Genomic DNA, 70,872 nt, shown 5'->3' on the forward strand with positions numbered 1-70,872 from the left:
ATCTCATGAGATCGATTAAAGACCCGCTGTCAGTGTAGGAACCTGTATGAGAGAGTGGCAAGGGGAGCGAACAAGTCGTCCGTGTCGGATTTCGCGCTGGAACTCGAGATCGACCGCGATCGATTAGCTCAACTCAACTCTTTTTCCTTTGTCAAGAGGTGCGCCGTGTGCAGTCTCTTGCCGGAAAATGTTTTTTTTTTGTTGTTCCCTCGCGACAGCCTTGGATTCCGTGCTCCAAATTTGTGAGGTCCGAACTTGTCGTATGCCCAGTGCGGGATAAAAACGGGTAGAGCTATGCTTGATTGATTGATTTGCCTCACGCTCTGGTAGGGTGGAGCATCCTCGGGATGTCGCTCTCTTCTTGTTGCACCTCCCGCGAGTTATCGATGCGAACGATACGCGCAAAAGAAAAATCGCTGCGGTCGCTTGGATTCCCTCCAAACTCATAGAACTGATTATTCGGCTATGAGGGAAAAACAATGAAATATGATCAATTGATGAGACATGAACTTTTGTCACGATAATATCTACCTTCCCCCCTACCCTTGCCTTGCTCTTAAACGACTCGACCCAGGACTGTCGCTGAAGGACTGCCTCACGAGGAGCTTCGGAAGTCGGTGATCTTCGGTCATATTGTTCGACCTCTTCAGCGGTAGCCTCCTCGGAGGACACCGGTCCGAGCGCATCCCCACGAACCGCTCGAGCTACGAATGTAACCTCTGCTACGTAGACTCCGAGAAACGTGAAAGCTTTTCTCGCCGAATGTACCTAAAACTTTTTCGGGCTGATCCACGCAGCCAAGGTTTAACGTCCCGGGTACTGTTATTCACATTGCTTCCGAGGACGGATCCATAGAGCAAACGTACCGAATGTACCTGGTCGACTTCAACATGCTTGTAGTCCCCGCGAGAGTCTCTGTCAAAACAGGTCTTATTGATCCCTGCAGACCGTTTCGCCTGCATGAATATAGCCCGCTTGTTCTCTTCTGTAGATGGATACAGCAGATCTTCAGAGACTTCGAGAGCATGCTGTACTCGGTGAGCTTCTGTGTACGTGCTTGGAGCGTCTTGGCATCGATGACCTTATGTGTGCCCGTCTCGTCGATACAGCCACGAACTCCACGGAGTCCAGACGAGGAAGTATTCGCCATTTGCAAAGCGATTACCTCAAGATCGCTCCAGATATCGGCGACCCCTGTATTCGTTCTTCGCGTCGGAGAATCTCTGAGAAACTCGTTCCATTACCTCTGGAGTCTGCCGAACAGTCATGTCTATCTTTCGGACCAGTATTTCGCGCTCAAGCCAAACGACAGAGAGATCGTGATCCACTGGGAATCGAAGTCGGATGGTTCTCTCCCCGGAAAAATGTGCGGATTTCGTGATTGCGCGGTTACTTGGAGAAGCCTCGAGCTTTTCCATCAGGAAAGACGCATTCTCGTTCGGATCAGAGAGATGAACAAACTCAATTCTAGACTCAGCCCAGGAGTGACCCGGTGGCTCTTGGAAAAAGAAGTCCTACCGCTGCCCGAAATGCCCCCTGTCTTTTACGGGACGATTTTTGCCGTAGAGATGGAAGGCAAAGGGAATACTGTTCATTCGAGCTTCATCGCTCGACGGAGGGATCACGCTCAGATGAGCCAAGCGAGGCTTTTAGTGGTGGAGGAGCTGGATCTGAAACGAGCGGCAGGAATTCTCGGTCCAATAGAGCATCTTCCTCCAGGAAGCAGTCGGATCGGTGTCACGCCCTTAGGGTTATTGATCACGGGCGTGAACTCAACCTTCCACATTCTCTTCAACCACTGCACTTCCGTGAGTACGAGTCCAGCTGAAGTTAGAGTTTCTGAGGGTGCAAGAGCCTACGATGCCGGGCGTCGCGACGCAGGCCTTGAATTCACGCGACTGGAGACCGCCGGCTATCTCTCCTGCTCAAGGATTTTCAATACGTGTAACAGAAAATATTCTCTACCCAATCTGACTAAGTCCAATCTATCTGACGAGCTAAGGAATTATTGATATGCTGCTGCTGATATGTTTGTCACCCGAGATCCACGAGAACACCTCTCCTCTTTTCTCTACTAGATTTCGCACCATTATGCTCGAAGACCTCCCATTTTGCCTCAACTCACACTCCACCAGCTCTGATTTCAGGGCGAATTCCCTGTTTCCGCGATGCTTTTCAGAGAAAACGATGCATTACACTCTATTCTTTTACAGGACAACAAGTTCTATGTCCTGACTTTCGGCTATAAGGCTATCCGCTTAGCAGTTCCTCTGCCGTGGCGGGTTCGACTAATTTCGAACCTGCCGCGCTACGTCACCCTGGAGCTGCCTCTCACGATCGTCTCGCTGTTCTGCCTACCGTTTCTCCTTTCTATGACACGCGAGCGTTCATTTGTGACTTCCTCGACATTTTGGGAATCGTCATTCCATCTTCTTAGTGGTGTACAGGGCTCTTCCCTCATCCGCTCTTCCGAGCAAGGAATCATCATCCTGATCATCTGTGGCCTCGCCTCCTTGTTGATACAGTTCCCCGCTCAGCTCCTGAGAGGGGAAGTCGCTTCACTACCTTTTGAGCAGAGAGTTCAAGCGTCAAACTGTTCGATTACTTCCTGCGAGTCTGTCGTTTACGGCCCTATGCCGCCGTGGTTCTTCAGAACCGAAGCCGGAGCCAGTTTCAACATCTTGGATCTGGCAACGGACAAGAACCCGCAAGCTTCTGTCATCGAGAAGAATCTCCATGCAGCATGTCCGAAAATGTCACTATATACGAGCGCGATGTTTGATCTGACGACGATTGCTCTTCTGCTCAAATATCACACTATATGCAATGAGCAAGACATTATCAGAATGTATCTCAGGTCTTGGGCCAGTTTCTTGGTGTTTGAGCACATCACCGATCGTGCTCATGCGACCGAGTTCATTTGTTCCTCGGGTCAGAGTCCGAATGGGCAGGTTGTTTTTGAGGAGCATCTCCGGGTGACGAATTTGATCCTCGAGCACGATTTAGTGAAGTATGGCCAGCTGATAACATCATTGCATAAGAAGGAGCTAAGACAGGAGGTCTTCTGGAAGACTGGAGCGGCGTCTCGCCAGGCGAATCAGGTCAGAGCGAAGATGTTATCTGCGATCGCCGTGCTTGCAGAGAAATACAGGGAATTTTCAATGTTCGAAGGAGTTACGAACTTGGATGCTCTCGGCTTTTCTGCTGTTGAGACCATCTTTCAGCTCTACTTGTCGATTTCCTTCATTATGCTTGCCGCTTTCCTTGGGAAAACTTTCATATACCCTTTCATTGTTTCGAAAATGGGGCCCGTTTGCAATGAGTAGAGCTGCGAAATTAATAACTCGTGGAGAGGGTTACCCACCAATCGAGTGATGATTCGAGCCGGAGCGTTTAAAGAGGTTCATTAGGAGTGAATCAGTAGGATATCAGTGCGAAGACCCTCGTCCGGACTGCGCACCCATATCGACGAAGCGAAGGGCAAGATTTAAAGTTGGAGAATTTGAATCCGCAGAACCTATGCGACTTGCGACTGGGCCCTCGTATTCGATGCTCGAACGCTATAGGTTTGCTTAGGATGCTAAGCGGCGCCGGCGGTAGTCTATCGGCAATGTCCCAGCTCCTCAGCGGGCGAGTCGGGTTCTCATTGAGTCATACTCAAACAATTCGCCGAGACTTGCGATATCCGGCATGATAAACTCGATAAATGATCGTGGAATCCGGCGAGTGAGAGAGTCGACTTGCTCATGAATTTATTGTTCTTGCCGATTGATAGACCGCGCGATCTATTCTCATGAACTTATGCGAATGTTTCAGGGGACGGGCTTATCCCTCTATCAAAAGCATCTTTTAACCCCGGAAGCGTACCCGCAAACCAGAGACCGTTCAGTTCCTCGGAGGCTATCCGACTATATTTCTTAACGTCCGGCAAGGGATCTGAGTGAGGGGTATCGGTAGCGCAGGTTGCAACAGCAGAGCTCATCGTGCACGCTTATAGTACCGCCCAAAGGAGAGTTGTCAGACGAGGAAATGTTCCCTCATACATTGGCGCTCTATGAGCACGAAATGACCTTCAACATGGAGTCTCCGGGGAAGTGGATGCCTCAGGCGATTGACTTGAATCGGATGTAACGCGGGAATCTTTCGGAATATTCGAGAAATTCAGCCAGGTTCCTGCTGCTGGGGGACTCCCACCATTGAAGTGGACCCTGCCTGTTTGAATTCCCCCTACTCCAATAAGTACTGCTGTCTAGTATCAATCTTGAGAAGGAATGATAGACACGACATGCGGTTCTTATTTAAGATACTACGGGTAAGTAAAATCATCATCAATCAAAAAGCATTCTGCATTTCGCTTCACTTCGTCTTTTCTCCCGTGCTTCTCCCTCGGGTACATCTCGATTTCCTCGGGGAGCTCCCTTCATCTCAAGAATACGCGCGCCGCGGATCTCCGAGTGCATCCGGGCCTTTTCATCCGCTCCGGGACGGATTCGTGGGCTTGAAAGTCTTCGGAACCCACTTTGTAGCAGCAGAACGTGTTCGTGTCGAACTTGCTCGTCAGATCTCGTTGCAGCTACTGTTGTTCTATTTTCCCCATGAGAACTCTCGGACACTACCGTTTCGGGAAGACTTCTGCGGAACAGCCTCCTGTCGAATAAAATCGCAATGTCTGTCTGTAACCGAACGATTTCTTGGCGCTCTCCTCTTCCGAACAGACTACAAACTTCTTTCAATCGATGCCCAATTACAATCATCTCAGGGAGGTCAAGCTTTTCAAGCTGCTCAGACGCATGCTTCCCACAAGACTCGCGGGCTTCTCCACTTATCGTTATTCTTTAGCAGATGTGAAGCTTCTCCACGAGAATGTCATCACAGCTCCAGTGGGGGCGAAGCGCCCTCACAGCTAGTGCTAGTTCATTTAACCCCACTGTCGTTTGACGGCTGCTTGGAGATTGCGGAACATGAAACCGCTGCTGGCGGCTTCTCTGGCTAAAATGTCATGGTGCTTAGCCAAGAAAAATGACTCGCCAATCGACTCCATCACCCAAAAGTTTTTCGGGCTGGACCACACAGCCAAGGTTTAAGGTCCCGGGTACTGTTCATTCACGTAGCTTCCGAGGACGGATCCATAGAGCAAATCTACTTTTAGAATTGTGCGACGGAGCGGAAGGCAAGTTATTCTCCCCCTTTTCCTCTTCTGGTGACCACAGACCCATGGGTTTCTCAGAACGGTCGCGTGACACCGGACATCGAACGTAGGACGAGTGAAGGAACTTGAAATCCGTCCATCAAGTTTCTGATCGACTCCTCAAACCGCCTCCAACGGTTCATTGGAGATTGGAGACGACGCGGCAGTTCAGGTTTAGTGTCGACATATTCATGCGGAAAATAAATCTTGTGAGTGCGCAGACTTCCTCATCAATATACCGAGAAACGACATGCAAGAAAAGCGGCGTGTCTCCGGAAACACTTGAGCACATAATCTTCAATTGCAATGAATGTTACTTCACGACAGACGAACTCGCAACTCGCAATCAAACTGGGTTTGACCTCAGAGCTTAATCGCTATGCCGTGGAGTCAACGAAGCGCCTCCTCGAAAAATGGGAGCGTGAAACCTCTGGATCCGCTGAGCCAACTCGCGCCTGAATCGAAAGGTTGATGTGTACATACTATGATACCATCTGATCCAAATGAACCATTGAACCATTTTTATAATAAGAGCTCAAAGTGATTCGGACCCTGAAGGTCGAGGTGTTTGCAAATGAACCGTCCCTCGACGCGATTCCCTCCGGACTCTCGACAGTCCACGTCTTGAGAGATTGCTCCCCGGAGCTGCAAAAGCAACCCTAAATTTTCGGGGCGATCGCTCTCGCGCATTTGTCTGCATTCGAATTCTCCCTCTACCAAGGGAAAGCGAATCTGGGTAATGTACTGCGAGTCGATTCATTAAAAACTCAGGACCGAGCTGACCATCGCCGGCTTCAACATGCATGCAGTCGTGGCGTGAATCCTTCAAAGAGCGCCTCCTATTGATCCATGCAAATCCAGTGATCTGCATGTGTATTGTCAGCCCGCTCTGCTTCCGCGATGGATGCAACAGATTCTCCGAAACTCTGAGAAAATGCTGTCTTCGATGAGTTTCTGTGTTTCGCTCTGGATCGTCTGGGTATCGGAAACCCTCAGTGCTACGCTCCCTCCGCGTGCGTCGCGAAGTCTCGGGACCCCGCGCGAAGAGGTTCTCGGCATCTGCGAAGCGCTCAGCTCGCGATCGCTCCGGATTCCGCTCACTCTCGTTTTCGTTATTCACGTGAGGGAGTCTCAGAGGCACTCATTCAATCGTCTTTGGACTCTACCGAACAGTCAGGTTTACCTCTCAGATAGGTCTTTTCCGCTGAAGCGGAACGACCGAGAAATCGTCATTCACTGGGAATCGTCCCCGAAGCCGGACAGGAACCGACGCCCGGAAAAACTATGCGGGTACCGTGAGTGCGAGCTCGCTGAGAGGAATCTTGAGCATTTCCATCAGGAGAGACGCGTTCTAATCCGTATCAGGGAGCTGAATAAATTCGATTCGAGAGCGAGTCCGGGTTTGATCCGATGGCAGTTCGAGAGAGAGATCACGAAACTGCTACCCGGTAAGCATCCTCTCCACTACGGCTGCATTTTCGCCGTCGATACGAGAGAAAACGAATACACTTTACATTCGAGCTGGATCGCTCGACGGAAGGAGCCAGCTGAGATTAGACAAGCAAGACGTCTAGTGGTGGAAAAACTGGATTTGGAACGAGCGTCGAGAGTTTTGGATCCTAACGGGCACCTACCCCCTGAGGGCGATCGAATCGTGCTCACGCCTCAAGCATTGCTCGTTAGAGGCGGCAACTCTTCGTTCATCGTCCTTTTCGATCGCTGCACATTCGTGAGTATTCCTCGAACTGACTTCAATTCGCTATAGTGGAGGGCATGGAATTCGACACGGTGTCGGAGGCCGGCTGCTCTACCTAGTCCGTCACACTGCGTGAGTCGTCCGACATTCCCACGAACCTCCCCCTCGGGGCGTGACCAGGCGCGTATTCAGGGGGAGGCATTGGGGGCCAATGCCCCTCCCCCAAAAATATTTGTCTCATACTACCTCTGTCGCCTTCTGGAACCGATCCCGAATTTTTGGGGCCGCAGTCATCGTGTTTCCCCCCCCCCCCAAAGAAAATACTGGATACGCGCCTGGGCGTGACTTGCCCTTCGTTCTTTGTCGTGATCCTGTCGACGTAGGTGTGGCATCTGGTGGGCCCGCGGCGTATGTGGTCCGGCGCATCGACCTATACGAAAGTCTCTGCACCGATAGGAAGCCTTTTCCCTTCGATCCCATTCAGACGCTCTCCAACCTCAAGCTTTCATTCGATCTATTGAGATAGCCCTCCCTTGGAGATAGTCTCTATTCGAGCGCCCGCTCTCGTTGCCGTAGCCGCTGGGAATATGTCTCTCCCTCTCGGTGCTCACGAAACGCTGGGAAAAATCCGACCGTTCGCCATACTCTGAGGAGCGTGCCGTGCTTCTGACGTATCTCTCCTGAGAGAGTGCCGTGACGAATTTCCTGCTCTAGTGATGAAGAATAGGGACGAGCAATAGTTCTAAGGGAAGTCCATTCCTCACTGATCCGTTTCCAGGACAATAAGTTGTATCTGCACACTTTCGGCTATCTTCCCATCCGCTTAGCGGTTCCGCTGCCCCGGCGAGTTCGACTCATTTCGAATTTACCCCGCCACATGATCGTTGAATTGCCCCTAACGATCGCGTCTCTGTTCTCTCTACCGCTCCTGCTCTCGATCAGGCACAACCGTACCCTTCTGACGTCATCCAAATTCTGGGAGACGTCATTCCATCTCCTCAGTGGCGTCCAGGGCTCTTCCCTAATCCGTTCCGCGCATCAGGGTATCTTTATCCTACTCATCTGTGGTCTCGCCTCCTTACTGATCCAGTTCCCCGCTCAACTTTTAAGAGGAGAAGTCGCTTCGCTACCACACGAGCAAAAAATTCACTCTTCAAGATGTTCGATCACATCTTGTGAATCCGTTACTTACGGCCTCAATCCTCCGTGGCTCTTCGGGAAGGAGGCTGGCGACAGGTTTAATATTTTGAAGCTTGTATCGGACAATAGACCGCAAGCCTCTGTTGTTGAGGAGAATCTGAACAAGCCATGCCCGGAAATGTCAGTATACACGGGTGGGATGTCTGGTCTGACGAAGTTGGCCCTACTCCTCCGATATAACACGATATGTAATGAACCGGAAATCATCAAAATCGAACTAATGTCCTTGCGTGGAATATTGGTGTTCGAGCAGATCACTCACGGTTCTCATGCAACTCAGTCTTTTTGTTCAACGGGTCAGGCATTTGACGTACAGGTCGTTTTTGAGGAGCATATTCGGATGACGAATTTCATTCTCGAACACGATCTAGTGAATCACCCTCACCTGACAGCCTCAATGATATTTTCCGATATCATACAGAAGCGTTTCTGGGAAAACGACCTGGCATTCCGTTGGGCAGAACCCAACCGGATCAGAGCGAAGATCGGATCAACACGCGTTGTACTCACAAGAGAGTATCGGCGGTTTTCAATGTTTGAAGGATCCACCAGAATCAATGCCATCAAAATGTCAGCTGTCGAGACAATTTTCCAACTTTATTTCGCCACTTCCTCCGCCGTAGTCGCTCTCTTCGTTGTGAGCAGCGCCGGAGCAGCCTGTAAGAAGCTCGCCGGGAGGAACGGGAGAACTTCCTCGTTCGCGTTTCCCCTCCGATTTGAGTATTGACAGCATCGCGGACGAAGCATTCAGGGATAAGGATTTCTCTGCACTATGCTCACGCTTGCGGTGGAAGCCCTGCCAAACGTGTCGGGAAGCGAAATGCATCAGTCATGTCTAGGGATGTCAGCGGTTCTAGAGCCGCGGTTCTGGAACCGCGAGAACCGCTTTTTTTTGCGGTTCTAGAGCCGCAAGGACCGCTTCGGGCAGAGGCTGATTTCGGTACCGGATGGAGAGCGACATTTTCGTAACTATTGGTACGCAGGCCTATAGATATATCGATGGTCTTCGACGTATCAGCCGGGGATCCTTCGCGGCGCGCAGAGCGAGGCTACGTGCACCCGAAGTGCGAAGAGATACGTTGGCGAGAGCGGGGAAAAGTGTTTGGCTGCTTCCTTTGTTTGTTGTGGGTCGTGGAGGCCACCAGTGGTTTCCTGCTTGAGAGGGAGAAACCGTCGGACGCATCGGATAAGTCCCGATAAACCTAGGGAAGACATCGTTCGAGAATTTCACGTGAAAAGTAGATGTTGCGAACAATTGCAAGTTCTGAGTTTGTGCCTTTCATGGATGGAAATCGTGAATAAAGACGATCATCGTCTCCATCCTATAACATCTCTTCCTTTCGAATTTGATAAGTACTGCGATTCGATAGCTCCGTGACGTCGATAAGGACGGGGTTGAGGCCTCTAACTCCTCTATCTCCTCACTTTGTGCCGCAAGATTTTATCGGCTGTTCCGCCAACCTCGGTCCGGCCGGAGCGCGATTTTAGTATTGTTCGCCTGCTGTTAGGAGAGAACCGCGCGAGGCTGAGACCGAGCACGCTGGGCAGCATATTCATGCTGCGGAAAGCATACGAATACGAAGGCTTGTGAAATGTGCGGAAGGAATCAAGTTCGGGCCGAATAGTGTGGCTTGAATCGTCATGAAATTCATTGAAAGAGACTTCATCCTAGAAGCGATACATTTTGCTATTCATTCACGCACGGACGTCTCCTCTGAGGAGGCGAGAGCGTCGAACATTTGCAGAGAAACAGTAGAAATCGATTGGTAGCGGAATCGCGGTTCTTTGCGGTTTTTATACGCGGCTCTCCCGGCGCGGCTCTCAAAATAAGCGGTTCTTTGACATGCCTAGTCATGTCCGAACTGATCCGACGAGCCTCTTTTGAGCAAGATTCATCGATCTCACGGCCACGGCTCGGCTTACGCCGCGGATTTTCGCTATGGGGGAAAGTCCAACTCGAGGCCCATTACTGAAGCCAGGCTCTAGGCCTCTAATAGGGTTTCTTTAGATTGCAAGAATCGCGATAAGCGGGCCAGCGCCTATCCTTTCAAACGCTAAATGATCGCGGAATGAACGCGAATTTCCTCAAAATACCGAGCTCCGTGGAATCCGAGACTGTTCCGTGACCCGCAGACGTTCAGGCTCCGAGTAGCTCGACATCTACCTAGTGAGTGAAAAAGAATAATGATCGAAGCAATTTCGATGTGCCGACAAGAGGTTACGATCTTCGAACCGCAGCACGACCGCTATGGCCCTCGCGGTCAACTATCCAAGCATGCGAAACCAGTGTCGAAAATAAATCATGCCTCGTTCCTTCCGAAGGAAAAGAAACCCTATTAGAGGCCTGGAGCCTAGCTGGGATATTCGAGAAAATGCGACGGGACATCTTCGACGAAACGTGCAAGTCTATTGAGAAGTTCATCTGACTTAAGTCCTCGGGGTGAGATCGATGCACTCGAGCCCGTATGCCGGAGGTCAGTCGAACCGAGAAACTGTCACATACCTCGAGAGGGAGGTCGAAGATTCTGGTTCAAGGTGACTTTCTGCCACGGAGGCTTGCTCCTGCTCTTCGGCGCATTTTCTGAAACGAATATCCGAGCGCTGACAAACGAAATACCCAACAGCATGAAACGGATATACCGTATTTATTCTAATAGAATGGCATGCTCCAATTACCGGTATGCTCCAATAGAACGGCACCCGCATGAGATTTCGGAAAATAGAAAGGCATGCTCCAATAGTACGGCATGCTCTAATGGAACGGCAGAGGAAAATGACTTGAGGGAAGGTGGTATAAATTGTTAGATTCCGTGAACATATCAAGGGTACACAAAACGATTCATCGTAAGTGAAGGCAGAGATCGTTTGAATACTAATTTTTGGAAAAAAACACGGGTATGCTCCATCAGCTCTAATAGGGGCCGCCCATCCGATGGGAGATCGAAAAATAGAGCGGCATGCTCCAATAGAACGGCTTGCTCCAATAGACCGACGCCTGATGTGGGGATCGAAAAATCGAACGGCATGCCACTCTATCAGAATAAGTACGGTAAATGTAGCATCGTATCTGGTGGGCACGTTTTTCTCATGCTTGGCTAATCACAGACTTATTCCGAGTAAGACGTTATACAGTAAGGGAGGTCTTAGGATAGATGCGAGAATAGCTCCCGAGACGGGACCTATTACTCTTCATCCCCTAGACATTAGACATGGGGGAGGATTAGATGCGCCAATCGCTCCGGAATCACATATAGGAGACGCCTCGTCACACAGAAATCGCTGGAAATCGAATAAGTGAGTTTTGACTCATGCATGATCGTCACAGGCGAAGTGATTGAGACAGGATATACTCAATCGACTGCTCTGATGAAGATTCCACCGAAAGAAAGTATATATGCCCACACGATGGCGAGGTTTCACGAAATCACGAAGGCCTGAGAGCTCTGAATTCCCGGCCCCCTTCCCTCGGTTTCGACTGGGAAAAAGTGCAAGTGAAGAAAGTTCCTCCACAGTATCATTCATCGATTCGCTTATGCGATCACCAATTGATCGAGGCTGTCTTCAGATAGTCGCCCCATTCTGAAGCTCCTGAAACCATCGAGTGATGATGGTCTTTCTCGTCTCATCGTCTCTCTCCGTCGAAACACGGGCGCGGGAGGAAGGATCGATTCCGTCAAATCGAGATTCGAGAGATACGCGCAAATTAAACCGTAGCCTCAGCCCCGTATATGGCGTGAATGCGCCCTGGGGAGTCTCCAGCCTGTTTCGAGACAAAACTCTTGTTCCCGGTGCGGGATCGAGGAGATCTTGAGCGTGAGGAAAGCTCTCTCGATACGGAGCGGTCCTTCGGAACGCTGACTGAGATGTGTCTCCGAGCGAGCCTGGGCCTGTGTCTGCTATTATCAGCGTTGCGAGAAGCTACGAGCGATTCGATGCTAGCTAAACGTCTGCAGGATGCCAGTAGTGCGGGAGAAGAAGTCCGAAGAATTTGTGCTGCGATCTGCTCCGGAACAATGGCGAACTCCGATTTCACATTTGTTTTCAAACCCTCCATGTCAATCGGGACCGAGAGAGAGGATTCTGTCGATTTCCTCTATCGAATCCCTCGAGCGCTAGTATACCTTGCGAGAGAAAGTGTGGCTCTGCGACAGAACGAAGTGGAAGTTGTGATCTCTTCAGAGCGGGATATCAGAGAATCCAAAAGCGAGATGAGCAGGTTTTGGGATCTCTACAACGAGTGCGGATACAATCGCGACTGTGGGACTGCCCCTGTTAGCCTCGAGCAATTCCAGACGGGCAGACGCATCCTCATACACATCAGGGAAATAACATGGCAAGAATTCGTCAAAAAATCGCCAGCTAAAATCCAGCACACCCTAGAAAAAAATCTGGGCTTGATCAATTACAACCATAGATACCGGATCGTCTTCGAAGTTGTCAGACTCCACGACGAGGACAAGCTGCATTCAACTATCGTGGTCAGGAGATCGGGCTACATTGTGAGCGACGTCGTGATGCCCCTCGTCGCTGAGCAATTCACAATCGAACACGCTCAGAATATTTTCAACACTGTCCACCGTCCCTCGAATGACAGCAGGGCGTTTGATTTGAACTTCTTCAATATTCGCTTCTTCGATGGAAAAAAAGAGCATCGCACCAAGCTCAATCTCTGCGCTCACGTGAGTACCTTAACTCCTCTTCCTTCTCGGAAACCTAGGCGCGAGAATCAAAAGTCTGAACTTCCCTAACTTCCCAAGCTTCCCTTCTTCTTTTCACAGGCCGATCGAATCTTCGTGTACGGCCAGAGTTATCTGCCGGTCCGTCTTGCCGTGCCCCGCCCGTGGGAAGTTGAGTTAGTCTCGAATCTCCCGCGCCTCGTTGCTTTCGAGCTGCCTATTACTCTATTCTCGCTCATTCTCCTACCGTTCCTGCTATCAGCTTACCATCGTCGATCTTTCCGTCCAACGTCGTTGATGTGGGGCACCGTGTACCATCTACTGAGCGGCGATCGATACAAGACTCTGATCACTTCCTCAGAGCAGAGGACTCCGATTCTCCTCATAGCAGGTTTCATTTCGCTGGTCATTCAGTTCCCGATAAATCTATTGAAAGGCGAATTCGTCTCATCGAAATATGAGCAGAGGATACAACCGTCCGTTTGTACTGTCAGGGCTTGTCAAGCCTGGAATTATCGCGAGCCTCTCTTCTACAAGCACAGCCCTGAGGAGCCCAATATAGGGAGACTCCATAAACAACAGTCTTTCAAAACGAATGTTTCGGAGGAGAATATGGAGAAGGAATGTCCCGGAATTTCCCTGTCAACCACGGGCATGGTGAACTGGACGATTATTGGCCTCCTCGTCCAATATTACGCTGTATGTAACGAGCCTGGACTGATGAAACTACAATTGAACAAGTGGCACAATCAGCTCCTATTCGAGCTCATTCCCGGCTCACACGAAACTCAGCCGATGTGCGCCTTTCCGCAGAATCACGGCGGCCAAGTAGCAATCGGGCAGCATATTCGCATCGCTAAAAAACTTCTGGAGCATGATCTGTTGAAATTCCCACATGTCCGGGACACACTCTACCCACAGGATGATTTTGAGGATCGTTATTGGAGAGATCTTAGTACGAAGCCCATATTCGATGGAGCGTCGAGGAAAATCAAGAAAGTTCTACGAAGAGTGATCAGAGAGCTCTCGAAGGGATATAAGGAATTTCGGATGTTTGGTGAGGGGGAGGATTTCCGACCGATGGGATTCCTCGAGATGGGGACTCTCTTCTTAGGGTTCCGCGTCCTCTCGCTATTCGTTGTCGTTTACTTCATTCTGGAGAGCTCTTTCCGTAGCTGTTCCCGGAAGGGGCAGCGGGCCTCCCCCGGCCAAAATTTTCCGGGGCTTCGAAGTTCCCCTGTGCTCCGTCGGGCCCAGAACCTATCCCTGCCACGGTGTCCTACACTGATGTTCCGATTGGCTCGGAGCTGATTCGCTTCCAGACAAAGGTCTTTTCGTTTTGTTCAAGCCCGTCGGCGCGATGATCGAGAGGAGCTCTGAGCTCACGGCACCCACAGGCATTCGTAGACATTTGGCGGCCCCCAGGCGAGAGTGGAACTCCTGCAACTATTTGCTCGACCTGTAAGAATTTCATTGTGGCTGAGACCGTCATCTCCTTCGATCGAAGCCCGGAGGTCTCTTAGGTGATCCGCGCAAAGCGGAGTGCTGCCGTCGCGTTCCGAGGGTCAACTGGCGAAAGCAGAGTAGTCGGCGTCCCGGGCTTTTCGCTTGCCCCAAGACCGTTCCTTCCATCGCGATTCTAGGGAGGTTTTGCCTTCTCGAAACGCGAGAGGCTCGTTTTTTCACATCGAGCTCTGGCAGGAGGTTTTGTCTGGGCTTGTTGCAAGCCTCGTTCAGCCCGTCCAAGCTCACCCTACGACGTATTCCTTCGTCTCGTTCCTCGGAAGTGGCTGTACCTCATGCTCGGAGCGTCTTGCTCTGAAAACCGAAGAAGCTTCACTCGTCTGTATGAGGATGCACCATCGCATCCAGCTGGGAGCCCTTTGAGAGAAAGCGGAAAGGATCCTCGGACATCAAGCCCTGTCTGATATGTATTACGTTCGCTACACAAGAGATTTACCACGCTGCGCTTCGACCCGAGAGTCGCTGTCCCGAAGCCGGGTACCGGCCATGTCAAGTGGGAATCAAGATCCGCTTACCATAACACGTCGTAGCACCGTGCAACGACTCTTTGTACCGGGGTGATTTGGGGATGGGATCAGGGTGGTGTCAAGGAGACTCCAAGCCTAACTGAGGAATCAATCATCATCAGATATGGGATAGATCTTCATCCCGAAGATGGCTGGATAGGCTCTGTCTAATGCCTAGTAGTTTTTTGGCCGAGGGAGGCACGGCTTCGAGAGGAAGAGTGTCGAACTGATCTCGGTCGCTTGACCGAGGATACCCTCCAATCATCAAACCAGGTGGACAATTCAAGATAATATTTCATGAGGAGACGCAGAAACCGATGGACTTGCGCTGAGAAAATGATCACTCTCAATAATCACCCCTACAAAATACATATATATACAAAAGCGAATGTCTGTCTGTTCGTCTGTGTTGTAGTTGCTCATGCATTTCTGATCCGCGCACTGGAAACGTCGAGGATCGACTCACTCAGTATTCTGCGAAGACATTCCAGCACCCTAGAGCGCACGAGTGTCACTCTTGACGTGACGATTTTCGACTTGGTGAGGATTCGAAGCCAAAAGCGGGGTTCTCAAGCTAAGATCGGGACGGCGTTCCCGGCGCCCGCCCCGGGCACGAGTTCGCCCCGTTCCGCCTAGCCATCGGAAACAAACATCACGCCTAGATCATAGCGGCTGTGAGAATACCACGGCAAACAGACGGAGTATGCAATTTACCACCCTCGCGTCTTCCATACGACGCGAGAGTCGAAACTTTAGAGCCCGAAAGAAACGGGATGGCCTATGTCGGGCTGTCCTCCTCGTCCCGGAGTCAAAGTTCATTCAAGAGGATCGCCTCGGAACCCAACAATGGTCTGCTTGGTAGGTACACAACCTTGAGCAGCAGAATGTTTGCGTACCGTTAATCGCACATGCTCTCCTGGCAATACCTACGAGAGTGACGCGCTCTCGTGAGGATGCGCTCAGCTCTCGCACTGGTCGGCTGGACCGCGTTCAGAATTAGGGTGCTCTGCCGTGGCAAGACACGTTCGACTCCTCTTTCGATATTGCCGATGTCGGCGAAGGTCAGAATGATTCGTTCGTCCTCGTTCGCCGTTGCTTCTCCACAAGCTTCGTAGTGCCGGATTTCGCGAATCGATCCTCCGACCCTTTCGTGCGGTTATCGACTCACTCAGTCTTGATGCGATACCTCGACGCTAGAGGAGGCGCAAGCAGATCCCCTGAACGAGAGAATTTGCTAAGCGGGACCCTTTGCTTCCGATTTCCGGACTGACACCTGTGAGCATCGCCAAGAGTTCGCCCTAACGAAATGGGAACTTAGACCCTCTCCGGTAATGAGCAAAGCACCTGCAAAACACAGTCTTCGTTGCACGAGGTCAGCGTGGCCATGGGAATTCTCTTGAAGCATTCTTCCATGATCGATAGAGCATCGACGACTCCCTGATTTGGAGGAGCTCTGAAGGGAGCTCTGCGCAATGTGTTATCCTATCGAGTCCACACGTCCAGAACCATGTTCCTCACGCTAGACATGCAAGATGATCCCGTGACAGCGACGAGCCCGAATACCTGCTGTACATGTGCAAATGAGCTGCTCTGAGGAATCGCGAGGAACTTCCACCTTCTGTCCCCCCCGGATCTAGCCTTCCAGATGTCGTACCCCAGTATGTCCAGAGTCCAGAACGATCACTTGCGGAGTACCTAAGGTCTTCGTCAAAACCAGGTCGTTCATTGCTGTATCAGTGTGTTCTGACAGTTTCAGGATGGAACTTTCTGAACTAGTTGCTCCACTCCGCCGGCCCGGACCTTCAGACCCAGACCCACAGATGATGTATGGGATGATATCCGATCTGGCCAGTACGGCCGCCTATCTTCCTTGTTGTTTTGATTAGCGTTCCGGGCAACGTTTCCGCATTCCTTCCGCGACCGTTTCTAGGGAGCAAGCGTACCCAGGAGGATCGAGCCCGAATACCTACCTACTTTTCCGTAAGGAATACTCCTGCGGCGGCAGTTATCGAACCCTCGCCGCCTGCCGCGCGACTGGCTTTACTACACTTGAGTGTGAAAGCGGTTTCCCTCGAACTTGAGCCCTCGACCACAAAAACGTTTTCAGGGATTTCCTAGCGACCGATGCCCCTTCAATTTACCCCATGGGATCTGTCTTCTTGGTAGGTCCATTCGTCCGCCAGGCCGTAAGCGACTCTCCCTCTTCCGGCTTCGCGTATGTTTCTCCCATATCTCTTTTCACGCGTCTGATCAGTGAATCACAGCCATTTATTATGAGGAAGGGATTATTTTGGGGGAAGTGTTGCAGAGCTTTCTCAATGGATAGTCGAGAATTATTGTTCCGTAAAAATAAGCCATCTCTCCCGGTAAAGGAGCCAGTCGGCTGTAAGGGCCAGGATGAATCTCGCCCGTAATGTTTGTTCTGAGATCATGCCGGAGACCTCATGAGTTTATTCCCTTTTTCAACTCGCCCACGTCGCGTCGACTCAATCGGATCTCTATCGTCATCTATCTGATAGAAACAAATTTAGAATACCATACCTATCGGTAAATCAACATCTCCCTTATAAACAATGGTTCATGCCCTTCCAAGAATATGGAATAGGGAAGGAACCTCAAGGAGGATACTCCTCATAAGATTTCTCCATATAACGAATCATGGGAGCACTTTTAAAGTATACGTCAACCGATGAGATAAATATGGAACGAGCGTCATTCTAATGAGTGTACCGATAAAGCAATGTCTTCATCCCGAATCAAATTCATCTGAATTGAGAACGAGAATAAAATTCCGCAAATCGTCCTGCGGGAAGGCTACCTGGAGCCTCCGGAATCGCGTTTGGCGGCGCCGCCTCCGCGCGACTTCCTCTTCACGGGCTTCGCGATCTTCGGCTCGCGATGCTGTGCGCGTGTCCTAGCACCGACCTCGTGAATCAGTTTGTGACTATTTAAATTGCTCTTTTGGATGAAGGCTGCCCCGCATTGATCACACGAATAGGGCTTCTCTCCAGTGTGCCGTCGTAGATGGTTGTCCAAATGACTTCGTTGCCTGAACTTCGCTCTGCACTCTCGGCACGAATACGGCAGTTCCCCGGTATGTCGTCGAACGTGATTGTCCAGAGCACTCTTCTGTTTGAATGCCGCCTCACACTGGTCACAAGCAAATGGTCTCTCCCCGGTATGAACACGCATATGGTATTTGAGATTGATCTTCTGTCGAAAAGTTTTTCCGCATTTCTCACATTCGAAAGGCCGCACCTCAGCAGCAGGGACGGGGCTGCTCGGCTGCTCGTGCTCCTTTTTCTCGGATTTGATACGGGTCTGACTCGTTTTTTCAGCATGCAACTGCATGTGAATTAACAAATAGCCATTTGTTTTGAATTTTGCATCGCATTTGAGGCAGCGGAGGCGTCGCCTCCTCCCACCTTTCATCCCTTCCGGGATCGTTTTGGATGAATTAGGCTCCGGACTCCGACCAGAGTCATTCTTTCGAGTGTTTCTAGTTTCCGGATTCTTCTGGCGATAGGCATCGACATTGTCTGAATTGACTTCTTGCTTCACATTCATGAGACACCAGTAAACAATCGGTCTGGGCATGGTGGAACTTCGTGCACGATTACCGTTGCTGCGATACCTCAATCTCTTGGAAGATGCCTGGAAAAAGAATGTATGGCAGCATTCGATCGATTTCAACAAAGTTAGGAGACCGGAATGAAGCCACAGATTCGAGAGCCTCCTGCCACGCAGAACGCAAGCCGTTCTGGTGAGAAATTGCGTGGATACTCACTGTAGCATATGAATTAAGAGTTGATCAGCGTTTCTAGATTTTCAGACGGACTCCTCGCTGGTCGTCGGAGGCTCATCCAATCGATGCCTCTCGAACAAAACTGATCCCGTTCACGGCTTAGTCTCGACGCAACTTCACGGAACTCCGGTGTCATCGAGTTGTTGGGCTTACATAGAACTGTTGTAAGGGCTGGTGCTCCAGCGCGAAGTGGACTTGTAACAATGGCAACTGAAAACGATATGACACGATATTCGCGCTCTGTGATGTAAACATCGGCCGATCCCTCGCCACACCAAGAGAGCTCCCGCGATCGTCGGAGAGAGTTCCAGTCTGGCGCTTGAATTCGAAATCGCTTGAACTGGGGGAGCCTCGAGAGAAAAACGGGCATTCATCACCCGCGGTTGGAATTCCGAGGCGCACCCCACTCGGAGAATCTCTCAAACGAGCCGTCGGTATTCACGGGTTCCGGCGTCGCCGCAGAGACTTCGCTGTGGAATTCATTTCTCAATCGGATCTTCAAGGGGAGACATTAGGACCCCTGGACCGCTGCAGTATTCAGGAGGGAGTATGCTAATTGAGAAGAAAGGAATTGCAATCGGGAACCGCGAGAGTTGACTAGCTGGAACGTGTGCTCGAGATAACCTGAGAATTCACCGTGATCCCCCTCCTAAGCTCGAATGCTCCCAAGGACAGTGCGAGCGTTCTGATTGTACGCAACTTTATGACCGCAATGGTTGCGATATAGAGACCCACCATCACGGACCTCCCTGAGAGATCCGAAGGGTTTTTTTCTGCAGCATTCATTCAGCGGTGGAGATCGACCATGGTTCAGTCGCTGGAACAGACGAAAAATCAGTCCCGAAAAATGTCTCCCGCAACGCAGCAGACCAACTCATGTCGCGTTGCGACATAGAGACCCACCATCACGAACTCTGAAACTCAGATTCGAGCAAAAGCCACCACCCGGGCTTCGTGGATGATACCGCGATCAATTAATCAGCAGCGCCTCCACCCGTCAAAGATTCGAGATGAACCCACGAGAGGGGGAAGGGAGCTGGAATTCCACGATCGTCATCGAAGCAACGATGGGGGAGGCATGCTTTGTTACAGAATACAGAAGAAACGGAGTCTTCTCGATCAGCTCTTCGACTTTGCTAGGAGAGTCCGACCTCTTCTCCTGCTCTCGTCCGCTAGACATGATTCATCGTCTGGCATCCAACGTTTCGCGGATCTCTGCAGGAATGCTCGAGGCATTCCGCCTGGATTCTTGGAAGTAGAATGAGGCCATCGATTGTTACCACACCGAGGAACGTGCCTACCCCGGGAGCAACACCTACGCACTCGAAGATGAAATATCGTGATCAGAGGGAAACTAATCGAGAGAGTTGATCTGCGAGAATTAACATGATCCCGCAGAGATACGGGACTGTACACGGCGAAAAAATACGATTTCGTGCCCATTGTCACTGTACAATTCATCCCCGACGCTGAGCCTTCCTCATCGGAGAAAGATACTGAAATGACGAACAAGCTGTCTTCGGCATCGGGAAAATGTTTAGTAGTCGGACCCTTTTGCACTGGGAGTAGAAGTTCCCCCAGCATCAAAATCAATTCGGAGGAGGACTTCAGGCGAATCGGGCTCTGGTTCCGCCTTGACGAACCGCCGGGAAAGCGCCGCATCGCTGATAACCTACGCAGGCGGATGCATGCGCGTTTTGCCCCGGCTACGTGCGAGGAGCCGATCATATGTTAGAGGCAGAGCAACAAAAACGATCGAGGGCTTCACATGTTGACGCCAGAACGAGCTCCGGGACACGAAAATGTCGTTGGACGATTTGTCTAAGGAGGACGCGATGGACTTGCTCCAACAGACCAGGTTTAGACTGACTGCTTGACTGTTTTCCTCAGACTCCCAGGCGGGAGGGGTCGACGATCATGGAAGGGCTTTCTCATTGAAATGTTTCCCGATCAGGTACGAGCTAGAACGTTGTAAGAAATCGCTCGCTTTCAAAGAAAGCCTCCTGGTCGACCTGGAGTTCGAAGTGAGCGACCTTGCTCGCGAGAACCAACAACTTCGGTCTGATGTGAAGTGCCACCGCCACCAAGAAATGCGACGGAAATCTCTGGAGCTGGGGAATTCTATCTATGAAGACACCCCGAGAACCCAGCCACAGAGCTGGAACCCTGACACTCCACAGAACCTTGAGGGCTCCAATCGTTTGCCTGACAGAGCGAAGTCCCCGGCTACCTGTAAGAAGTGTCGACTCTCTGACATTGAAAGGAGCGACTTGACGAGCGTGATTGAAGAGCTACACGATGAGAAGGAACGTCTGACCAAGCTCAATCAGCGCTTATTGAGAACCCTCGATTCGAAATCCGCGCAGGTATGAATGATTCTCAGATTGGGCTCGAGAAAAATTTCCCATCATTCTCATTCATCAGGAGTCCTCTTCCAGCTCGAGGAGATCAGTGCTGATGCTTCGAAAGAAAAAGCTCTGCGGAGAACTCTGGAAGCAAGCATAGAGTTCTTGACGGTGGAGAAGGAGCTAGTTGAGAGGGATCTCCGAGACTTCCGCGAGTCGAGCCTCCCTTTTGCGCGCCTATCTGATGTGAGAAGCTAGAATGACTCTTACCACCGCGAAGCTTCATGATTCCGTTTTCCCGGTTGACACTCGGCGAACTGTTCCACTGGTTGGTCCGCCTGAGACGGGGGCGATCACGAATTCCAAGAGATGATTCTGGTCAAAATTTGGGTCCTCACGGTTTCAGGTAACCAATCGAGGGATGAGTCTCGGAAGCTCGCTCGGCGAAGAGCTGGGATTGGGCAACGGAAAATCGATTTCTGGCGAGGTATCTCCGCTTCTGTTCCTCTCTCGAACTTTCCTTGAGCCTGTTTTTCTTTTCTGATATCTCAGTATCAGTATATAGGATATGACGGTTGAGAAATAAGACAAGAGGATGATAAAGGAATCGAATCAATATTGGCTAACGACTCCTTGCTTCAGCGGAAATTCTCGCTGCCTGCCAACTGGAACTTGGATGATATCGAGCACGATGGCATTAGTAGTTTTGACAATTTGGACGATTTGGGAGCGAGGAAGAGTTTTCCGGAAGCTTCGAAGCCCTCGGGTTAGGAACTCGCGCTTTGTGGCTATCGAATTTCACGTTTACTCTCTTCAGTAACGCCGGATGCTTCCCGTTCCGCAGGAATAAATCGCATACCGCTCCACGACATTGACGAGGAAAATCATGAACCCAAGAAGATTGGTGCGAAACGCGAGAGATCTAACCAAGACGAGGTCGAAAACGATTGTGAGGATCAGCTGGAGAACCTTCCTACTGAATCGCAGACGGCAAGTAACTTTGGAGACTGATGGAAAGCTGAAAATCAGCCTTAGAGCAGCGTGAACCGGCAAACGGTAGAATCGTGAGACGCTGCGCTTGCTTTCTAAGGTCACTTTAGATGATCTCTGATTCCAGCCGGTTACGTGTCTCGGGTGGCGTTCCCTGGTGTGCATGCCCTATCGACGTTTGCTGAAGCGGAAACGTCATTGATGAATTGACGTTCACCGAGGACCTCTGATGCGGATCTTCACGATCCGGGGCGATTTCCAGACTCGGCCGGTGGGACCCCATTGTACGAAACTGACCCAGCCCGGATGTACCCCGATTGAGCATCCATGTCGATGCATAAATGCCCCCTAAACCGCCAGGTCCTCTGTCGAATCTCTTGCCTCTCAACGCTAAAACGCTCGCTGATGTTCCATTCACGTGTTCTGTGACAGAAAGACAAAGCTCTTGAGAAGACCGAGGTCAGAGTTGTGCTTCAAAGTAGCGAATCGTTCCCTGATTTTGTATTTTGAAATTAGTTCTGAAGTCTCTCGATGAGTTTCCACGAGGTCCGAATAATACAGTCCGACCTTCCCGGATAAAACGAGAATAAAAAATCTTCTTTTGAATTCGGAGGGAATCGCTCCAATCCAGGAGAGAGAGAGCGATTTTTTATTCGTCGCCTGCTGTATTCCCAAGAGATCTAATAACTCGCTCGAACTAACCTCTCCGGAACTCTCCCGTTGCTCCGGAGGGAGGTCCGCGCTGAAGTGAATACGGGTCTCGAAAGTCTCCGAATGTAGCCTGTGATTTTATTTAGAATAATAATTATTATCATAACATGAATCGTTCCAGTAATATTACACAAAGCGCTGTATTCGTGATGTGGATTACATTCATATCCCAATATATATTTGTATCTACTTATATACTCAGTTAAATCTCTCTTCCGTTCAATTCATAGATATAATGATCATTCGATGATAGTTTCATTTTACAGCAATATATGTGCGATGATTGTTTTGATTTTACGAAGTGTCAGAGACCTGTTTGGGACTGTCGAAAATTACGCACAATCGATTTTTGGGAAAATGCTGGATGGGAAAACTTTCAGTGAATGGAAAGACGGCAACTCGGAATTCGGAACAGGAGCCGTGAATGGGGATCGAGTTTCTTTGCACTCACTCAGAGTCGATCCGCAGAACACCCAACCCGACATTGAGGACACTCAGAGAGTGTCGGGGGAGCATACGTCTTCACATCGCTGTAGCCTACATGAGGAGGATTTCAACTATTCTTCTCTGTCCGCTCCGTGGGTAGTCTGAGCAGTGAAGAGGGAGAGAGGTTGGAACTCGCTCGATTTTGGCATAGTACAGAAACAGACCACCGGAAGGAAACCTCAAAAGAATCCTAGACGTGAGGGAGTTCCTACGGTGTCAATTGAGAATGAGCGCAGACTCAGAGAATATGAAGTCTCCGTCTCCCTATATCCTTGGTCTGGCGAACCAGCTCGCAGAAAGGTGTAGTCACAGGGACCACGGTGGGTATCCTCCTTTGCATCCCTCTCAGAGAAATACATTATCTCAAATAATTCTCCTTAAAAAGCTATCACGTATTAAAACGCGTTTTCCGAAAACTCGTGCACCGTCAGGTGAGAACGATCCGTGATCGGCTTCCAGACTGTAAATATTGCACTGCGAGTAGATCTTGGCAGACGTTCCACAAACTGCGGAGGCGGACCTCGGTGATCATATCTCCAGAGGATCGACGATCCACCCCGAGCTTCCTCTTGCGTCTCTGGAGTGATTCATAGTCGTCTGAATTGCAATTTTAATTAAGTACTAACAATTATGAGTCGTCCGAACAACAAAAAACAGCCGACGCCGATTTCTCTAAGCGAGATCGCTCTCGTCCTCGATACGATCACGGAGCTTGCGATTCGCACAAAAGGGCGCAATCGATCTCCGAAATATCTCCGTTATTTCGCATATGTAAACTCTACAAATAGCTACAAAACATCAACAGAAAATATACTGCACTTGTCGAGACGATGGTTCCGTTGGAAAAGTTTCTCATGACGGGATATGATGTCCATAACATGTTGTTCGCAGACTAGAAAATCTCGTGACTTCTCGTCTTGACTTCGGCGCATCTGAGTATCGATGCGACTAGGTGATTCTAGCATGAAACTAGCGATCAATATGCTGACGAGAATTCAGCGTCGTCGATGACAGGGTCCTAGATCTACCCTTACGAACCTCCGCATCGACGTTCAATATATGCACGAATGTAGATGATATAATAATTAGGTATAAGTTGTTCATAATAATTTATGCTTACATATTCAATATCTCAATACGTGTGCTATGATAAGCACTCAATGTGATCGGCAAGCTAATTCCTTTCAATGTGGGCACGGTAGTGGGTGTGTGGTATGTTTAAGTAGAATTACGAACAGACGTAATGCGCAACAATTGCAGTGTCGATACAAAATCCGGGTGAGAATTTCCGCATCGATCGAGGTGGAGCCCTTCTCGTGTACGTCACCCTGATGGCTGAATCCTCGGAACAACCTCTTCGGTACGGCGTCTCCGCGTCCGCATGGTTGACCATTTGAAATGGACGTCGATCCGAGAACAAATACCCAGATTCCGTCTTACATCTCTGATAGAAGTCTGATCTCAGCTCATGCTTGCTGTGGAGCGCGGAGTGCGAGTTACGGCTCCGCACGAGCAAGCTCTCCTCCTTACGAAGAGTCCCCTTCAGAGGACTCCGATGGGATCCATAGACTATTCCTTTCATATCCCGTCTCCAGCGACCTAAATTCGGGGAACGAAAGTCGCTTTCCCTCGCTTCGGGTGTGAAACGTACAGATCGCTCCTATTCCGTGGATTTCGCACCAAATTACGCGGCACCGCTAGGACCCCGGTAGGGAAGGTCAGCAGGAAGACAGTGCAGGAAACGACGTATAGCTCAAGATCAACTACCCGACTTGAGAGTATGAAACACGATCCAGTGTATAGAACGCTCTCAAGTCGGTATCGTTCAATATACAAACTCCCAACGAGTTTTGTTCCTTCCACAAAAATGTAGCTATAGCGATTTGTCCTAGCAGAATGGAACTTTTTAATAATATTGCGAATTCCTAGTAGTCTACGAGCGTCGACACTGAAGACCTCGGAGCTCCCACATAAAAAACTCAACTGCCTCGCTGGTTGACGGAAGCCAACCACTGATTCCATCTTCGTGACTTCGATCGAGGGGTTTCCGACGCGAGTTGACTGTTGCATCTTTGGCCCACACGCAAAATGTGCTCTCCCCCTCGACGATTTCCAAAGACTAGCCTGAGAAACAGCTGCTCGCAGGCGCTCATCGGAAGCGAGCCCCCGTGTCGACTCCAGTAGGATAAAAAACTCCAACAACTAAGTTCACAATCTTCAAGTTACACATTGGATAGCAGATCGACTCTACGCAACAGCTCCAGTATCATTCCCACAACTGCTCAGAGGCTGAGAGTGGACGCTTGATCGTTCGACGATAGCTCGTTGCCAAATTCGACTAGAGTATACGCGGGCCCCGGAGGCCCGGACTTATGTCACTCGGACGTCAGGAAACTTGCAAGATGATAACGGTTGCAAATATGCGGTCTCACGTCTTCACTCCTTGCCACGAGACTCTCTAGAAACGGGAGGAGTTTCAGGAGTTCCCGGTCGTTCTGATCGACGAACCAGGATTCGATTGGGATGCCATTTTCGAGTTGATAGCCGAAGGCTTGCGGTGAGTTGTCGATGATAATTGTCCTCGAAAGATCTCGACCTAGTATAGACAAGTCCTTGATGTAATTGCCTGCTACGCAAACGCAGTGTTCCCGAAATAGACGATATCTGGAAAGGGAGAGTTACATTAGGCATCGCTGGCTGTCTGGGCGAAAAATCCTGAGCCGGAACCCGGCGGAGAATATCGGAAGAGCGGTGGTGCCTGCTGACCTAATGAGATGGCGTTTCGGGTCTAGTAGATCGAGGAGCTTGTCGGCGTAAACTTTTTTCGATGCGGTGAAGAGAATCACCTCGAACATCTTGGAAACTCGTTCGAGAAACTCTCGGAAGAAGGGACGTGTGCGTACGTAAACTTTATATTCAATTCCTTGGAAGAGTACAGGGAAAGTGAATGTTGCTCCTTCAAGCTCCATCAAACTGCAGTGGACCAGTGTCTCGTCCTGGAAAATTCGTTTCTGCTCAGTTGGAGCATGAATTCATCATAGCTCGGGAATGCGTCCGGGTTGATGAGTTGGTGATGATTCAATATCTGAGTAAGAAGTATTCGCTCACCAAATCGAGGACCAGTGAGAATTCCGGAGCGGATCGTGTCTTGAGAGGCAAGGCTGGGCAACGCGCCCGCATCTCCGCCGTCAAGGGCGGCAGGTTGCGGATGAATGTGTACAAATCGAAGGTATCCCAAGTTGGAGATTTCGATGCTGTGGTCCCATCGTCGTCTGACTCCTGCGTTGCGGTCGTCTGCATGCCGTTGATGGGCATGACGACTCCATACGTCTGCGAAAAAATCCGTTAAACATTCCGATAGACGAGATCCGAGGCTTGAAATTTGGGGATGACAGTCTCCATTCTTGGAAGCACTGACGAGAAGCACTGGCTGGTTGAAGACTGGCAGCTTGAGATTCTCCCGAAAATTACCCCGCACCCGAGTACAAGGCCCTAAATCGAGTCTCACCTCGTCGTGGTTGCAGGAGGTGTCGAATGATGGGTACGTCGGAGCTTGTTCGTCCTGACTAGAAATGAGGACAATGTCTTCGTCAACATACGTCGGGAGCGATTGTATGTGTCCTTGGCTGCAGCCACCCTGAGACGATGCGGTTGTTGATGACGAATCATTGTTCAGTTCCGATTCGTCAATGACGATATCGGCCGAGTCGTCATCGCATTCGATAAGGCTCTGGAAGCCGAGCTTGGCGTCTGAAAGAAGAAATCCTTCCAGTCCCTCAGACGGCGAGGCGGTGACGTGCTCCTCCCGGCTCCCAGGGCCCAGGGTTGATATACGAAATCTTCCTCATAGAATCCGTTTCAATTATCGACGGAGAATTTTCCATTGACTTCCCACCCGACCTCAAGGAGACACAGCTCAAGGACTCTCGCGGGCTCACCTTCATCGAATATGTGGTAGACCGGTGAGAAAATCTTCCCTCCCACCCCGGGGGTGGGGATGCTTGCGGGCTCCGCCGTTGTAGTCAAGTTTGCGGACGCAGACGCGTCCTCTTTTTCACCGATGCAGTCTGGGCGATTTGCTCGAGGCTTAACCGGTTACAACTTGCAACTCATCCTTCCCTGGAGCTCACATGATCTGATTCCCTGTAACCAATGGGAGAATAAAATGTTGTTATTGTGCGGTAAATCTCAGCCGATCAGCTTGTGAAAACCTCTAGCCACGATGAGTTACAGATAGCGCCCAGTCGACGAGAACAGAACCTCAACGGAGAAATCCGGAGTTCGTAGATTGTCAATGCGGAGCCAGCTGAATCATGAACTGACGTTTCCGAAATGAAAGCGATGGCTTGGTGGTGATTATGAAAGACTCCCACAGCCTTGCGCAAGTTTCTGACGGCGCGGCGAGCGGGAAGGCTGAAGCTTCCGCCTAACCAACGATCACATTCTTCTCAGAAAGAAACTGTGTCACGGCGCTGGATATTCGGTTGGAGCTTTGAATAGTTTGGCGGCTTCGCCCGTTGTCCCTGGAGCGGATACGCAAGGATTTCCCCACCACGTCGATGACCGTAGTTTTAGCCTGTGGGGCTTTGAGGACGTTCCTGAAGATCGATCTGAGCTCCGGAATTCTCCCGGATACAATTTACCCTCGAGTGATTCCCCTTCCATTCCTGGGGGAACATAGGGAGCATTTGGCGTGCCCTCCTTCACTCCGCCCCCATCTTCCCGAGAGAGAGATACGAGCAATACCCTCACGAAAACAGAACGACAAAGCAGTGCTGGAAATCAGTGGCAATAGCGAGCGGGATGAGCTGAATCGGCGCTTCAAAACGAAGCCGCCAGCCAGCAACAATGGCTGCTGTGAATTGGCTCCACGCGGCTCATCATCAACGAAGACGAAGAGCAAGCAGGTCACCAGTCAAGCTCAACCGAAACACGAAACTTCGCCCCGACGTGAAATCCGCGACACCAACGGTCCGACGCTAACTAGCGCATGCGAGAACGAAACTTCCGAAATATGGCGTTGGCGAACGGAGAACTTCTCACAAGTGCGCTTCTCGGCGCCATCCGGACCCACTGCTCGGAAACCATCCCCCTTGATGCGGCGTTATCCGAATTGTTTCCTATCCGTATTATCCTGTACGAAAAATGTTTCCCCTATTTCCGGCGCAATTATGAACTTTCAGATATGAGCCCCCGCATCCTTCTCCGTCTACGTTTATTCCGCCTAATGATGATCCGTCACTCATGTGATACTTCCGACGATGTTCGGGAAGATATTCCGGCAAATCCCTCAGATATTCCCCAGAATAGTTATCATGTAGTTGCCAGAGAATCGGGACTCTCCTCCCTCATGGTCGGGGATTCCCGGTTTTCATGAAATCGAACTTTGTGCGGAATGTCGCCGGTCGAGTCTCAAACTACCGGAGACTGAAATCGGCTCCCGCTGGTCATAGATGGCGCACCTGTGGCCGACAACCTGAGCGCCATGGAAGTGAAACGAGCAGGTCCAGCAGACTCCTTTAATATTTAGACCAAGTATTAATTCATTTCACTTTCATTTTCGCAGTTGGGTTCGACAACCGATCCGTCGCTCGCTCGACCGACCGACCGCCTTAGAACCAGCCACCCGCCGCGCCGTAAGAACGGATGACTCACGTGAGGATTTGCCTAGCACGCTATATCGGCACTCGCCTCGATTGCGGTCGTGTTCTTTGTCTCTGTGTTAGGCAGGAAGATATCTCCCGGAACAGCGAGTCAATACTGCTACCAGCTACACAACAAACACAGCCACTGGATCTATCTGCTCCTCTCGCTGACAGACCGATAAACCGACCGGTTGACGGATGACGAATGGGGTGGATTACAAATTCCATGATAGCACCCCATCGCTGGTCTATATCGATCAGCAGCTGCGTGACTCCGAATCTCTACACTCGGCGTACGTATCATGGAGGAGGCATGCCTTGTCAAGTCAGAGATCAAGGCTCCAATAGATTCATCATGGGGTCAAATTCCGGGAGTTTAGGGATCGAAGCATCAGAAAAGCAGAAAAGAATCACCGACGACGGAAATGCGGAAGCAGAACTCGATAATGTTCCAAGGTTACGTTTAGGTCCGTTCTGCCAGACATGACTCCGTTCTTCCAACTGAGCGAGCCCTGTTGTTCATCCGGAGCAATCCAATTCCCGCTGCTCCCACGACCGTCAAGTCATTTCTGTGAAGTTTCAAGCAGACGTTCCGGAGAGAGGAAGAAACTCATTCTAAACGGCAGCTTGCCTCATCGTCCCACAATACAGAGGTATTGGTACTTCATCGATCAGTCACCGTGTTTTCGACCGCTACAATTTTCGCTCCGACTGAAATCCTCGGTCGTTCTGATTTTATCAGAGGGCAATAAGGGCCCGACATCAGCGTAAATACATCTCTAAAGAGCGGCGCCTTGATAAGCGACGTGATCCGGCATTCTTTGACGGCAAGATCCGAGGTGCGCTAGCCTCTATCCGGAGCCTTAGGCTGATTTTCACAGATTGACTGCCCCTGGACCACTGGGCATGAGAAGTTTTTTCCGGGTACCTAATACATCCGAGTCCTGCAGTCAGAATCTGAAAGTCCTTCACGATTTGGAGATCAACTCATCCAGCCATCGGCGATTGTTCACGGAAAGAGGACGCACCGTGGAGTAGAGCAGCCCGCAACGACCTTATCATCGGAGAAACGAGTCTTCAGTGGTTTCAGCGGCGCGCACCGATCGTCAAACAGTCGGATGCGTCGTCTGTCAACGAATGCGGATACGCGAAGGAAGACATGAGCCGAAGAAGCCGCGGTCAGAGGTATGCGGTGGCAGGTGGAAGCGAATGTGTTCGGAACAGCGAAATATTCCCTCTACACCACCTGTGACACGACATCGCGCGCGTACGGTCGGCCATCGAAGCGAGAGTACCTATCGCTAAAACGTGACGGTACAGGTTGAGCGAGCCCGGTGACGGCGGACAAGCAGACCGACGGTCGGTCGGACCGATGGATAGACGGACGGACAGACGAAGGGATACACAAGCACTACTACCGAGAGACCGAAACGAGAGACGAGCGGTGGCGGGCCGCCTAAAAACTACCAGTTCGAAAAGACTCATGGACCGGAGCACCAATTCCCCCGCTAGGAGAAATATCACTAACGGAGCATTATCGCGTAGAGAGTAAATCCCCGCGCTGAGATTCGCCACTGGGAGGAATGCGATACGAGTTGAGCGCGGAAGTATCTCGCAAGAGGTTCCTCGAGCACGCGAGCATGAACTCGATACCAGGCATTGATGCGATGCACTTTACAAATACAAAACACCCACACAGAAGACCTTGGCATGGAACGGTGTCGAAAGCAGGAAGCTACGAGCTGGCCATACCAGCGTCAACAGTCAACCTCGCAGAGGCAAAAGCTTCGTTCGAAGATGACTCATGTGGCGCGAAACGCTTTCGAACAGTTTCGAGGAAAATCATCGATCTAGCCACTGACGACAGAACGTCCTCGCCGAACTGTCTCGAGACCACTTGACGCCGCAAGGTAAACAAATACAGTCCAGATCTTCGAGCCGGTTGGTTCTCTCCTTCCGCAAACACCTCATTTGACGGCGAAGCCGCCGCTACACTTCCGAGTCACACTTTTCACTTACCTCTCATGCCGATCCGGTGCGAGCTCGTTCGAATGATGCTGCTCTTTTGTTGGTGCTGTCGTACACTTGCACTCTAGGGAACACTCACACGCACTCACGCGGGATGCTCATCGCTTGGTCGATGAATGCTTTGCCGCCGTTGCCGCCGTGGTCGTCCCGCCACCAACACCTGACCCACTTGGAAACGTATCCTCGGCTCGGGTCGGCTCAGACACCAATCCAGAGTTCGGGGAGCATGAGACACTGCTTGGGAAACGGGATGAGGAGCTGAAGCCACTCGGCCGCCGGGCAAATGAGGACGTGCTGACCGTCGCCTTGGCTCGCCACCATTTCTATAAGAACGTAGCTGGTTGCTCCTGCATCTCCTCAGTGCCACCGAATGTGATAGAGAGAGCACTCGGCGACGTGGTCAAGGATGTGATCTGTCGTGGAAGTGGAGCCGAGCTCGGCGCCAAATAGATCCTCGGCGATAATCGGCACGAGGAGATTCGGACTTCAGGAATCTGGGACAGGACGTTCGGGATCCGGTCAGGGCATTGGATAGAAATACCGGAATTCATTGACAGGCGGAAATCGACGTCGTGAGTCCCGATGCGCCCCCTCCAAAGCATGGGCGGTGCGCGCGCAGTCGAGGCGGAGCGACCGAACGGTGCCCGAGGGCCATCGTGTGCTGCTGCTAGCTTGACTGCCGGGCTTGCTTGCTTGCCTACCCGCCTGCCATCCAGGCTGTTAGGTACGATAAGTGAGCGTAACCGTCCCTAGTTTTCAGAAGGAGCTACACGGGTGCAGATACTCAAATCTAGATAAACACGCCGTCTACCCGCGCCTTCCCTCGCCAGCCTGCTCGGCAGTTCCAGAGGTGACGGCAGGGGGCTGCTCCCTCCAAATACGCGATCAAGATGAGTCAGATGACTCTCAAGCGGAAAATGCGCCAAATCACGATCGAGAAAATTATCTCCTCCTCTCTGCACATCACCCTTGAAGAACCCCGGAAGACGAACAAATGATTACTGAACTCGGAGAGACGTACCGTGTGGAATTCTCGAGGATTTGAATGAATTTCGCGAGGATCTTCACGGAGCCCGTTCATAATTATTCGGTCGCGTATGGGTTGCGGCTCGGGGATCGAAGGGCATTCAGAGTACGAGCAATGCAGGGCACTGATCCACGGATCACTTCCGTCGTCATTTTATCGCATTGAAGGATTTAAATCCAGATCATTCCTTCGGTTTGAGATGTCAATGCGTCAAGTATGTCTATTCTCGATTCTGTCTGGAAATCCCGTAGGCGGAAGATGCACTGTGTACATCGAGCTGAGGACGTTTTCACAAGTAAGGAAAGTTGAGTATTGGAATCGGATACGGGATCGCGATCATCGTTCGCGAGCGACAGCACTCCGGTTATTGCTCGAGGAGCTGTTTGGGCTGGATCTAGAATCTCGAGGATGGATCGAATGAGTATTCGGATAGGTTCTGCGAGGATGTGCCCTTTTTCATCATTTCCATTATGTCTGATAGAAACCGATGAACGCCTCCGATTAGGTTTATCGGATTGATTGGATCACCAGTATTTCCCCTGAACACATAGGTTCCGATTCCAGCCCCGGAACAGACCTCAAGATGTTGAGATCCCTCGACCCATAAGCTGATCCGGCATCAGTACTATGAGCTGAGTGATTCCCCCAATGCCCACGAGAGTTCTAAGGGCGGAATGTTCATTCCCGTCCATCTGCCTCGGAACATCCCCGATTTCCCCCCCTCGGGGCGCCCGGACACGAGTATCCGCCCGTCCCAGATGTATCATATTCAGTATCTGTGATTTTTCCTTAGTGCCCTGTCCCTCCATGAACGCATCGTGATGTCCCCAAACGTCAAGAACCGGATGACAGCCCAGAAGAGCCTTTAAGGTCATCGCTCAGAGCCGGGCTACACGTTCCCGAATGACGGCAACGTCCGACGTCTGACATCATCGAAAAAGCCTTCTAAGGCTCCATTGTCGTAGACATTTGAGCTTGCTTCCCCGAAGTCTCTTATGTGAATCTTTCGATTCTGGAATTATTAGGAGCTTGATTCCCGGGAACCTAACGGATTCCTCTCGAATGAATCGGACCGTAAGCAGTGTTTCTCATGTTCGGTCATTCGAGCATGCGGCGGTTCTGTCTCGAACTTTGGCCGAAATTGAGGAGCCGATTGTGTGTCGCGAGGCGACCGTTTCTGAGCTTAGGCTACAGCAGGCAGGCCCTTGCTCCGCGCGTGAATCAGCCGACGGAGTCGCGATTTCATTCGGTGTTCCCGAAAGCAGATCGGAATCGAGCTAGTAATTGATTTTGTCTCCGGAATTCCACTCGTAGGCCCCACGAACAATCTAGAATAATGAATCCGAAGTGGCACGTCGATGCTGTCGCAGGTGGGAGCGGGCACCGAGGCCGATGGGGACCTCGGCCTCTCTCCTCCAACCCCGGGCTGCTCCGAACGTTGAGGAGTCTGGACCTTCACAACGCGAAATAGAGTTGGGCTTTGCACTCTCGAGAGACTCTCGGGTTTTTCTCGCGAACACAATCTTGTGTAATTGCCTCGGACAACTTTCATTGAGGTCTCCGCCTCTACTCGCCGGCTTTCTTCCGTGGTCGCTGACAGAGTCGTGTAATGATCATCTCAAGTACCGCATCGGCGGACAATACCCCTCCCCCTATATCGGCAGATTATCTAGAATATCAGATTACTCGGGTTACTATCAGATTACTATGCGTTGAACTTATTCCCTATGACGATAGCAAACCATAGAGATCGGGGGTATTACAACCGTACTTCGATCCTCAGAGCGCGCGCAACACCGCGAAGTCGAGTTGCTACCGATGTCCGTGGCAGGTGGGGTACGTCTCGTCTTAGCCTCAAGTATCCACGATTGCAATGCTGGATTCCATCCACGACCCAGCGCGGACATTGAGTCCCAACCCCCCGGAATAGAATGGCACTGGTCTTGGAAATCACTCGCTACAACTTTATTGTGTATCAACCAGGTGAACTAATAGAAATCTTGTGTGAGCCAGCTTCCCGTAAACGAAATATACAGAGGAAGTCTGACCCTTACACGGTGTCAATATGCTGTCCGCTCGTTCGGCCGGTACCAAATTCCGGATACTAATCAGTGCTTCTGGCTTTGGGACTAACCGGGAGATTCGTAGCGACATACCGACGCTGAGGAAGGACTCCGTTCTGGCTTCAGCGTCATCAGCATGGGAATTGTCAAGTGCTGATACTTCGGTCTAACGACCGTGGTATCAGCACTACTGGTGTGGTATAGTGTGGTATACTCAGTTCTCGGACGAGGTAAAACGAAGGAAGTTCAACGAGCTGGGAGCAATGAGGAAACCCGATTCTAGCCTCGTGAAGATTTCCTAGGAGACAGCGATCTCTTATCGCGCTGGACTTGCTCCCGATGTAATAAATGGTGTATGCAGGCGAACGAATAGGTTTATAGTTGCTTCTTAGCGAAAGTGATTGGTCGGAGATATTGTATATATTATCTATTCGGAGGATGATTTGTGATGGATGAACAAATGATGTCATGGTAGATGAGTGATTGAAGACGCATTCCGTAGTCGCTGGCGATCGCCAGCAAACTAGACGACGATGTTCGTTGTAGATCACATTACTTCTTGCTGGCTTCTTTGTGGAAGTTGATGGCCATTGAGTTTATACAAAAGCGTTCTCTCGTCGGAAGAGGTCCGTCAGGAAAAACATGGCCGAGATGTGAATTACACTGGAATCGGAAATGGGTTCCCGTAGAAGGACATGCTAACGATGGAGTGTGAAGTCATTCGGGCCTGATTTTGGATGGCTTGGAAGATTCCGACGGAGCCGCTGTTCATTATGAGAATGGGTCCCGGCTAAATTCATCGCCTCCTGTGATGTTTCTCTCGACGTTCAATTATCAGAATACAGAGAATACATTCTAGGAGTACAGGGAAGATCCAGCGGTTCGAGATACCATCAAGAGCGTCAACGCCGACTTACTTTTCGACACGTTACTTCTACGCGCCGCATGCCGAGTGAATTGTCTTCTTTACGCACTACGGTCTCCTCTCCGTCCTTGATGTCGGTCTTCGCAGCGAAAAATGCCGGCCATCCGCAATTAGAAGCATATTTGTGTTCCGACCTAGAATTCGAGATACTTTTCGTGATTTGATAGCCGAGGAAGTCAGTGTGGGGCTGTGCTTCCTTGGAGTCGGACAGAGTCCAGAACTGACCCGGAAGTATATCGAGCATCATAGATAAAAAGCTCATTATATTTCTGTCTGTCCACGAACGTCCATTTCCGTCTGAAGCTTCGAGCTCTCCAGAACGGTGGAGACGTGGGATGATGATATGATAATCGAAACCGAGAGCTGTAGACTCCAGGTTCCAGATGCAACAGCGCGAGAAGAACAATGAAGTATTCCAAGAGAAGCGTCATCAAAGACTTTCTTCTTTTCTTGGCGACATCGGGAACATAAGGGGTACGATTCCACCGCCGAGCAACAGAGCGTTTCCAGCTCGTGAGTTTCGTAAACGGGGGGAAATTGGAAGTCACCCATTAGATCCTTGAGGGTTCTTCGATCCAGGGACTCGCAGAGGTGAACTTTTCTTTCCCCTTTGTTTCTCAAACTGTGACGCTCGTGCCGTGTCGCGCGCCGCTTGGACGCAAGAGCGGCTTGCTCCTGACACCTTTACACAAGACCAATGAGCTTCGATGAATGTTCTGGGTCCTGGGATTAGTGGAATTCGAACGAGCCCTCCTTCCGTCATGAGACCTAGGACGGGCTGAATTGAGAATGAACGAGAGCCGGGGAAAGACATCGCTGTGGTGAGAAGAAGATCATACTACTAATGGTGCTGGGAGCATTCATGAAGAAGAGCGCTTCGCGGGCGAACGGCCCGCCAGCGGCTCTGTGGTCTTGAGTCGGTGCTTGATGCCCAGGGCCGCTTCCTGGAATGATCCAGTTCGCTTAACGGAACGGGCAAAAGCGTAAAATGAATTTCTTCGCGCGAAAGCTCAGACTTGGATGCTTCGAGCCGAGTCTTCCGTCTTGGGACTAATCAGCCCCCACCGCCTCGATGCACTGTGCGCAGAAGAAGGAGCGAAATCCGAGATTTATCCGCGGCAATCGTCGGTGGGATATTCGTTCAGACAACGGGAGATACTCTGCTGGATTCCGAGGATGTAACTACATCAAATTTCGATTAAAGAGAGCCTTGCCAGCTTGTTGCGTACCGTAGAACCAGAATGGACCAGAAGCGATTCCCATGAGGAGCACTTGACACCGAGGGTTTCAACTCCGGGTGAGAATCATAGTAATCGAGTCGAATTATCATAACGCACACGATTACTCTCACTCGGAGCGGAATAATCAATGCTCGGGCGAGAAACTCTGAGTCACAAGCGACTTGAAGTTTCTGGAGATAAAGAATCCGCCGATCACCTGATCGAACTTTTCGGAGCCCGTGGACGGCTAACTGTTCGATGAGCTCTGGCGGTAGGCACGGGAATGCTCAGGACGCTCATGAGCTTTCTACGAGCGGGATTTAGCTGCTTGAACCATGAAAACGCCAAGCCAACACAATGGCTGCCGTTGCATAACAGCGGGAGTCATGACGACCACGGTAGAGCGATCATGAGCTCTTATCAAGGGTCCCACGAAGCTCGATCTGAACGGAAGGATTGAATGAAACACCACCCCGGAAGAGCACGCCTCGAAGATTTGACTCGGCAGACGCTCGAGATCTGAACGTGAACTCCGGTAATCGAATCCCGAAATCTCGTAATCCAGCCCACCACCGGACGAACCTGGAGCCGGCTGTCGATCGAGCAAGTCGTAGAAGCTGAGACCGGGGGAGCGAATTCGAGCCAAGATCCGGAAGCTTACATGTTCGTTTATGAAGCGGAAGATTGTTGTCAGTGGACCAGTGATGTCAGTCCCAGAGACGGGGGCGGTAGCACTGGCCGCGCGTTACGCCCTCGCGTAGACTCGGTCCTTCGTCCACACCCAGAACTCGCAAGATCAGCGGTACCGCTTCCTCCTATGCGCTAGGCTATCGAGTCGAAGCTCTCGGACTCCAGCGTTGGATATCGAGCCAGGTAACGAAAGTTTTGCTCCTTTCGATATCGGTATCCGGAATGCACCTTGCATGATCAATCAGACGCCACGGCCGAATTCGTCGTCGCTCAAACCAAAACAATCCTTCGCCTCATAGAATCAGGTGAGAGGATTACTGCGACTCTGTCCTGCAGTGCGCCCATGAGCGATGTCGATAAAACCGAAAGAGCCGAGAAGCTAGCCGACCCAAGGAACTCGGAATGAGCGCAGGCAAATTACAACGAATCGCGTGATGGAGTGGTTTTCTGAAAGTTCAGAAGATCTCCAAGGATGTTTTCTGTTTTGGTACCAGCTGAAGTTGACCAGCGGGCCGCCGTCGAACGGCAAAATTCGCGGGATGGAAACCGCGCTCCGAGAAAGCGATTGTCGATCACAGAAGCCGTTCTCCAAAATGCATGAACATTTGAAATGAGTTTCGAGAATCTCTATGTTCATCGACTCTGCGGCTCTGACGACTCTACCGCTTCTCAAAACATCAACGTCCACGGTAATAACTTAGGCCAGATCATGCATGGCCCGTCTGACAGTGAGACATACTGCGCTCCCTAAGAGGGGAGCAGGCGAACGTGGGGAAGGCAATTTCGTCGCCCCGCAGTATCTTCGATCGCTCTCTATTGATTTGATTCCGAAGGGGCGCCGAACTCATTTACAGCCCCAGCTGAGGTCCACCAAAAATATTCTAGAATGCTCGTGATATCCGTAAACACGGAACGGCGCGGCAACTCGGTGTAAGCTGCTATGAGTCATCCTGCGATCGCGTTTGCTCAATGCTGCGTCAATATATGTTACATCGACCAGCACAAGAGCCGATTGAGATAGCTTCCCTGTATCGCACAAGAAGGTCGACCGCACCTGCGCACCCAAACAAGAGCCGATCCGAGCGAATGTCAAGGTCGCAGCCATGGGCACTCAACCTATAATTGCTGAATTTAGAGCTCGATTGTCTCCGACCGGCCACATGAGTCCTGGTGTCCGGACTCTCACTCTTTTGATGGTCATGGGATGCTTCCATTGTCATTGACTATTCGATACTCTCGGTTCCCAATGATGAATGTCATGACAAATTTCGACAGCCCCGTGTACTGGGAGTGAATATTAGCGAGGAATCCGTCGTGCGACCTTGAAGAGCTCCATGCTCGACATTGTCATCGCTTATGAATACCCTTGCTGAGATTGGAGGTATTGCAGCTTCTGTCATTGGAGCAAGAGTCCCGTCACAACTCTCGTTTCGTTGACGCGGAGGCGAGTTAGACGTCCTGACTCCAGTTCTGCTACCCCCTGCCTTCTATTGAAGAACATTCGACTCAAAACACTCACGAGAGTGTTGTCTACATAAACTACTCACTTGAACAGGAACGCGTCACAAGCCATGCAGTGATAACCCCCTTTCTTGTCGAACCTCACGTATCGTCCAATGTATGCCTGAAAATGAGAACTGGTCAGATCGTCGAAATGAATCGAATCCTCTGCGGACTGAGCTCAGCGTTGACTTTCTGATTTCCCGGGCTCGTCTGACTCTTGAAGCCGCTCTGAGTGATCAAGGAACCGAGTCAGTTGGTCAATCGAGCTCGGTTTCTCGCTAGTCATAGTGTTTTATCGCGATCACTTGAGATGTCAAATTCGCATCGTCTCCCGTTGACGGTCTTCGACGCAACGATCGGTCTCACAATGTCCAAAGGGAGGAAATACGAGGAGGCATCGACCGCAAACTCGTTCCCCACGAGAAAGCAAATTATTCGGCTCGTGCGCTGGAACCGACTTCCGCCTTACGAATTCCTGAGGCTGGGCACCGTCTCCGCGTCCAAGCCCCACCGAGACCGCGCAGAATCATTTTTTCGAAGGAACGTGTTCGAGGCAAGTTGCGACCAGGGTCGCGTGATTCACGACCTGCACTTGGCGAGGGCTATGCGGAAGTAGCTGAGCGGTGGAATGAGTGCTCAGGGACTTGGTGCACGGAACGGGTGTTCTGGAAGTTGATCCACTGCTTGAATGTCAAACCACCGAAGAATACCGGGCAAACACGAGGTGATGACTCATGACAATTCATATTGGAATTCGGACTAGGTCTTTGCGGTCCTCTCCGAGACTGCGAGCAACTATCCAAGGATGCGCCAACAATGCTAGCAATCGAACTCCGATGCATCGACTCATCAGCTCAAGGATCATTCGCCAAATCCCGTTCCTAGCAGTGAAATCATTCTCTTTAGATGGACACCAGAACGATATACATAGAACCAGACCCCCACTTATTCATTCAGAAGTCAAACAGAGCAGACGTCCAACAGCGCAAACGTCGAATAGACCGCCGATGAACAGTGCAGTCACTGCGGCCGCAACAAGCGACCGACGACGCGACGTCGACCTTGGCCACCGGCATGACGCAAGCCGTCGGACGCAGTCGACTTCATGAGAAGAGGAGCTCGAAGTCACGCCGAACACGCGTGTCCGGCGAAGTTTTCACAAGCGATAACTCGGGGGAAAAAACTAGACACCTTCGGTCCGGCAGCAAGTTCCCAGATGCACGGCAAAAATGACAAGTGTAATCAAAGAGTTGCTCACATCGCTCCGTCCGAACGATGGATCCATCTGTACAGTCTGCGCGAATAGAACACTTGTGGATACCCATTTCATCTCAATATTAATGCCTTCTCGAGCCATCGCTGTGTGTCTATCAAAGATCGCTCCACGTCACAGCCGCAGCACAGGGCGACCATACAAAGTTACAATAATTGAATGACGACGACTGTCACTGAGACAAACGGTCAGCCATTCAGTGAAACAGATCCGACGCCCTCCGGCTTCTCCCGGCGCGCGTTCCTGCTCGAGATGTGAATGAGAAATGGATTTAAAAGGATTCGGCTTTCGTTCATTCAATGCTGGGGGGCAAAGTCTTGAGAAGCGTTTGATTGCACCTTTTCAAACGCTTACCGGCAAGCTTAGACTTGTTCGGAAACCTTTGGGAACCTGTGACGAATTCCAGGCAGGAACTCAAAATAATTCCTCCGGCTATCCGAATTCAATGATGGAATCGAGAAGTCAGCCTCCATTGTTGCTCTATACGTCCACCGATCATTTTGCTGAGTTTGCCTCAAAATACGGAACAATCACTATTGAGGAAACGAGCTTCGAAAGAGCTTCTTGCCCATTACTGACGTCGTCGTACGAGAGAGTCAACTGGAGGATTCTGGGTATTTGTGGGTGTATCGATTCGCCCGGAAAACTCGATCCCGGGAAGACACACCGGCAAATTAAGAAAACTACCCGGAGACGGTACGAGATCCATTCGACTTCCGCCAAATCTTTTTGTATTTTATTCTGTATTCGACGAAGACCGAGACCGGAAATACACGCGCGGCGAGACTCGGAATATCGCGCAGGCATCAGAGGCTGATGCTGAGAATCGCGATCCTTTCAAATTCATTATTTGCTCTCGAAACGAGTTCGAATCCTGGTTTGGAATCACCATCAATAAGCACTACGAGAGAGTGAGGGGACTTATTAGGGTTCAATAATTATGAGGACCCGAGCCACCCGCCGCGCCGGTTTGTCGCTTCGCGCGGGTCTCAAGTCGAGACAGCTCCTTGCGCGGACGTCCTCGATGAATATCATCGTCGGTGCATCGCGATGAATTCCCCTCTTTACCTCTATCCTCACGGGAATTTCCATTTTCCGCATTCCCGTGAATATTTTGATTCTCTCGAGGGTTTAGATTGAATAAGTGATACTCCAGAAACGGGCATTATCATATGGCTGAGGATCAGCTGTCTTACGGGTTCGGTTCCGCGCTGACGGCAGACGTAGAACTGATCGGGCGTGAGACGATCTCTCCATTCTTGCTCGCTGAGTTTGGCAGGGTCCTGTATCTTTTCGAACTGGGTGAGTGGCTTATCGGCCTCACCCATGCCAAAGAGGAGGAGCTTGCTGTGGTCAGCCCTGTCTGTTTGTCTGCTAGCTTACGGGCCTGCTTCTCTGTCCGTCCTGGTGTTCGCCTATCTGCCCGTCCGTTTGTATCACAGCTAGAAGCTCGGCGAGATGCACACAGCTATGACAGACGTCTCACTCAGCGAGTAAAAATCGGAGAACAGGCCTCAGTACCTCACGACACTGCTAAAATAATCACAACCAGGTGCCCGAGCTTCGGCGATCACGGAGAACCTCGCAGACGGAACTCGCTTGGGGTCCGGATAAGACTATCAGACCGCACAACGCATGGCAAAAGTGTGGTCTGCTCTAGGTTGCTGCTGGCCCGCAGTATGGGTCTTGAGTTGCCAAAGCATTCACCCTCTCTACTTTCGACTCTCCCACTTCGCAGAGGGGGAGAGGACGAACTAGCTTAGTCCGCGAGCGACATGCAAGGCTCGATTGAGGCCCGATACGACCCCTCATTCAATTTCTGACAATACAACTGTCCGCGGCAGCAGCGGCGACGAGAACGCTAACCGACCCCCACACCAACGGATGTACCTAGTACTACACCGAGCAACGGTGACCATCAAACAGCTGTGCGCTTCTGTCTGACACGCGACTCGCTCTTGCTCCCGCGCAGACAGCCGCGTCCGCCGGGTGGTGGGCTCTATTCGAAATCGCTGTCTCGGTGGGATCGAATTCTTTCCCGAGTTCGAAATTGGGGACTCCATCCAGAGGAGTGTCCATCCTCGAGTGCCTGTGCTGCCTCATCGGGTCTGTCCTGAGATAAAGCAGAACTTGTACTCCACGTAGATTGAATAGACTGAATCGTCGTATTGCTCTATTTTTCCATTCTTCAGATGCTGCCTTCGATGACTCAGGTTTTCTCGAGCGGGATTCAATTATTCGATGGCATCGCCAATTTTCCTTCTCGACTTTCCCGTAGGAATTCGTGTAGTTTGTCGGTAGATCTTCTTCAGAGCAAGAAGAGTTCCATATCTCGCATCGTTCGCGAAAATCATCATCAATATCGCCAGAAGAAGATTCACTGTTAACAGCTGGCTCTCAGGTGATGGGTCGCTCGGCATTTGCTCGCTCGAGCAGCCGAGCTGCTGGCTGAGTTTCTGTTTGCTCAAAACGATGAACGCCCACTCAAACGTTTCATACAAGGTCGCAGCAGGGTTCAGACTCAGGTCAGCCGCTCGCCATGCTTCCACGAGAATCGAAGACGAATACAGAAACGTAGAAGTATTCGAGAGTACTTCCCGTAGAATTCCCACCCCGATTCCAGCAGAACTACGCGGAATTCCATCGAATGACGTACCCGGCAACCTCGCCAGATCTGATCGGCCTGATTGTGACATGATGAAAAGGTTCTCGCATCTCCGCCTGGTATATAGCGAAGGGATCAACTTATCGTCAGCCCTTCCAATCATTTATCGTTACGAGGCTCTGTAGCAGAGGTGTCAGACTTGACCTTTCGGCGGACCTTATTCTAGTGCCGCAGAAGCCCGCGGGCTACACTAAATATTCACTCACGTATTGAGAAGAGTATTTGCCTATCGACCATTGGAGACTGCTATTTGACCCTTCGGGGAGTCGAGGGAAAATTCGTTTGTTTGGTCTCACGAGAGGAATTATTTCACCGATCTCATTCGATTTCCAAGGACTCGATCGCGATGGCTCGAAGCGCGCCACGAATTCGACACCCCTGTTAGGCGGCATTACCCCAGGTCCGCCTAGTCGACTCGAGATTGTTCTCTGCGTGAAGGCAAGGCCGAGGGCAACCCTGACTACTTTGCAAGATCAGGGACCGTATACTCCTCGGAAGAATTCCCCCGCTCAATCGGCTCAGCTTCAGCATGCTCTTCTACCGATGATTATTCCGAAATCTTTGATCAATTTTCTCTCTGATCTTGAATTGAGACACAGCGGATACGCCATCCTTTCCGGCTTGGTCTATCGCGCACGGACTTCGATGAGACAGCGGCAGCGGAAAATCGCTGGAGATACTGAAGCTCCGGCGACGCTCACGGACGCAGACAGAGAAAAAAACGGAGGTCGGTCCTGTTAGACGCAGCGTAGGGGAAGATATTGGCCAGCTTCCCCCAACCTCTCGGGATCACCTCCCAGTCGAAATCACTCCGCTCAGTCGGACCAGCCGCTTATTGGGACCGAGATGGTCCCAATGTTATGTGGTCCCATTCGGCGGGGTACACTGTATTCTCATATCTCATCCTGAGCAAACGAGCCAAACCGCATATCCGAAACTCCCCCATCGCGCTTCCGAGCAGCCGCATCATTCCGCGGTGAAGGTCTCGATCTTTCTCCAGGAGAGACACAAGTTAGATAGATGAGATGGTCGGAGCGTGAATGCGTCGATATGAGTCTGCACTCGTTCATTCCTTTCTTCTCAAGGAGCTGATGGAATCATTCGGGTCTCGTGATTGCTGCGAAGCTTGGGCGCAGCTCGAAGGCTCTCATCGTTAGAACTCAACAGCCACAGTATCCCAATGTCGTCCACGTGATCGAGATTCACGTGGAGGACCGTCGAATCTGACTTATTTCTCGCCATCGATGGGCGGACTCCCATCATGTGGAAATTCTGCGGAGAAAATCAACGGTACGTTCAGGGGGCCCGGACAGACCCCCAACCGAGTTCCGGAGGCGGCAGAGGCGGGCAGGAGAGAGACTTATGCAGGAGCTAGGCACGTTCCTTTCATCGTCAAGGCATTCAGCAGTTCTGGCGACCCCAGTCGGAGCCGAGCATCTCAAGAGCGCTACGTGGGTCGCGTTCTCTGCAAGGACATCCTCGTGGCCCTGAGGGTGACTGATGGTCCCAGCTCACGCGGAGACCCTCGATCCGGTGTTCAGGGGAACTTCGCGACTTCGACAGACGAGCCTGAGGGGAGTTGTCAGCGGGATCGTGGTAAGCTTCGAGAAGACCTAATTGGGAACGAGACTGACTGCTAGATGGAGAGCGGAAAGAGAGATGATTCCGGCTTCGAGGAGTCGGACGGGAAATGATTATACGAGCCTGAGCTCGAGCATGACGGCGGGGAAGTTTTGGGAATTGCAAAACTGAAGGAAACTCCTTCGCGAAATGAGGCGCGCACCTACTTTTCCGCAATGACTCCTGATCAGCTGGAGACTGATGACTATGACTCCCAATAAAGCGCAAGCCCGAGAGCTTCGGATTGCCTGATTGGAGCCGCGGATCCTTGCTCAATTCCTCTCATCGACATTTATAGGTGAGATCTTGATCAGTGATTTCATACGATGATAAAATCGGTTGAAGGTGACTAAAATAGGTGATGTCATCGGTGGTTTCTAAGTAAGCAATATTCCTGGTGGAGATGAGAATCGTGCAGGTCTCACAGCTCCTCGCTGCCTGAATGGTCTCTGAGATCAAGTGCTCAGCCTCCGCACTTCCACTTTACTTATTGTCTTCACTTACCCATCCGAAAACATCATCAATCCCGGCCCCAGATGCCCGAGGTGCGAGCGACGGATCACTGTTTTGCGATCGACGAATACAGTAGAAGCTCGTTACTACGAACACGGAGGGACCGACGAAACTGGTTCGTTTTACCGAGTTTTCGCTGTAACGAATGCCGCTCAACACTATCCTTGTACGGCACCGAAAATTTCATCTTTGCTCCGTAGAGGATAGGCCATGAGGAAACCACTGAAGTCATCGACGAAAATCGCGAGCCAGCGGCATTTGCCTGGGTATTCCACGCTCATCGGACCGCAAATGTCAAAGTGGATCAACTCGCCGCAGGATGCTGCTCTCTTGTGTGAGGCTGGAATCGGCAATCGCGCTTGCTTACCAAGGCAGCAGGCTTCACAAAATCTTTCTCCTTTCGACACTTTGAGACTTTCACGAGCGCTGAATCCTGACACGGCTCCATGTCGAATTATTGCCTCGAGTGTTTGATAATTAGCGTGTCCGAATCGTTCATGCCACACGTCTAGAGGCTGAATCGAGTCTTCTACCATCGCCGAACTTATTTCCTCCAGAACTCGACATCTCATGCGATACAGTTGACCGCTACCTTCCCGATCTCCAATGGCTACCTTTTCTCCGTTACGAGCCACTATCAGGCCATTTTTCGAGAATACCGTTTCGAATCCATTGTCAGCCAATTCGCCGATGGAAATAAGGTTCTGACTGATCCCAGGGACATGAAGAACATTGACTAATCTCGCACTGACTGGTTTACCCTCGACAATACTCTCAATCCGGATCGATCCAATTCCAACTCCATCCATGGTATGACCGCTAGCTGAGATTACTGGTCTTGGATTCTCAAGAACTTTGTAATCGGTAAACCAGTCCCTCCTATTGCACATATGGCGACAAGCTCCGGTATCGGCGAGCCAATCATCGCAATCATCTTTCGAGGAGGAAGTCTTCACGTTGAATAGGAATTCTTGATCATCACGATCATTCCCCGAGGCACACATACCTCGACTCGCATTAGTCTGCCCGGACTGGCCATCACGCTTGAATTCAAAGCATTGGCTTTTCTTATGACCAATCTTTTCGCAGAAATAACATTTCCCTTTAAATTTCCTCTGATCGGGCTTGCTTTCTCTGAATTTTTTTAGTCTTTTTAGTCTTCGAGACGAACGCAACTGTTTCGTTCCCAGTGGGTTTTTCGTCGCCTTGCTCTATTTTCTCCGCCTTCATGAGACGTGGGATTAAGTTCTCGACGGTTCGCTTCTCTTCATCTAACATATCCCATGCGGACACTAAATGACGATACTTTCTCGGCAACTCGAGCAACTTTGAAACTGTCTGAGGTGTGTCGATCTTCTGACCGACATCACCCAATCGTTGAATCATAGATTCGACATTGGCGATATGAGTATTCATGTCCATATCGTCTGTCATCTTATAGCTGTGGAATTCCTTTAGCAGAAGGCTGACGGAGATCCTGCATCTCGATTCGTACATTGTCGACAGTCGTCTCCATATCTGACTCGCAGTTGGGACTGCCATCACCGTGCGGACCACTTTCGTCTCCAAGCAGTTCAGAAGAAGCGCTTTAGCCTTTGCATCGATCTTTGTCCACTCTTTGCTAATTTCACCGTCCACTCCGGGTCGCTGGGGTATGGAACCATCGATAGTCCCAAACCAGCCATTAGCGATCAAATACGGTTGCACCTGGACCTTCCAGACTTCGAAATCGCGGTGGCCGTCGAATTCAGTGACTTGCAATTTGTCCATTGCCTCACAAGATTTTTTTGACTTCAACCACTAAACACGTCTATCCGCTTGCTCTGCTTTCTCTGTCTCGCATCCTTTATCAAGCGACTACTTCCGTCGGGAAAACTGGGCCCATAACCAGCTGGCCAAAGGAGGAGAAATCCCTTGTTCGCTGTACCGAGAAATTCGTTGTGATGGGGGTCGTTATAACGAGCTTTCACTGTATCGGTTTCGAGGAAGCATAATCCTTCGATGTTCTGCTTCGACGACCGTCTTCTGCGCCAGACTTGCGTTCATGCCCCACCGCCAGGACCAGTAATTCGCAGCAGTTCGGAATGAGGCATCTGCAGCATGATGGATCCGGCCGATACCCGGGTATGCGATGCGACCAATGCAAGGTCATTTTCCCCTGCCTCCGTTGAGCCAATTGAGTGACTGTGAGTCTCGTGAGAGTCACTGACTCGTGCTCCGTGGGTTTGAATCCGGAAAGAAATCATACTGCAAGGTTCGGCATCAGCACAAGTTGGATGTTGAGAAATAGGGTTGTGGGAGCTCAATCGAGTCCATCCGAAACTTGAAGCCAATTCTCGGAATCGATCTTCGGTGAACCATCCACAGGGCATCGTCACGCATGCTAAGATCTGAATCGTTTTCGGTTCTTCCTTCGAAGAGCTCAGCTGCCCCTCCTCTCGGCACGCCGGGTTCGGAGCGGAATCTGTATCAGAAAGCGAGCATCCACTGTTCTCTGCGGTTTCGCGATTTGTCCGTCGGGATTGTCGTTATTCCTCTCTTCCCACTCTTCCAACATTACTTCTGTGACGAAAATCATCTTCGGGGTGTTTTCTTTGTGTAGGCCCAGTCTTTTCCGTATTATACACTCAGCATCCGGGGGGTGTTCGTTTCGAGACTCACATGCTCTTGATGGATCCGCTATCATTCTGCGCTAACACTCCCCGACGTATGCTTCTTTCATCGGAATGGTGTACTGCGGAGCGACTCTGACGACCCGTGGGATTTCTATCCAGGTATGGTACTCAGCCCGAACCTCATCTCGTCTCTCGTATCTCGATTTAGGCCGCTTGAGTAAGGTATCGGCCCTGACCCCGCCTCACATACGAACCTTCTTCGATACCTCCGATATTCCGCTCACCCCGATCACAGATGGGCTTGCAGTGCAAAAGGGGCGAGCGTCCCATTTGTCACAAGCAGGATAAAGCGAGCGCCGGAGATTCCCCGGAAACGCGGCATTCGTGAAACCATGCTAGCGGAAGAGGAAGTTTACTCACTCGCTCCGCGTCGGGCTCAGAGCTCGCAACGAACTCGATGAATGAGCTTTTCATTTCAGCGCGGCGAGTCTATTCAACGGGTCCTTCAAAACACTCCCTGATTGCTTCGAGCGCATGAATTCAGTCAATCTATTCAGAGGTTCGGAATTCACAGCCCTCAGCCTGCAGAAGACTTTACTGGCGATCGAGGAGGGAGCTTGCCGTGATAGGAGCCGCAATGCGTTGACGGCTGACTCGAAGGATTCGGAGAGGATCATGATTTCGACGAAGTACAGAGCCCGCTCAATCGGCGAAGCCACCCCATCGGCCATCATTTCTCGGCTCCGATCGTATTCTGTACGTGTTATTTGGATTCATTCAATCGGCCAAACCGCTGATTCGGCCATATGGGCCTGGCCCCGATGGTGGTCGATTGAGCGGGCTCCACTGTATCAAAAAAACATATTCGCATAACAAATGAGCGATAGGAATACCGGCACGCCGATGGACGGTGCCGATGGACGATGGACACCCAGACAACTCCTCAATCGGGTTTTCAGAGAGCCCCGCGAAGCGAAGGATCCTTTGCCGATAATTCGTCCCCATCCGCTTTGTATGCTTAGGCTCGAGAGCGAGAAAGAGAGGTACGATGGAGGAAGCCTCGCCCGTCTCCTGTCCCCCCCCCCCCGTTCACGTGAGGGTCCTTCGCCGTCGGTGATCATAACAGGATCCCGAGGAGGAGCCGAAGCCTAATAATTACCTCGAACTCAACGAGCTTATGCATCTGAGTGAGCGAGAAACCGGCAGCGAAGGAAAATGAGGAAGAAGACAGAAAATACTCGAATCAGCCCAAGGCTAGGGCGGAGAACTCGCAGACTTCCCATGAATGATTGAGTTCTACCCTCAGTTTTTCCCTATCTCGAGCAAGGTCTTTGGTCGGACCGGAGCTAGAACGGGCGATGAGGAGTGCAAAAGTGAAATTAATAGACTGAATTGGGAAGGTCATTGGACATGTTTTCGATTACCTACACAGCCTTCTAGTGCAAGATCTGTGTTGACGGAGCTTCGAAATCCTCCAATGTGTGCTCGGAACCAGATGAGCCCTGACGGGTCTCTTGTTTCTGGTCCAATGGATGATGGGGGGGGTAAATTTTCAGAAGAAGAAAAGAAAACGTTGAAGATGTCTCCGAAAGGGTGGGAAAATCGCTCCCGCTCGCTTCACGCGGATGTGATGAGCTCTGCAGAACCGATTCGATAGGGGCGAGCGAATTCATCTCCGAGCTAGTACATCCCTCGGAAGGTCAAGGAAAAGCGGAAAACGGTTTCATCGATGAACTTGCTGCTTCTCGAATAATAATATGATCTACGCATACATCTACTCAAGTGATTTGACACCGAGAGAATCCGGGTGATGAAAGACTTTCAAGTATGTAGAAGAGGGTACGACGTCTAGCGCTTTCGAGAACTAGACGATCGGTGCGCCACGTGTTGATATCCACATTCTTTGTTTCCGCCCACCGCGGGAGCCTCTTCCTCGGGGTATCTCCTGAGGTCCACCCTAAATCCCGACGCTCATGTAGGGGATTTGCGCGCCATCTGCCTCGGGTTTTCCACATCAACCCATCCGCGTTGCTCTTTCCCGGAAGGTTATGTACATATTTTTTTGAGCAAACAGGCGTTCCTGGAGAATTCCAGGCTTCCCCAACGGGATCCAGGCGTGTTGATTCGGTAGCATGACGCTTATCATCACATTCGATGCGTGCTAACTTTAGCGACTCGCTAAATTTAGCGCCGAACCTCATCCCCGAGGCCTAACCCAATGTCGTGTTTGCCGCGAACGATACAGGAACATCCATGAGAGCAACTTCTCTTGTTTTCCTACGCTCGAGGTATCGGCGATTCTGGAGCTTGGCGAACAAATATCCTTCTCAAGAGCCCTCAATCTCGTGACGTGCGGAAACCAGTCTCGGGGGTTCGAGAAAACGGTGGAAGACATTGCTTGTTTGCTTCGATATCGGCAACTCCGAATTAAATGACAAGACACTGTCAGAGGTTTAACACCTTCTTGTAGGGATTCCCGCAAGACTGGAGAAACCTCGAGCGTAATTTCGAGATGTTCTTCGCTATTCGCAGCACTTTTTGATCGAAGAGGGGGTTCCCGCAGTGGCTCATGGCGTCGGTAGCTCGAAAAACTCCATGTACAATGACCGCAGTCCTCCATACGCAAAAATGCTCGAGCTCGCTCATTTGCTACCGCTCTCGACGGATCGTGCCCTGTTGCTACGGTTTTCGCTCATTTCGCACGGCGAGACACGGCTCCAACGATTTTGGAAAAAAGAAGAAAGTTGCAACCGCGCCGCTCAGCATACTGCTTCTTGCCGATGGTTTGAACTGGGAATGAATTCTTGTTTCCCCTTGACTGCAGCCGGTGGGGTGGATTCTGTCGAACAAGAGCCGCGTCGAGCGGAGTCAAGTGCTTCGGACGGTCCATCTTTCGGTAATCGCATGAGAGCAGGGCCTACACTGGACGCTCTAGTTTCGTGTAGGTAGATGAGAGACACGCAGCAGAGGGGAGTAATTTATTTCCCGGGCTGGAAAGGACGCTGAATCGACCGAGGCTGAGCGGTCATTGTCCCTTCCTAAGTCCGTTTTCGAAGCCGCTGAAAAGTGGTCATCGCCTGACCAACCTTCATTTAGCGCGACGAGACGGGAGAGGCAATGGAATGGTTCGGAAGAGAAGGGAGCCGACCTTTGACATGCGAACACGCTTCTCCATGCTCGAAAGTCGATTGAAAGAGCAACGCGCTTATCCGGGGGACCTTTGTGAGCTGTTTTGAGCCCCCACGTGAAAAGATCAGATGGTGACACCCCTGCTGTCAGCCGCAATCTTCACAGCGATCGTGGAACTCGGACGCGCTCGTCCGAGGAAGACGATCGCTGCGAACCACTGTCCTGGACAACTCCTTTTTCCCCCGAAAATGTGCCCATGTCATCCATTCGATCTCGATTTCCATCCTTTTTCCCCGACCGCAGTCGAGACCTGCGGAAACAGCGGCGGGTTTCGGAACCCTGGGAAGCATATATTGGCCTCCTAGAGCTTCGTGGATCGCTACTCCATGGCTTGGCTCGTTTCCTCAATCATTTAGCTATTGACCTTTAGCGTGCTCAAAGCGTCGTGCACGTGAGGTCAACCGAGAAGACCGACACCGCCCATTAATAAACTTCCAGTGCTCATGGTGGAGGAAGAGCAAATATGTTTTTTTCTCCTCGGCTGCCGTTATTATCACGCGACTTACTAAGTCAGCGAGTATCTGACCGTAAGATAGCGACCAGAAGTCTGTTCTAGGTATCTATCGGGAGCCTCTGAACCCCTAATTGTACCATGGATATAATTACACCAATACATATCCTCCGGGAGAGGTCAAAAAATTCTTGGTCATCGGAAATTTCCGCCTTTCCCGGATTCTGCGATGAGCTCCTCGGAGGAAAATGGGAATCGATGAGCGGAATCGTGGTTCTGAATCAGACCTTAGCTTAATCATTTCATAGTCATAGAAGAGCTGCGCGTGAATGGCTGTCGCATTTGAGATCTCGGAAATACGTACCTATCAGGAAAACAATGAGAGTCCTCCAATAGACAGGGATGAAAGGAAATGTGTCCGACGCCGCCCCCTGAGTCAGTCGACGCGGCTGGGAGGGCGCGGTGGAAATCAGCGAGGAATGTCCCCGGGACCAGGAGGGAGCGACAAAGGCCGGATAATGGAAGCGCTGTGCGCCCTTGATTGGAGAGCGCACCGGGGCATAATTCTGGAAATTTCCTTTGAATTCGACCACGCTGCGGGATTGGAGCTCCTTCGGGCACGAGAGCCGAAGGCGAAATTTCCGGAGCAAAAAGCATGAAGAGACGATGAGCGAGAGGAAAAAAATTAACCTCCGAGGGTCGCCGCTGCTGCCATCGTCGCTCTCCATTGTTCGTTCGGGGTGCCTTCCAGCCGTTGCTTGAACGGGAACGGACAGGCCTTCTCCCGCAGCGGCGGCGGCAGCCTCCGACAGAGAGGAGAACCGAGAGGCAGACGAAAGAGGGCAAAACTCTAGCCATGAATTGGTAATTTTCAGCCAGCTGCACAATCGCCTCAGGCCACAAAGGAGACAATGGACGGCCAGATCCTCTCCTGCCTCGCGAGATTTCTCTGCTGTATCATCTTTTTTTTCTTTCATCTCAGTTTCTCTTCGGTGACTCTTGATGTTCCTCCATCTAGATCGTCCCGAGCTCTCAATGCGATCTCGTTTCTTTTTTCAAGGCTCTGGCCTCTGATGTTTGCCCTTCGGAGTGGCTCCTTGGCAGGGTCCTCGACAACAACAGAGTCGTCATCAGCATGAATTCGGCGCTCACCGCAAGACAGGTTTGCTGAGCGACTGTTTAGAAACGGACGCTGGAACATGCGGTTAGAAGAGCGCTATTTCAGAAGCGAGGCCGGAGGACGTGATCCAACTTGGTTCATCGAGAATTCAGGCTCTGCGAAAGACTTGAGCACGAGGAGCTTCCGTGAGATGGCATTGGAAGAACACTGTGCTCTGATCCTTGACCCGGCGATTTCCGCTGATTTTCGGTTCGATTCCGGGGATGCGGAAGTGCCGGGCTTCAGGATCGGTGACGGGAGAGCTGGAAAGCTGCTGCGGTCCCGGGTGGAATCAAGGCCCCGAGGCGTTCGTTGAACTTCTGTGTCCGAGACACCGCTGTGACGCCATGTGGGACGGAGATTCCGTGGGCGAACCCGATTCCATGGGTCGACTGGACCCACTCTAAGGCTCGAAGCCTTTGAACGCCTCGTCTGCTTCGCAGATAAAACGAAAGACACCTGCTCTCTCCTTCTTCACGGGGATCATCCCCATGACGCCTTCCACGATTACGGGTATCCACTGCCTCGCTTTCTAATAATCACTGTTTTACTCGTTGAAGCATTGTTCTCCAGAGCCAGAGTCGATACTGAGATTCCATGCCGCGGCACCATCGAATGAAATGGAAAGATGGTGATGTCAGGGCTCTCCATACCAAATATCTCTGCGGGGCTTCAATAAACCAGAAATCATTCATTGGATGAATTCGCGAAGTCGGGCTGATATTATTCAAGAGGCGGATTCAACGATAGTCGAAATGCCGTCCGAGCAACCTGCAGCTCATTCGGAATCTTTGAGACACAGTGTCGAATTTCGGGATGTCAGGGAGACCCTCCTCGAAGGGGGATGAACCTCTGGTGGCATCCCTGATGTCCAGATAGAGCACTAGCTCTCATGTGAGCTCGCTCGATGCTGATTCTCTGGCCATGAATAGCTCGCTCAGCCACTGTTTTCGCATGCAAGGAAACGTCAGCGTCTGATTCACATGCAGAAAAACCCTTCACTGACTGTCGTTATTCTTAGAACCTGCTCGAGGGTTCCCAATGTACTTCGGAGGCTTTTTTTACTCAGATTGAGAGCTTGATAGAAACTCTCAGAACTCCTCTTTCAGTCTATGCGGAGGCCATCACGGTCGGGGAGAAGTTCACGTTTGATTCCCGATGCCGTGCCTCGATTGCGAACTTCGGATGATTACATCTTCGAATTCAGTTCCCGAGCTCAATCTGGATGCGAAGGCGAGCGAAAGCCCCCATCGAAAACTCTCGACTCGAACAGTTCCCCCCAGATTTCCCTGTTCCTGGAAGCTGTCAAATCTAGACAAAATAAAAGCCAAGAGGATAACCGTGGAAACTGTATGAGGCAGAGGGAATCGTAGAGGAAATGTTCCGCCAAATAGTTTTCTAAACTTTGTGAGATGTGGAAGCTCCTTGTCCACTAACTACTCTACTAGTTGTGCTTGATTTTCCTCCGGCTCTCTCTACGAGTCCTTCCTCCTCCATCCACTGAAGATTCCGTCCCTCAATTCGCCGGCTGAAGAATCCGCCTTCCTATCCAACATTCTATCTGCCAATTAAGTGGGATAAGCCGAGTTTAGCTCGTCTTGAGTCGGCTAAGACGACTTGCTGCCGCTTTTCCATGTTCGGCAAATCTCTATTTCGAGTTGCTGGGTCGGTTCGTCCGTCTGGCTCTCGAGCTTGTTTAGTTGGCTGCCTGTTTCCTTATACGACGCTTCCGAGTCGACTCGTACAGCACATCACAAACATCTACTACGAGAGCCAGGACCACGGGAAAGCCCATAACAAGTCGCTGCCTTACTATCTATTTTTTGCGAAAAAAAAAAAAAAAGTTCCGTTCCCCTCGCGACTCGCGGCCCCCACGGCTCCTACGCGAGCGGTCTGGAATTTACGCTATGCCTTCGCGAATACCTTCCTGAATTGCTTTTCTCCATTTCGCGCGGCGCGCGATCAGAAGATCCCGAATATTCTCCTGAATATGCAGGTTACTCGCCGGCTTGGAATATTTCCTACGTCCCATCCCCCTCATGCAGCCTCCCATCGGAGGTCGAACGAGTTCCTGAATGAGAACTCCGAGTCGTCTACCAGGGAATCATCTCCGTGGGCTTACGGTCACTCCGCTTGTTTGTCGTTCGGCAAAGAGTTGGTCGGTAGAGGGGATCGTCTTGTGCTCGTTCAAGGCAGACCACTTATTGGGCTCGAAATCCCAGCGCTTCATTTACGGTAATCTCGAAATAACGATCTCTTTCGACCTTTCGACCCGGAGAGCCTATTGCCGCCCGATCAGTCGAGTTCAGCTCAACATGCGAAGCCCGCTGGATCAATGGTCTGATCGTAAGCATGATCGGCATCAGGTCTACTTTTCGGAGGAGGGAGTGTCTGCCCGTCCAGCCACAACATTCCGGTCCGACTTTCTCCTCTGTGGTGAACGTCAGATGGTCAGCCCGGGGCTCCAGGAGGATCCGAAACCGACAATGAGTAGGGCATAGGTTCGGGTATTCGGGTACGTTGTTTGCCTTGTGTTTGGGGAATCAAGTGCTTCGAACGTCAGCTCAGAAAAGTGAGCAAAGGCGACTTCTTCGTCGGGACAAATCCGACAAAGATACGCTCTGAAGGCACAACTTAACACGTCGAGACATCACGAGTGAACAAGAGCCCGGCTGAAGATGAGAGTCGCGAAAAAAAACAACAATCGCATTTCGTCGTCGGCGGTGAGTCCGCGCGGATTTCCCGAGAGATGATGTGAGAGCTCGAGGGATCAAAAGATTCTCGCTGTGAATTAAAGCGAGTCAGAGCAACGGTCTCTCATTTCTTCTCTCGCGACTCTTGCCTCTCGTCGGTGTCAGACAATCAGAGAACGCGACCTCCCTCCTCGGACGAGCTCCGTGCCGTAGCAACAAAAGAAGACAGCTTACATCAAATAAGGATTCGTACATATTTCCGATGTGACGTGACCTCCTCATCTCCCAATAAGTGTTCTCCTTCTTAATTCCTTGAATAGACTCCTCTGGCGCCTCCCGTCCTCGGAAATGCTCTCCGTCCTCGGAAGCAGACCAAACGCGGTAACTCTGCTGGAGAACTATGTCGGGATTCTATCAGATGCGTGATTCATCATCGACGGAATCATCCGCCTCTGTGCGAGTTTTCACCCTATGGAGACATGGAGCAGCGAGCGGTCCTTCGCTGCGTGTTCTTCAAGGACCTGTAGCGCATCCCGAGACGAATAGCCAGCTGTCTTGCCGGGTGTAGGATTCTCGCTGATTCTCTGTTGTTGAGCTCGGTTGAATGAGTCCGGATGGATGCGTCCTCAGGATTTGTTTGTTTGTTTTTCGTTCGTATCGGTGCCATCCCACCATAAATCTGCGGCAGGGGACAGAGCCCAGCTAAGCCTCCATGCTTTCGAGCTAAAGCCCGATTGAAGGAAATGGGAGGGATTGGAGCGCTCCCATCGGCATTCATGAGCGCCGAATCGGAAAATTCTCTTTTCACATCGTGAATTCCACTCCGATCCTCCAATGTTTGCGTTCTGTGGTTGAGGAGATTTTTCTGCTTGTCCATACGAGCGGAGAAGCGTGGCTCCCTCTATTCTGTGGGCTGTCGCCTCTAGGAATCTAGAATTATTCGCTTATAGGCGAAAATAAAATTTCATTGTAATCTGTATGGGAGGAGGCCGGCCCGTGAGCACGAAGCGTCGAGTGAGTCTCGGACTGCGCTCTCGGCCGTCAGGGAACCCGGAGCACAGAAAGACGAAGGGAAAATTTGCAGGCCATAAACTCAATCCGATTTTTTTCCCTCAAGACAGCAGCCGAGGCATACTACCGACATCGTTCTTTATAGTTCTTTATCGTTCCGGAAGGCTCCCGGCGTCCATCACTTTGTTTGTCCGCGAAATACAGAGATAAGCATAAGAGGAAAACACAACCTCTGGCGAGACGTAGGCACTCCAGTCGTGAATTATTTTTTCGCAAGTACATGATCCCAAAGATGAGCAGTGCCGTCTTGGAGAATCCTAGATGGCGGAACTCCGATCTGTGGACATGAGGAGTCCGTTGTCTCTTCAGAACCCCATCTGCTATGCGGGTAGACCGAAAGCATCGACTTCGGCGGCGGTGGCGGCTTCTTGGATCGAACTGCACGGAGCCGCGAGCGTCGGTTGAGCAAGCCCAGGTGGAGGAAAATTGGTGGAAAGATTCCCTTGAGAGCTGATCTGCACCACAGACTCCTCGTTTGAAGTTTGCCAAAATCTGCGAATTAGTCCGCCCGCCGCATGCGGCAAAAGTTCCTCTTGTTGATCTCGCAAACTCTGCGGGCTCTTCGGTTTGACTTGGCGGAGCATGGTTTTTCTAGGTAGAAATTAATCCTACTCAAGCGACTTTCGGGAGATCGCTCCCCATGGCCGTGCGCCAGGTCTGAGAGGATATTTTGAAAGGAGGAGGATTCGCTCGAAGCCCCCAGAGCTTCTGGCATGGGTATTTCCACTCAATTCTTCTTCGGGATGAAGGAACGCTCATTCGTTGTGATAGGGCAATGGGAAGATGATTGGAAATAACGCCGCATCGGACGTGATTTTTCCCTGAGCGCACAGGAGAAGCTGCCGAGACAATCGCTCGTGCTCGACCATCATCCCGGATCTGGCTCTCCAGGTGAGAAAATGAAATCATTTACGGCGGATCTTAGGGACTCTGCCTCCGATCGAGGAAAGCTTACGGAGCGAGCGGAACCCTCGCTAGATTGCGGGCAGGAAAATGACCGCGGAATCCCCTACGTTGAACTCTTTTGAAGGCTGTGATCGGATGCTGAACATGTTTTCTCCCTGATTCTCCCCCTTTCCGGACGACAGAGGTTCTGGAAATCTCCGATGCTTATCCGCCCGTGATCTTACCTAATTGAAAACTACGATGTCCTTCGGATATACAAGTTCCAGTTTGAGTTTCAGTTCGTTCCGATGAAACTCTAGGAGAGCGACGTGTGCGAAAATGAGTAATTCGTCGAGCACCGTCGAGTATCCCTCGAGAAACAGGATCCGCGACAATCAAACTTCTCGGTGACGACGGCGAGCGAGTTTCTAGAAGACGAACGCTCGCGGACCTGAGCAAATCACGAAGTTCCTCCATTGCTGCATTCGAATCCGTTTCTGGAATGTCTTCTATCGGCACGTACGATGTCCGCGGCGGTCCAAGACCGTCGCACGATAAGCCTTCCAAGGAGTAGATTTACGGGCCGACTCACGTTTGCACGTCCGTTGGAGCAATAATTCCTTAGAGCAAACACAGGGAGAATATTTTACTGGAGCGACGAGAAACGACCTGGAGCTGAGAGCGCGGCTTCACAAGGAATATGCGATACACAGCTGACAGTGCGCTCTGTCCGGGGACGGGAACCACGGTTGTGAATGTGAGGAACCTGAGGCTCGCGATCAGCATCCGATTTCAAAAAGCTCAATGCGTGAATTCCGACAATGTCTGTCCGCTCCAGACCCAATCCGATATTCTCGGGTCCGCAAACGGAGGGACTCATCTGAAAACTCTCCACTTCGAGGTCATTCAACGATCCTTCCAAACAATCGTTTTCTGCTTGGGAGCATCGCACAGCGTGGGGACCAATTAAGGGAACTAGAATTAGAACTGGAGCACCCTTGGGATGGTTCAGCAATCAACAACAACTTCAAGGGAATCCTCATCCGGGATCCGCACGCGTTCTCTCGCAACGGAAGGAAATTTGATTTTCGAGTGTGGCTTCGGACGTTCTTGCAAAATCGGAATTCGATCGGCGCGCGATAGTTCCTGACACGTTTCGTCCGCCGTTGAACGAGACGGGAGGCTCGGTGGGTTGAAAAAGACAAGAAGAGGGAAAATTTGTTCCAGCAGTAATCTCGCGTCATTGAAGCCGCTCCCGACGGCGAACGCCACTTCGGGCGCTCAAGTTCGCGTTTGTTCTGCAGTTCGAGGAATACGGCGGAAGAGAGAACGAAGATGGAGCGAAGGTCGGCCGAGGTACTCCCACGGCTCTCCTAATGCACATTTCAGCAAGCACCTTGAGTCCCTCACTCGCCGTTGCGTCGGTGAAGCAAGAAGAAATATGATTTGGCCAGAGAACTATGACTACGAGAGAAAGCGGAACGGGAGCCCAGGGGCTTATTTCGGGGCGAAAAGGTCCTCCCAGAGCAGAACAGAAATATCTTAGGAATACGCGGCGACCTTGAGGAAAATTCCCGGGCATCTCCGTAGGGCATTACGCGTCCACATGGTTTTCGGAATACGGAGGACGTGGACGAGAAGCGTACCTAGTACCTACATTCATCATTCCATTCGCGAATGGAAGCCAATAATCGCCATGCCTCAGCGCACAAGAGCAATGACATTGTCCGGAACGATTGTACGAGGAATGGAAACTCGGAATGACGAAATCCCGAATCCATTATTCCATGGGAAACTCAACTGATGTGCTGGACGGCTTGAATGATATCGAAAAACTCTTCGCGGAGGCGTTCCACCCCGGTGGTGCAGGACGAGGAGGTCCTTGAGCCCTTTTGTGACTGTATTGCGAAAGTCGACTCGCTCCTGAATCGTTAATTCCGAGCAAAGAGGAACAATTCATTCCCGGCATTCTGGGGACGCCGTGTTGAAGCGTTGTTCCCTCCATATATCTCATCGTGTCCGTGCTATGAAATCCGTCGAGAAGCCCCCTCTGAAAGCTTTTTCCTGAGGGGGGAATTGTGAGACGATGCCTCGTAGACTCCACTCTCCAGGAATAGGAAACTCTTATTCATTCGAGAACATCGGCTCCCTCGCAATGGCATGAAAGCGAATCGGGGCGTATTTCTGGAGGAGAGGCCGGACCCTTGTCCGAAACTATTTTCCCAGCGCCTCCGGACCGTTAGCTGAGAACAACACAGCCCCTTGAAGAGGGTCATGATCCGTGACAAGCGGCAACGGCACGGATGGATACCTAAGGAAGGTGCTTGTCGGAAATTGCCCAGGTAACAAAAAGATGAGTCCACACAATATCATCCCACACGGGCAGGATGACCACGTTCTGAGGCCGCTTAGCTATGGCCGGCCGAGCCGATGCTCCCGACCACACCCGAAGCTCGAGCAGAGACGACGGGTCCGTGATCCGCAATCACATGCCATTTTTATACACAAGGCACAGCCCGGCAGTTTTTTTTTCGGCGAGAGCCATTATCGGAGCCGTTCTCTGCGTACTAATTAAAAAGATCGCCAACTCACTCGCTCACTTCTACTACTTGTTCCCTTTAAGCCGCTGACCTTGTCCGCGGGATCATCGGGCTGCCTTCCGAGGGAGTTCCTAGCCACCATAAGCCGCCCTCGGACGAGATGGGCCACGTGGCGCTGAGGTACGTATTATATACGAGGTCGACCAGACAAATATAATCATCTTCCATCCGGATGGAGGAGAATATTTCAGACATGGCCGTTTACATTTTGATGTGTGAGATGGACATAAAACTGCGGATAGCCGACAGACCACGGTCGCAACCCACATACTTCGCTGAGTGACCGTTCGTTCCCGCGAAATGATTTTTAGAGTTTCCGGAACATTCGGCGCAAAGAAATATCTGCAGCCTGTCGAGTACGATGACTATGAATCTCAACGACTCGAGACGCAGCCGTGTTATTACCGTGAGCGGACCACCTCGACAGCCTCGTGTGGCCGCGCGAGCATGAGCTGACCATGGTCCTGCGATCCAGCGGTCTTAAACGGCTTGTGCGAGGGTCGTTACCTTGATATTTTGGCAAGCGTCACGCGTCCTTAGCCTTCCGCGCCATTTTCGTTGATGTATGAATTTCACGGCATTGTTCGTGCTCTGGAGAGCGTTCAAACTCCATGAAAAGAATATCTCGAGGAACCAGAGTGCGCGGAGACTCTGACTCTTTTGTCGCCGTTGAGCAATGTCGTTTCGAAGGCCTTATACTCTCAACGCGGACGAAGGACTCGGAGGGAGCTCCGACTACCGAAAACCCCGATAGTAGGAGTCGGCGCTCGGAATATTTCCTGGAAATTTCTCGAATCGCGGAAGAGGGCTTTCGCTCTCATTTCCGCTGCCTCGCTTCCTTCCCCGCCAATGTTCTATGGAATTCCAAATCTTGTGGGAATGCGAATCGGATTCTCTGAGAATACGTGCTCTGGGAGATTCGGCGGATCGCTGGAGCCGTATCAGCGTTTCAGCTCCACGTATTACTGTACGCGGATTTCGATCCCCAGCGTTGTTACATCAAATATTTTTACGGGACCGGAACAATCCGTCCTTCCCGACAGAGCAGTCGCCGGCGAGAACTACGACCGAGGTCCATTCCCCTGATAGAACAGTGCTGTGTTTTAAGCTCGGTAAATATGTTTTTTTTTCTCCTTCCGCTGCCGGTGTCGTTAGAGCTCCATGAGATCGTTGTCGGCGGTTGCGGCGCCGCTGTTGTGTTCGCCTAGGTGAAAGGTGGTCGTCGGCCCAGATCGCTGGGCTTGCGGAGGCACCGGGAAGAAGGCATCTGTGCCTGACAGCGTTTTGGTGTTGTTTCTAGGAGCGCAGAAAATCCTTTTGCTCGCGGACAAAATCGGTTTTCGGAAACGTTTCCAACTCTGCGACGGGTCGAATAATTCGTTGCTTGTCAGTGAAGCAACCGAAGAGTTGACACTCAGCCGCTCTCTGCCCCGAGGCGAATTCCGCTAAGCCAATCGCGATTGCGCGCAGCGACTTCAGTGCTCGAAGACAACAACTACGACGGCGCGGCGCTCTCGCACCCGCCTAGGGCGGACGTTATCGAATGAAAAGATGAAGTTCTCGTAGATATGCTGGGAAAATGTTGTCTCTCGTAACTTATTATCAGATCAAATCAATGGTTGGACCGCGTCCCGGAACGCCGTAAACGCTTCCGCTTTCGAACCGCGGAGAAGCCGAAGGAGGCTTTAGCCCGAAAGAGAGCAGCAGTCAGGTGGTCCCACGGCGGATATCTGGTAGGTCGCGGGGCGAAATGACAGCAACAGAAATCCACAATCCAGTTTTACAGGAAGATAGCATGACGGGGAAGATCTCTGACTGAAGAACGAAGAAATAAAAGTCGATTATGCTTTTATCAGCCGATTATCCGATTAGCGTAAAGTAGGTGATCAGTGATTATGGCGGCGTGGACTTCCCTGAGGAGTCTTGTTGTTGGAGCATTGGATCAGTATTTGTAAGTCGGATCAACAAGCTCGAGCTGGATGGAGTCTAGCTATATCAACTTCGGATCATACAGCCGGCCAATGCTCCGACTTCTGTCCTATTCATCGAGCCCCATCGCCAGGTGCCCCAGGCGCCCGATGGGGTCTGTATGAACGCCCTGGTGAATTACTGCGCGAACGCTTCCCTCATTTCGTCGATTTACAAACACGCAGGAACCTCGCCGAGAGAATGTGGATGACGCAAGTTCCTCCAGTTATTACTCTGACCCTTATTATTCAAATCGTGACCCCCTCGAGTGAGATGAATCCGAATTCGAGGATCAGGATTCCCATCCGGAGAATACGCGGGAACAGACACTTGGCAATGTCGCTGGAATTTTAGGGCGGGGAATCGACATCGAGCCCAGTCAATGCCAAGAGGAACCCCCTAAGAAGCTCGCCCATCTCGGATTTTCACGACACAGAGACGACGACACGGGACGATTCGATTTCAGAGGGCAAGGATATACTTTCATGTGGAGGCTTGTTTCGAAGTTCCAAGAGGATAAAAGGGAAGGCGAAGCCGGAAAGGAGACAACACGGCTTTTCAGAGTCCAAACTATGCTCGTTGTCCTACCGGAGGCTGCGTGAGTGATGTTATCACTCCTACATGGTTGACTTTAGTATACAGGGAAGGTACTTTTCATACAACACATCCTCCGAATTCGCTGCTCTCCGAGAACTCGAACACCATTCACCAAGGAAAGAGAACTTCACCACAAGTAAAATAATGCCTATTCTTATCGATGAGTGTACTTCCGTCGGGCTCCAGAAACGGTGCGTACTCCTAACGCCCTATTCCGCATGAGGAATCGAATCAGAGTGGGAGGCGGTGAATCATTCTCGTAGGAATTCATGTGAGTGCCCGTGAATATACTTAAGTATATTGATGAGGAGAGTTCGCCCATCCCTGCCGAATGGCGAGCGATTGCATCAGAGTAAATCTTCTTGGGACTGGTCACAAATCGAGCCCATCGTCAGATCTCCCAAATCGTTTTCATCTCCACTATCCCTTTGAATGCGTCCGACCATAGTCGAGCAGGCTCCGGGAATCGCCCAAGATGTATAATCCTGGGCGAGGAGCCATGTGCTGTAGCTCGATACGCCGCCGCGCATCAGGGAACAGGATTCCAGACTTGTCTTCATTTCACCGAATGTTCTTTGTCCTTCCCGCTCCTGATCGCAGACCTGGAGGAGAACGCGGAGGGAGCCGACGCGAGGTTCCTGGAGGCTTACCCTTTTTCCCCCACGGCGTTTTTGAGATCGAGCCAGCTAGTGAGCTTGTTTCTCGAGAAGCAGATGCTCAGCCCGCCATCTGCTTCTAGATCGCGATTACCTCCCTTAGACCGACTGGTCGATGGTCGGGTTCCGTCCTCATCCGCGGATACTCCCGAATTCGGGAAAAATCTCATCAACCTAGCTGTTCGATGCAATCTTCTTCCCCCGTAGTCTGCTCTGGAAGATTGGAAAGCTCCCTCAGAGTACGATTTCTCTCTTGACGAGTCATATTCTGATTCGGCAGCCGAAAACTGCTTTGCGGGTTCATGTATCTCCAGTTCGTGCTTGAACTTTCTTGAAATCACGCGAGCGCCTCGAAGTTGAATTCCTGTTTTGCGTCATAAACGTGGACGCACCGAGCAGTCAAACGTGTCATCGGTGTAGTTTGAGGTGACGAACGTCACGAGGTCTACGACGTCGACTTCGAGAACTTCTAAGGGGACATCATCGCACGTTAACCCTCTGAGATGCAGATACAGGGTCCGGTCCGCTCGGGATTTTGCTTCTTTGACTCAAGCACGGGGAAGGTCCTACCCGGCGACAGAAGAAGGCAGAAAGACAGAAGAAGGCCCGGAAAGAGTACAGAAAGTTTTCGCTGATGCCACGGAGCTACTTCTCGCACGCCATATCCAAGAGCAGACGGGAGTTCGGGATGCAACCTCGTCTCTCGCTGCGCAGGTCCAGGAGCGGCACGACACTGCGAGTTAAGTTGAGGTGTGTCAGCATCGTAATGCCGCGTGCTTCCTGAACAACCGTCGATGAGCGCTTCCATTCGCCATACCGTGAGTTCGGGTATTTCCCCTCCCCCAAAGAGACTGTCGCCTCCAATTACCCAGCCAGGGACTGGCGCCCTGAGAGAGTATGTCGAGAGCTTACTTCTCGGCTAGAAAAGATCCCCGGAAATTCGGAGAAACCCCGCATGGACCCCCACAATGAGCTTTCGTCTATCAGAGCGGAGCATACCCTCTATGTATCTCTTCTTCGTTCCGTCGGGACATCGGGGAGAAGAGGCGGTTCCTCCACTTCCAGCGGAAGAGTTCGGTATCTGAGAGAATGAATAACGAGGTAGATATTCATGCCGTATGAGCGGACGAATTCGTTGCCTCGATTTGAGGATTGAGAACGCTCGAGAGTAGCGGCCTCTTGACGAGAACCGCGCCAAATCTTGAAGAGCGGTCCAAACACCGTCAAGTGCCGAACACACGCCGCGATCCCACAAACTTCTGACAGCAGGCGTTGTTCTGATAACGTTCGCTCCCAGGAGATGGAGTTTTCTGGAATAAGCGGAATCCAGCAGCAAGTTATGTATGCCAGATTTCCGGAGAACTCCGGAAGTTCTTGGAGGAATCCACATGGAGTATCATGGTGTCCTGCTGACCAAAGCTTCGAAGAGTTCCCTGCAATGTATGCTTTTTCGTCCGTCACTTTCCCTCTCAGAAGTTCTCTGATTCGATTGGTTTCCGCCAGGCTGCGCGAGAAGTCGTATCAGACAATATCTCAACGATCATAGATCCATTCCGTCGATTTCGGAAGATTTACGCAGTTCCGTCGAAGAAGTTGTCATGCACGCCAACTTCGATCGAGCATCGATGAAGCCATGACGTGATCCGCAGGCTTGGTCGCGTGAATTTCCCACGTTTTATTTTTCTCATCCTTCGATGATCTCACTTCCCATCGCCTTCTCGCCGCCAAATAGTCTTCCTCGTCCTATGAGCGAATGGAAGAATGAATAAGGTTCGTCTCATTCGTTTCGGGAGACAAGCAGCAGGAAACCAAAGTCAGATCGCGTCAGCGTCATCGTCGAGCCCTGTGTTTTCCGTTCGGCCGGCTGAGTGATTCCGCGCGGCTCTGTCGTCGCTGACGAAAATGGTCACAATATTTTTTTGAACTGCTTCACGACATAACCGATTTTTATTATTCGAGCGGAAGTTTCCGTATCAATCGAGATATGGTCCGGAGTGACGACGTCTCGAGTCGACTGACCGAAGGAGGGAAGAGAAAGTTGACCAGGAGCTCGTACCGGAAGCTTCCGGAGCTCGCGAAGTCATCAGCCGAAAGGAAATATGCGGAGTGAATTAGCAGGCTTTGGACGATAGTTACCGCAGTATCGCGTGAAATGTCAGGGAGTGACTGATGACTTCTCACGTATGAAAAAAAATCGTAGATTAAGTCATCTGATAGTCATCCGGGGGAACGACAGCTTACAGAATGAAATAATGCATTCAATCGATTTCATCAGGGATGGGCATGACCCAGCCCTATCCCTAGTTCGGAATATTGAATTCAAGTCCCCAAGAGCGATTATCGTCCTGCAGGTTGCTTCCTGCGTGACGTCGATCCTTGGTGAACCCGCCCGAGCAGGCTCCGGCCTGAAGCGAGTTAAACTCCAATTTTGCGAGATTCAGGGTCCCTAGCCTGCATAAGACGCTCAGCTCGTCCGAGGGACTTGTTTCCGCGACACGGAATGGGCAAATTGGATCGCCGAATTGCTGGTGAAAAAAAACTTCTGTGGCATGACGCAAGAGCGGTCCCACGAACGTTCGGCAATGCATCGCCGCGCGGCTGGGGAAGCGCGTTGGGCACAGACCTCTGCTAAATGGTCCGGATGATTCACCTACGCGAGAAGTCGTTCCGTGGGACTCGGCCGCGGGGACTTGTTCGCCAGACGGTATACGGGCGTATTCGCTTTGTGCATCGGTCCATTCCATTCAATAACAGCAAGCAGAACTTTCGCTCTCGGAGCACATTCGGCGTCGGCTTTTCCTAACCTTGTTTCTGTTTCTTCTGTTACGCTACGCGTTGTCGCTCAGAGGTTGCTCCGCAGGAGCAGCTCGTTACGAAGTCCACTCGTCAAATTGAAGGTTTCGGACGAGCAGTTTTTTTCGGATCCGCATGCTCCGAAGAGACAGAATGTCAGTCATATGTTCCCCACATTACGGGGCAACTCTCGGGCTTGCCTCCCGAAATACTATCCTTGGCCAGGCTCGGTAGGCGAGAAAAGTTCCGAGACACCAAGACTTCGATATCTCGTCCCTCCGGCAGGGCTTCTCACCCGGAACCACCGCCAACCTCCAAATAAATTAGGGGTTCCCGTCCCACTATGAGAAGCAGAAAGTCTAATTCCAGAGCACTCGACTGTTGCCGAGCCGCCGAGGGATCACCAATATTCCTCCTTGTACAATCCGCTGGATGTAAGCGATAGCCCAGAGCAGAATCTTTGAGAGATTGCATGTTCCCAGGTTTTCCCGGCCAGGAGTTAACATCGAGCCGTCACTCCGTCACCGGTCGGATCATCCCAGCACACCCCCTGGCGATGATTCTGAGTGAGTAGAGTGGCTGCTCACATACGTTGAGGTGGGCGGTCCTTGTCGTTCAATCCAACGGAAGTTTGGTCGGAATTTTCGCCGAGTTTCTTCCTCCTAGTTTGAGGTCTAGGTCCCGATGGTCAATGCGGCATCAGTGAAGGGAGACGTGAAGGGAGGGATCCAAAGCAAAGAATGGAGCTCTACTCGAACGGAGAACGGAGAGAGGCAAGAGGCTCATACTCGGGACACATTCTCACGAGATTGGCAGACGCAGCCGGGGCAAAAGTGGCCGCCGGACCATTGACGACTTCGAGGCAATCTTGTCATGATGCCCCAGTGGTCAGTGGTGCCTCAGTCAGTGTAATCTGCGGCGCATTGTAGTCCATTAGACAAGGTCTCGTTCATTAGGCGGCCGCTCGTCTTGCCGGCAATTGCAACAGTTAGCTTGGGCGCCACTGAACGAAGGCGGCACCGACCGACGGCGATAGACATCGTCAAGGATCCTCCTGATTTCGAGTTCGCCGGCTCGTCTCCTAAGGCCTGTTTGCCTCGTCCGGTCCTGAGAGCTGACGCTTGCACTTAAAGCATGGTGGGGTCATTTAGCCAAGGCTTTTGATCGAGCTCCGCGAAATCAGTAGCAGTCAAGTGTGTCATTCGGGAAGAACGACTGGCTAGAGCATCGGTGTTCGAGCAAGGGCCCGCGAGTCGAATAGCGAGGCAAGACCACGGGCCCAGAAGAATCTGCTCGAAACCATGGAATGAAAATAATTCGGTCTCAAGCCTGGAGGAGCTGCTTCATTCGTCCTCGATAGTACCAACGGACGGGTCTTCCATTCGTTCACAAAGGGGCGGCTAGATTCCCGGGAAAGTGGGCCTCGAGAAACGGATCAAGCGCGAATCCGATGATACACAGGGGGACGTTATGCACTGGTTCCGTATTGGATTTTCCGTTTGCGTTCCCACCGCCTACGTAGAGCTGACGTCACATAGAGCGTTCTCTGAGCTGGGCGCGCAAGGAATTTTCGACCAGAACTCTCGCCGAGGGGAAAATTTCGGAGGGTATGCCTTCAGCTCGGGGCGCCAGATTTTTGTCCCACGATCAATCTTCATTTGGGTGTTGCTGTTCCGACCGAAGGAGAGAAAAACTTGTGACTTCCGTCTCGGGGATATAAGATGAAGCCCTATAACGATCTCCATTGGAAATGGTCATTCAAAAGGGAAACAAATGAATTCGCGTTTCCTGAGCTCTACTCGTTGAAGCTCCTCCTGACGAGTGTTGCGGCTTGGGGATCTTCTCCTCGAAATCGGAGTACCGCGGAATCCTCCCGAGTAAGCCTCCCCGTGTTTCGGAGGATCCCGGAGACTGAAATTCATCAAGGCGGGCCTCTGGAGCTTACTTCCTTCCCGGGCCGGAGTCCAGCGATCTCAAGGATTCCACCGCATAGTCCAGGGCTCGGGATTTGGAGTATAGACGGCTAGCGATAGTCAGTCTTTTAAGTTTCTCTTTTGTAGTGAATGCCTAGCAACGCCTGTTGGCCGAAGAGAACACTAGTGGAAGTGTTGAATAATTTCTTTCCAGCATGTCGGCCGGCTTCGAGCAGCCAGCAAAGCGAGTTCACCCGGCTGCCTGCCTGGTTGCCAACAAACCATTTCGCTTGCTAGCTAGCTAGCCCGCCGGCCCGCCAGCCCGCCAAGTACGTTAATATTAAACATCAAAATAGATCTTCTCTAACGGCAAGCAAACAAGGAGCAAGCCGGCCGGCCGGCCCGCCCGCGAACTTGCTGTCTGCCGAGCGGAGAGCAAGCAGGGCCGTTTACGCCCGGTGCCGTTACCGTCTCGGAGCTCCGCTTGCTTAACACAAACGGAATTGGGTTTCCTCCTGTGAGCTCCGGTACGACTGAACGGAATGTAGGATCCAGTAGTCCGCGTCGACTACGGTATCGCTCTGCAAAAGCGAGTTCAAGCCCTCTCGGTTTCTCAACAAATTCTCCTGAACATCTCCTGCTTACCGCGCAGCTCTTTCCTTGCTCTGAAAACACTCGAAAGAAATTATTTTGTGCGGGCCTAAAATTTCGCTCAAGTGGGGGCTGGGGGAAGAAGTGATCCAGGAAGACGTGTCGAACGAGCATGAGCTGTCGTATTCCGCGATTTCTCTTCTGCCTCTTTTTTTTTCATCCTGCGGTCAACGCTGCTCGTTTACCGATTTCCCATCTTCGATTCTCCACTTCATTCGCCAATGGGTCCCCAGCCCACTATTATGTCAATCGGATGCGTCACAATTTCTTGCGTCAACCAAGCGCTTCGCGGATCCGCGCCACTACCGCCAGACATTGACCGACGCGAAGCAACAAACGAAGATACCGTGATGACCGTGGAGTTCCGACGTTTTTACGCGCGTATGTGTGGGTCCGAGCATCGCTGCTTGGGCCGCGTAACCACACCCGGTCGTATTATCCCGTTGGTTTTTTCTTACCTGTGAAACTTCGGCGGCGACCCATCGCTCAGGGCGAGCGGAAGCGCTCGAGACGTTCTTCGGTGGTTGGCCCTGACTGGAGCCGAGCGGCGCAGAGTTTTCAATGAGCGCCAACCCTCGAGTTCCCACCCAAATCTCAGAGAGCTCATTCGGGTAGGAACTTGCGAGTCGGACTCTAGCATAAGTTGTCGAAACTTCCAACCTCATCAGCCACAAACGCCGTCGGGTGCCGACAGCATACCGCCACGCAACAAACTTCTGGCAGGAGGCGTTGCTCAGACAATGCTCACTCCAAGATGAACTTCCCGGGAACCAGCGGAAGCCGCCGCAACTTGTTGAGGGGGAAAGTCTCAGTTTAGAAGCTGGTATAACGATCATGGGACCGGAATTACGAAACGCTAAGCCCCACCTCCGTTCCTCTTCATCTCGTTTTCGATCTGTGGGATCCTACGCTGCTCTGTTTCCTGTTTACCCATAGCCCATAGGTTCCGAGTTGTTGACGTATCGGCATTACAAAACCTAAACAGCTCCGTTTCACATCGAGACTTTCGAAATCCATTAGCAGATATGCGCTCTCGTCTCTTTGATGCGATCAGAGGCATCTCCCAAACGAACGTCCTCTCTCCGTCCTCTCCTCGGATGGCTATACTCTCCAAACCATCTCATATTTCTCTCAACACCCTTTATGTTGGAATTTTTACTCGGATATTCATAGAGACTCTTTAAATCCAGAGATCCGCTAAAAACCTCCTCGGCCGATGGCCACCCGGTCCATTGAGAGGAACTTCTTCATCAGACCACCGCGATACTCCCTAATTAGGAGAAGGTGAACTGGAAGAGGAGCGGAGACCATTTTCAATGACTGAGGCCGGAAAGACATTGAATAGGAACGCGCGATCCCCGATCGATATCAGTGATGGGCGGCGTCTCATATCGATAGTGAGTCCGTTACGTCGCGCCGGTCTCGCTTTGAATGGATATGAAGTGAGTATATGAGATAATGCTGACGACCGAGTCGAATTCGGGGGAATTGTATTCTCGAGAAGATTTCTCCCGGCCGTGGGACGGAGCCCACAACTCGGACGCTCGATCAGACGACGCGACGGCTGCGACGAGCCCGCAAATAAGACAACGGGAACATCGCCCGCGTTGTGTACGCATCAAGTTTCCGCTCCGTGAAGCCAAATTCGGTCGTGTTCTCTCAATGGTATTGACAATCGGTCCTTTGGAGGCCTCCTATGGCTACACGGCTCGGATGCAGCCTTGGGGACTGGACTTATAATAATTGGAAGTTCTGGAGAATATATCCTCTCGGCTCCCCTGGATTTTGCTATAGGAGAATTACGGGGGAGCGTCCGAAGCGCTCCGTCTCCACAAAGCTCCTAAGTAGCTCCCCGTCGGATGCGGCCCAGTGCTGCAGCTCTAGAAGAAAGAGGAAAAACGTTCCTCAGAAAGAATAATGAGGCCGATGATCCCGCGGTGCATTCTTAACTGGTCCCTTGGGCAAGCCGCGCTTCGGGAAAAATGAAACTATCTTAATTGCAACTTCCTTTCCCCTCCGCGGTCAGGACTGGCGCGGTCCGTAGTAGCATTGACGTAGGGCTTCCATCAAGAGGGGACGAGTGGGGAACACAATAACAAAAGCAGGACTGCGGCAGTCAGAGACAAACAGGCGGAGGCACGGACGGACAAACAATTAACTCCCGAATGTCCCGTCGCTTGTCCTCTCTGGGACCTTTTCCGCTTCTGAGGAGATTTTCAGGACTGATGGACTTCGGGAATGACAGAAATCGCTCTGGGAACATTCACTCAGAGTCGCTCGTCAAGCGTCAGATTAACGCTCCATATCACAACAGTCAATGAGCGCATCCGCTCCATGGAATGCAACCGTCTAAATAATTTCCGCAACTCCCTTTTTCCCAGACGCCGTCTCCACTTTCGCTGATGCTTTCGAACAGAGGCTACGCCATTCTACCCCGGTTGACTAGGGTTCCTGACGGCGCGATTGCTGGTTGCCGTTGTTCCGAGCGGATATGGTGAGACGTCGAGACGTTTTCATAGAACCTGAAGTCGTTAAAAACGCCAAGATGAGTGACGATGTATCCCCGGGTTTTTCATCTCGTACTTGTGGGTCTGGCGAAGCTCCACGGCACCGGGCTCCTCAGCTACTAAAATGTGGGGATCAGTCGAGGAGCTGCGAAATCATCCGAGGCCAAGACGTCGCTTCTCCCTCCCCAGTTGGACACGGGGTGTCCCCAAAGAGCGCCAACGATTATCGGGTTTTCTGGGAACGCTTCCACCACAATTTTACTCGGTTTCCGCAACGCGGGTAGATCTTGAGAGGACTCGCGGTCTTTGACTACGGGTCTTCCCTGAGATGCAAGCGATCGGATATTTGGATCGGAAGTCGGGTTGGCTCAAATCTAAAAATCTCGGAACGGCAACGGCGAACCGTGCAATGGTAAGAAGCCGACGCGATTCCTTCCCGGCGTGTTTCGATCGGAGACTGCTTCACCAGCAGGAATAATACCCTTGAGCGATTAATACTGGGTTCGATAGAGCGTTACTAGCTCGTGGATGGATCATTTTTGAAAATCTTGAGGAGTCGTTGATCCTTGTACGGAGCAATGATCTTTTCTTTTTCTAAGAGCATCTCGCGGGGACACGCTCCTCATCTATCTCGGTGCATCACGTTTAAACGCGAAGTTCACTACCCTGTTGATCTTTAGTGACGCGTTCCGTTCGCTTCCTGGCTGTAATCTGATTTTGCGGTAGCTTCCAGCTTTGTGGGAAAGCGAGTGGGATCTATATGAGCGGTGATCTGACAGCTCCAGTCACGTAAACTCTCCGTAAAATAATACGGATCGGACCTAA

The 70,872-nt window shown here is 51.3% G+C and overlaps 4 protein-coding genes across 4 annotated transcripts; all 4 read right to left on the reverse strand.

Annotated features, from left to right (window-relative positions):
- Positions 1 to 17,549: 17,549 nt before the first annotated feature.
- LOC100903443 (zinc finger protein 32) lies at positions 17,550 to 18,815 on the reverse strand. The gene is made up of 2 exons (XM_003738492.2): positions 18,578 to 18,815; positions 17,550 to 18,444 (listed from the first exon to the last, which is right to left on the reverse strand). Exon 2 carries the CDS (start codon positions 18,385 to 18,387, stop codon positions 17,605 to 17,607), a length of 783 nt encoding a protein of 260 aa, XP_003738540.2. The 5' UTR covers positions 18,388 to 18,444; positions 18,578 to 18,815; the 3' UTR covers positions 17,550 to 17,604.
- A 6,619-nt stretch (positions 18,816 to 25,434) lies between these two features.
- On the reverse strand, positions 25,435 to 26,428 carry LOC100903587 (CTD small phosphatase-like protein 2). The gene is made up of 3 exons (XM_003738493.1): positions 26,236 to 26,428; positions 25,894 to 26,123; positions 25,435 to 25,791 (listed from the first exon to the last, which is right to left on the reverse strand). The coding sequence occupies exons 1-3, from the start codon at positions 26,425 to 26,427 to the stop codon at positions 25,503 to 25,505; spliced, it is 711 nt and encodes a 236-aa protein (XP_003738541.1). The 5' UTR covers position 26,428; the 3' UTR covers positions 25,435 to 25,502.
- A 7,536-nt stretch (positions 26,429 to 33,964) lies between these two features.
- Positions 33,965 to 40,923, reverse strand: LOC100903730 (peptide methionine sulfoxide reductase MsrB). Its single transcript, XM_003738494.2, has 4 exons — positions 40,698 to 40,923; positions 38,273 to 38,349; positions 34,808 to 34,949; positions 33,965 to 34,553 (listed from the first exon to the last, which is right to left on the reverse strand). Exons 1-4 carry the CDS (start codon positions 40,827 to 40,829, stop codon positions 34,443 to 34,445), a joined length of 462 nt encoding a protein of 153 aa, XP_003738542.1. The 5' UTR covers positions 40,830 to 40,923; the 3' UTR covers positions 33,965 to 34,442.
- Positions 40,924 to 45,403: 4,480 nt separating this feature from the next.
- Positions 45,404 to 46,069, reverse strand: LOC108865069 (uncharacterized). Its single transcript, XM_018641723.1, has one exon. The coding sequence runs from the start codon at positions 46,067 to 46,069 to the stop codon at positions 45,404 to 45,406; it is 666 nt and encodes a 221-aa protein (XP_018497239.1).
- Positions 46,070 to 70,872: the final 24,803 nt, after the last annotated feature.

This window comes from Galendromus occidentalis, unplaced genomic scaffold, assembly GCF_000255335.2.
Source record: "Galendromus occidentalis unplaced genomic scaffold, Mocc_1.1 scf7180000076006, whole genome shotgun sequence".
In the NCBI taxonomy this organism is placed as follows: domain Eukaryota; kingdom Metazoa; phylum Arthropoda; class Arachnida; order Mesostigmata; family Phytoseiidae; genus Galendromus; species Galendromus occidentalis.

Coding starts and splice junctions, on each gene's coding strand:
- LOC100903443 (XM_003738492.2), bottom strand. CDS start 18,387: ATGCCCAGACCGATTGTTTACTGGTGTCTCATGAATGTGAAGCAAGAA.
- LOC100903587 (XM_003738493.1), bottom strand. CDS start 26,427: ATGCAGACGACCGCAACGCAGGAGTCAGACGACGATGGGACCACAGCA. Junction 26,124..26,235: donor TCTCACTGGTCCTCGATTTG/GTGAGCGAATAC, acceptor CGAATTTTCCAG/GACGAGACACTGGTCCACTG. Junction 25,792..25,893: donor CCGAAACGCCATCTCATTAG/GTCAGCAGGCAC, acceptor CTCCCTTTCCAG/ATATCGTCTATTTCGGGAAC.
- LOC100903730 (XM_003738494.2), bottom strand. CDS start 40,829: ATGGGTGAGGCCGATAAGCCACTCACCCAGTTCGAAAAGATACAGGAC. Junction 38,350..40,697: donor GTCAGCGCGGAACCGAACCC/GTAAGACAGCTG, acceptor TCTCATTTTCAG/GCATACATTGGACGATACGT. Junction 34,554..34,807: donor TAGAAGTAACGTGTCGAAAA/GTAAGTCGGCGT, acceptor TTCCGATTCCAG/TGTAATTCACATCTCGGCCA.
- LOC108865069 (XM_018641723.1), bottom strand. CDS start 46,069: ATGGACAAATTGCAAGTCACTGAATTCGACGGCCACCGCGATTTCGAA.